Source organism: Magnolia sinica, chromosome 11 (assembly GCF_029962835.1).
Source record: "Magnolia sinica isolate HGM2019 chromosome 11, MsV1, whole genome shotgun sequence".
NCBI classification, from domain to species: Eukaryota; Viridiplantae; Streptophyta; class Magnoliopsida; order Magnoliales; family Magnoliaceae; genus Magnolia; species Magnolia sinica.
The window spans coordinates 65,432,657-65,503,738 of record NC_080583.1 but is presented as its reverse complement, the minus strand read 5'-3'; the positions used below and the strand labels follow the sequence as shown (position 1 = coordinate 65,503,738).

Genomic DNA, 71,082 nt, shown 5'->3' with positions numbered 1-71,082 from the left:
TCATTTTGTATTTTTCTATACTTCCTATATACTTTTTGACAAAACCCCTATATCCCCTTTGTTACACATCCATTTTTGTAATTTTGAACCCATTGAAAAGTTATTTGATAAGCTTTCCAACAGAGCTAGAATCACTTTAATCAGACACTATTTCATCTATCAAAGGTGATCACTCTGTAGGCAAAATTGACGTGTAAGGTTGACCGAGTGCTCTTATCTTCATCGTTATATGTTTTTCTTTTTCTTTCTTTTTTCAATTTTAGATTTGTTGGGAAGATAATTTGATAAGATTTCTAATGAAATTAAAATTACTTCAATCAGCTACCATTTGACTTGATAAAGATACAATGTATCTTTATAAGAAATCATTAACATGCAAAGTTCATGACCAAATGCTCATCTTTACCGTTGGGTAAAAGGGCTACGTGTGTAGTGTACAAAATTCGAGAGAGGATTTGAGCTGTGCAGATATCTCAAATATTTAGGATACTCTAAAAGATTAATTCTAAAGTAATTTTGACAGTTGGATATAATCAATCCCATGCTCCATTCTAATCATTCATGCAAAGACGTTGGAATGTTCCTAGCACATTTCACTCTGCCAAATTGAGTTGACTCTAAGACTCGAATGGCTTAACTTGATATTTAATAATTATATAAATTAAGAAGAGTTGAAATATTGTTAAACTTAATTTTGAGAATGGCCTGATCCTACATATGCATGCTAGATTGGCACATGCGCGAGTCTTTTCTTGAATCCCAAATGTGAAAGGTTTTAAGTGGCAGAGACAAGATATCTTGGTTACCATATGTATAAGATCCTGACTATTCATCATCTATTGGTCCCCATCTTTGAATATAAGGCAGATTCAATTATCATATATAGCCGCTGATGGTGGGTGCATGGATCCTTGCCCGTTGGATGACCGCTTCATTCAACCTAATTTATTTAAAAGGGACGAGCAGCACTGTTCCTTTTGGTCGGAAGCTATGTGGGGCCCACAGAGATTCGCGTGACAAATTCACAGCTTCTGACCGCAGAAACTTCCTGTGGCCATTCGCGTACTTAATTTAAACCGCGCATTGATAATCCATGAAATACTCCAACGGGTGGTAGATCGATCATTCAACCACTGCTATTTTTTTAGAGTATGGCCCACCCATTTGATGAACGGCCTGGCTTTCGTACATCTATATATAAATTAGATATAAACGCTTAGCATCGCTCGCTATCTCCAATTTTCAACATTGACGTTTGCTTAACCCCACATGTGTGTGGTCCTGCCCATCCACACGTATGCAGACATCCCAATACAGCATGTCCAAGCTTTCCATCAGATGGGCCATACTCTGTAGATCCTTCAGTCTAAAAATCAGGCCGTTGTACTCAGCGAGCCATAGTGTACGGAACAAGTTTTTAGCCGTCAGTTTGTTGACACGGCCTGCTTTTTAGACGGATAAGATGTAAGCATTGTGGCCAACCTGATGGACGGCTTGGATCCCTGCACACGCGTGTGGATGGGTAGAGTTCCAAACGCGCGTGTAGGCTTATTTAGCCAACAAGTGCAACATTAAAATCTGCATTCATAGATCACGGGTTTGACGCTTCTTAGAACAAGTTGAATGAATTTTCCCGGCATACCTCCAAAATGCATAAGACCCATGTGGCCCACCATACGGACCGACACACATGCACACATAAAGGTCTAGACTCCCATGTTAGTTTTGCACCATTTCTTAAAAGGTGGTGACTCTTATACATGGCATAGCTGTACAGCAATCCAGAAACTCCAAATGGCTTACCCAACTGTAGAAGGAGCATAACTGAAAACTGAGAAGATAACGGTAACCATCTGATTTTTCACTTCAAATTTGGACCGTTCACTATTTCAATTTTAACCATCCGTTTGATAGCCTTTGATTTGATGGTTAGGATTGCTTGATCAGGGTGATCTCAGAAATATACTCCATCCATAAAGGGACTCAGTTTGGATGGTCTGGATGGTTGCTCATTAGCCACACATATGATGATGAGTGACCACCATTTGCTAAATGGTGCAAGACGCACAGAGAGAGAAAATTATATAACTATCCACGGCTGCACGTAGACCGTGCATGTGTGAGCTTTTTGCTAAGCCTATACGCGTGTACATGGCATACCATTACTATATACGTGCCACCACATGTGCCAGTGGGGTAGACAAGTACGAAATCCAAGCCTACCATTAGGTGGGTCCACAAATAATATTTCTCAGCCCAAAAACAAATCTGGTCCACTGATCAAGTGGACCACGATGCAATCAGATGAGTGGGTTAGAAAACTCCAGTCGAGGTTCTTGCATGGTTATTTAGCAAACTGTGGCCCACATTACTTGTGGATGGACCTAATTCTTGGATCAGACCATCAAATACGGGGGCTACATCCGATGGATGGATTGGATCTCGTACTCATTTTACATGATCGCACATGTAGTAGCATGTACACGTGCCGCAGACGCATGTGAGCTTAACAAAGCTAGGCTTTGACAAATTTTGGGAAATGCTCACATGCAACCGGTTGGACAGTAACTAACTCTCGACCCAGCTGGTAACTTCGATATGTCAGGTGAATGAAAAATCTAACCGTCCAATAAGTTGATGCCTCCATGAGGATCACCGTGTCTAAAAATCAGCCCTACCAATCATCAGGGGGACAAACCTTGCATTTTTCTCTTTATCAAGGGCTATAAGTTATTTTCATTGGGGTGGCCCATATGATGAATGGGTGGATCTGGTTTTTTTTAATAATAATATTTATGATGTTTCCAACCTATTGGACGGGTTGATTTTGTATTTACGTGACATGTTGAAAGATATTAACTTAGTCATTATTTAGTTTTAGAGGGAGGGAGGGGATGATGATGAAGACAGTTGGCAAGAGAAATTTACGACTGTGGACCCCACCTTTTATCCAGTGGTTTTTACGTAGCAATTCAGACTTAACATACGCACTTGGCCCTCCGCGTACGGACACCGAATTTGAGGACGAAAATACCCTTGCCTCCCTCTGGCTGGCGTGCAGAGACGAGCGCTGACGGACGGTCCGGCGAGGGGAACTCAAGTGGGGCCCACTGTGATGTTTGTGAGAAATTCTTCCCGTCTAAGTTCATTCATAGGGTCACAAAGACCCGGATGAATAGGAAAAACAAATTTCATAATGATCCAAAACTTCCGTAACCCCTAAAAAGGTTTCAATGGTGGACGTTTAATTCCCCACTGCCTTTTACAGTGTGGTCCACTTGATAGCTAGATTTGTCTTATTTTTCACCTCAGGCCTTAATACGAGTTCGTCAAATAGATGGACGATTTGGATATATCACATACCTCATAATGGGACCCACAAAAATCAGTGGAGATTACAACAGGAAGAAATAAATAAAAAAGAAAAAAGAAAACAAAAACGAAGTCAGCGAGTTGGGATCGACCGGGTTAGACTCGACTGGGTCAGTGCTTCGCCTATCGCTACGGATTATAACCGTAGCCATAACTGTAGTGCTATGCAATTGTTTCTCTTTTTTATTTTATTTTTTTACATGGAGAACATTTTTCCCCTTACATTTTTCTACAATACATAATTATGTAAATATGTATATATAAGTATATAAAAATATTTTTCTATCTTTTAATTCATTTCTCTGTCTTTTTATTTAACAAGCATATCTCCTAAACTAGAATGATTTACTTAACTTACCACATATGATTTTGGGGTAGGAGAAGCTAATTTAGCCAACCAACCTAGTTATTTTCCAAGATTCTATCAGGTCGATGGTCGAAAATCCATTTCATTCAGTTCATGGTCAATTTTATTCACTTTGTGATCAAACTGGAAATTCAGCGGGGCAAACATGAAATTGAGCGCAAACATGAAATCAGGACTGAAAGTCGGGCGGGTTGGTTCGGATTGGTGCTCAACCCTAAACCTTGACCAAACCCAACCCAATCTTGGGTTGGGAATTCTCACTAGTATACAAATGAGACCTGACATCACTAGTGTACCTTCTAGACAAACAATCCACACTTAATTATAATTTATAAGTAACTAATATATTGATCGGGTTCGGGTTGGGTCGGGTAACCTGAGACCTCAACCCAAGCACAACCTAAGTTTTATCGGGTTGGTGTTTGTATATCCCAAGCTTGAGATCGGACCTGATATCTCCTGCCCGAGCCCAACCCAATGTCGGGTCGGTCGGGTTGAACCTGCCCAACTTTTAGTCGTACATGAAATTGAGCGAGGGAAACTAGAAAATTTACGAGGGAAACTAGAAAATCAGCGGGGCAAACTAGGAAATCAGCGGGGCAAAATAGAAAATCAGTGGGGTAAACTAGAAAATCAGCGGGATAAAATAAGAAATCTGGGAGGCAAACTAGAAAATCAGCTGAGCAAACTAGGAATCGACAGGGCAAACATGAAATTCAGCAAGCCAAACTAGACAATCAGTGGGGCAAACTTAACAGATAATTTCATGGCTTGAGCCGATTAATCTAAACGTATATAATGTTCAAATGGACCACACCAAATGAAATTTTGAATTGAACTTCATGTTTGCACATATGCGTCTGCACATTCACGGGTAGAATTGCAAGGATCTGATGCGCCATAAGGTGAATCGTATCCTCATGCATTCCTGTTGTACAAGTGGGACCCGTGGTTCCATGATCCAAACCATTAATATAATGGGCACTCTTGTGGATGGAGCGTGCTCTATTAGATAGCAGGCAATTTTATCCATGTGATCTATGACAAGTATTTAAACCGTTCCCGTGCCTTTTCCGTGACCGTTTATTTGTAGGCCACTGATCCAAGGTTAGGATAATCTGTCCAGTCAGAAGTTTTTACCACCACTTATCTGTTGTTGGTTACTTAAGATCAACGGTTGGATCCACGAACCATGGGCCACATATGCAGAAAGTGGGCATGAGGACATTATTCACCTTCTCATTCATAAGGATTTATATATGAACCGTGAATAGTGATTTTGGAGGGAGGAAGAATCAACTCCAACCATTCAAAAAAATGACTTGCATGGAAAATAAGTGGGCCCCCCATAAACGTAATATGTTGTGACACTAAATGTGGACTTTTCGTATATGAAATTTTGAATTGAACTTCTAATGTTGGTGTGGTCCATTTGAACATTAGATACGCTTAAATTTATCGGCTCAAGCCATGAAATTATCTGTTAAGTTTGCCCCGCTAATTGTCTAGTTTGCCCAGCTGAATTTCATGTTTGCCCCGCTGATTTTCTAGTTTCCCCCGCTCAATTTCATGTTTGCCCTGCTGATTTTTTAGTTTCCCCCGCTGATTTCCTAGTTTTCCTCGTTGATTTTCTAGTTCGCCCCGCTGATTTCCTAATTTGCCCCGCTAATTTTCTAGTTTGCCCCTCTGATTTCCTAGTTTGCCCTGCTGATTTTCTAGTTTCCCCCGCTCAATTTCATGTACGGCTGAAAGTTGGGCGGGTTCAACCCGACCGACCCGTGACCGACCCGACATTGGGTTGGGCTCGGGCAGGATATATCAAGTCCAATCTCAAGCTTGGGATATACAAACACCAACCCGATAAAACTTAGGTTGGGCTTGGGTTGAGGTCTCAGGTTACTTGACCCAACCCAAACCCGATCAATATATTAGTTACTTATAAATTATAATTGAGTGTAGATTGTTTGTGTAAAAGGTACAGTAGTGATGTCGGGTCTCATTTGTCCATGTCATTCACAAGGACTCAAGCTAACAAGATATGCCGGATTTCTCTCTCTCAAATAGACTGCGTGCTATGCTACATGACTTTTTAAAGGAGTAGTCTTATATTTTAGCTTGGTTTTTTAAAGAAAAAAATGAAGTTCTTTATAATGAATAATCACGTATATAATTAATAAAATCATAGATACAAAAAATTAGTCTTATATTGAAATATAATAAACTAATGTTATAACGAAAATATTAGCACATATACACCCGACCAATCCAATCAACCCGTCGAGCCCTCTTGGGTTGAGAATTCTCAACCCAAGATTGGGTTGGGTTTAGTCAAGGTTTAGGTATAGGAACCTTGAGTTGGGTTAGGGTTGAGCACCAACCCGAACCAACCCGCCCGACTTTCGGCCCCAATTTCATGTTTGCCCTGCTCAATTTCATGTTTGCCCCGCTGAATTTCCAATTTAACCGCGAAGTGATTGATATTGACCTCGAACTGAATGAAATGGATTTTCGACCATCGACCTGATGGAATCTTGGAAAATAACTAGGTTGATTGGCTAAATTAGCTACTCTTACCCCCGAAATCATGTGGTAAGTAAGTAAATCATTCTAGTTTGGGAGATATGCTTGTTAAATAAATAGACCAAGAAATGAATTAAAAGATAGAAAAATATTTTTATATACTTATATATACATATTTACATAATTATGTATTATAGAAAAATGTAAGGGGAAAAATGTTCTCCATGTAAAAAATAAAAATAATAAAATAATAAAAAAGAGAAAAAAGTGCATAGCACTACAGTTATGGCTATGGTTATAATCTGTAGCGATAGGCAAAGCACTGACCCAGTTAATTGGGTCCCAACCCAGTTGACCCCAACTCGCTAACTTCTTTTTTTTTTTCTTTCTTTCTTTCTTTCTTCCTGTTTTAATTCCTACCGATTTTTGTGGGTCCCATTATGAGGTATGTGTTATATCCAAACCGTCCATCTATTTGGCGAACTCGTATTAAGGCTTGAGGTGAAAAATAAGACAGATCTAGCTATCAAGTGGACCACACTGTAAAAGGCAGTGGGGAATTGAACGTCTACCATTGAAACCCTTTTAGGGGTTACAGAAGTTTTGGATTATTATGAAATTTGTTTTTTCTCTTCATCCATGTCTTTGTGACCCTATGAATGAACTTAGATGGGGAGGATTTCTCACAAACATCACAGTGGGCCTCAACTTAGATGGGGAGGATTTCTAATGGTTGACGCGCATTCAACACTGTTTCCTGAATGTGGTACACTGAAGATTTGGATATACCTCATTTTTTGTCTCATACCATAAAATTATCTGAAAAAATATATGGACAGCATGGATGAAAAGCATACATCATGATGGGCCCACAGACCACCGAAGATCCGCCATTGGCGGGTGGCAGGCGGAGTACCCAGTCCGTTTTTGTGAAAGGGAGGGGTATTTTCCTCCTGAAATTTTCCGTACGAGGAGGTCTAAATGCGTATGTTATGTTTGTATTGCTTCAAGAATATCCAATGGATAAAAGGTGGGGTCCACAGTCGTAAATTTCTCCAGTTGGCAACGAGTACTTCTTCATGGGTCTCTTGCCTTTACGTTAAAACCTCTCTCTCTCTCTCTCTCTCTCTAACTGAAGCCATGAAGAAGTCTTCTTTCATCACCACCCTATGGATTCTTTCCATAGCCATCATCTTCCTCATCTCTGAAGTATCATCTAGACCGTATATCTCTTCGGCCCGTCGTTGCCACCGCCGCCACCACAGCATTTCTCTTTCCTCTTCTCACCACCATTCACCTTCTCTCTGCCTTCAATTCCAAAGAAATCTCCCACATATACAGCCTCCGCCACCTATTGAAAAAGAAGAGATCGACCCAAGATACGGTGTCGAGAAGCGGCTCGTCCCCAGCGGACCCAATCCCCTCCACAACTGAAGAAAAAATCCTCTCTCTCTCTCTCTCTCTCTCTCTCTCTCTCTCTACCCATGGATGGTTGCTCTTCATGTGATGCGCATTGCACTCCTGAACATGCCTACTCTGTCCTTTCTTTATTTCTTTCTTTCTTTCTTTCCATCTCTTGGGATGTTTCTTGGAGAACAGATGCACATACATACATGCATATATGGTTCTACCCAAGTGGGTTGAAAGATTTTACTGGGACGGGTTCAAGGCATGCTTGTTGAGAGGGAAGAATTACAGTGGTGTATGTGATCAATCTCTCTCTCTCTCTCTCTCTCTCTCTCTCTCTCTCTCTCTCTCTCTCTCTCTCTCTCTCTCTCTCTCTCTCTCTCTCTCTCTCATTTTCTTCTTCTCCTTTGTCTTTTCTTTTTCTCTTTTACACAATCGGCTTTTGAAGATGAGGGGAAGTTCATGAGTTTACCAATAGGAAGTAAGCTATTTGGGTGGAGGGCAATTTGGTCTTTTCCCATCTTGGGTGGAAGGCAATTTGGTCCTCTTCATTTTGGGTGGACGGCAACTTGGTCCCTGTCATCTTGAATGGAGCGAAATTTGATCTTTTAAAATCTTTTGGGGTTCCATGTCTACCGTCTGCCATCCATCACTATATTCGTGTGTAATTCTTGTGTATTCTTGACTATGAATAAATATATATATTCTCTCTCTCTCTCTCTCTCTCTCTCTCTCTCGTTAATTTTAACTGCCATCTTAGCTTGCACCACTTTATTTGAAAATGGCGGTTGGTCATCATCCTCACATATGGCACTGACGTACAACTATCCAGCCCATCCAAATTGTGGGTCCCAATGTGGATGGCTGTTATCTCTAAAATCATGCTGTTCAAGCAATCCTAACCACCCAATTAATGGCTTTCAAATGGATGGTGAAAAGTAAAATAGTAAGTGGTCCAAATTCAAAGTGAGAAAAAAAAAAAAAAAAAAACCCGATGGTTTATATTATCTTCTCAGCATAAATGTTAAGTCATGCTCCACCAACGGTGAGGTAAGAGATTTGGACGGTTTTGCATTGCCGTACAACTATGCCATTGCCATGTGTACGATTGAAAAGTCATCGCCATTTTTTAAATGCCCAAAACTAATATATAGTCTCATCTCATTTGTCTCATTTTGTTTTTTACTTGGTGGATGGATGAGTTTTTAGAATGGATTGAGTTAGAAACAGCGGTTTGAAAAAAAAAAAAAAAACACAAACAAACAAAATCCTGAATTTTAATAGACGATTAGGATCTCTGATCAGTATCTTTGCCATGTGGACCATATGCAGTGGAACATTCTAGAAAGCTGATCTGATCATCTGTGCATCTCATCAGAAAACCTCGTAAAAATTCACCTCTAAATTTGATCACCCATGATATTCTTAATCTTTGATTAAACAGATAAATTGAAGAAGTGGGTGTTTCAGGATCTAGGAAAAGAACGGCCATATCCCACTCCTTATGGTGGGCCATGTCAGATAATCTAGAACGAAGGGCACAAACTGAGTGCTAAGCTAAGCTTTGGATGCAGTGTCTCGTTACAGTAACATTCAAACAAATCGTTTGGCGGGTATTGATCAGAAGAATTGCTAATATGCCAAGGGCTAACTCCTACGATAGATTAGTTCCATCGCTGCATACGACAATCCAAACCGTCCAAGTTGCTGAGCAAATTTTGGATACTGACAAGCTGATTTTGCACTTGGAATGTGGACACTCACAATTTAGGTGCTCTGAATATAACCATACATGAGTGCCACATGTAAGTAAGATTGACTTGTCACCATTTCCACAATATTAGAGTCTAGCTAGTCAGTTTTTCAGGGATTTGCCAGATCAAAGCTGTCCGGTTGGCCACCTGCTATAAAAGAGTAAGTGAAATAACAAGAGAAAATATCTTTCTTTTGTGTTTGGATTGTAAATCGCAATATAATATAAAATGATTACAAACAAGACCTTGCGAGATAGGAAATAAGTAAATGATTACTAATATCAATGTCTCCATCTTGGATTGCTTGCGTCCAAACAGATCCTCAATTGCTAAAAATATTTGCCACATGCACAATGAGGGAAATTAAATAATAATAATAATAATAATACTAACAAAAGAACTTTTAAAGCAGCTAATAGCATAATGCATCCTAGCATTCCCATTGCAACTCATATCAATGTACAAATTTTGAGTTCATGACCCATCAACCGTGTTTGTTTGAATGGAAGCATAGAATAAGAAAACGTGGTGGAAACAATTTTTATTTTATTTTATTTTATTTCGAGTTTCATGAAAACAGCATTTTCCCTCATTAATTTCCAAGAATTTAAGGAAACCCACCTATCTAACAATGGTTTCGGCCTTCTCTCAATGTGCCACCTGTACCCCCATTTAAAGAACTATGATCTACAGCAGTAGTGCCAGTGAGTTCCACAACTCTGATTTACAGCAGTAGTGCCAGTGAGTTCCACAACTCTGATTTACAGCAGTCGTGCCAGCAGCGTGTTGTGCAAAGGTATTTGCAGGGCCCGAGGAACAGAGTTTCTGGGGCAATCTGAAACAGATGGGCCCCACATGCACCTTTTATACAGAACAGAGTAGAAAAAATTGGGGGAAAGAGAGCAAACTCACGGTGACCCTGAACAGCAAGATAAATATTTTGATCTGAACACCTGAGCCCATGAATATAATTTTGAAGATCGAGCATTCCTAACACTTTTTTACTTGTGGCCCTTGGTAGATCTTATGAAGAAAATACAGCAAAGGTCCACATTCAACGAAATAGAAAAGACAAGCTTCGAATGGCTTGGAGCTTCCAATCTGGGAGATTATGGACCATCCACATTGGGGCCCATAAGATCAATGGCCTAGGTTCACTGAGCAATGAGGCTCAAATTCTACAAAATCAAGGCTTGAATATGACACTACTGAGATCCTTGGCTGGAGGATCATATAACTCCTTTTTACAAGTTGGGTTAAATAAATTTGAAACAAATTTTCAAAAGAAATATTTTGAAAGGTAAAACGAGGGATTGAACCCTGGATCACTCGCATACATTACACTCTCTACTAGTTCATCTAACAAGCCGGACCAAGAACAGACGAGGAAAATTTCATGGACCACCTTTACAATGACAATTATCAAAATTAAATGAAGAGTGACCAAAAAGAGTACGTAAATTAAGAGGGTATATAAACCGTAAGCCATTCTTCAGTGGGTAGTCAATCATCTGACGCTCATTCTAGAAATTTCTCCAGTTCCAAGATGATAAGTGACCTTGACCAGCTTCCTCCTTCCAATGGAAAGCAGTGCATTTCGACTAGTTTTTCCGTCTCAGAGCAGTGGATAAGAGTCCCAGTTTCACCCTTTAATTGACAAATAATATATCTACTCTGTCCTATGATTTCTGCCTTTTACGCCTTCTCTTTTGTGAGCCGTTCTCTGCTAATTTTTTCAGCTTCTGAGCTTTCCTCGCTTTTGCTGTCTCTTCATAGCCGTCATCAATCATCTTCATACTTGCAACGCGTTTGGCCTTGTAAACCTGAAAATGGTTAGATCAACACAGAATTTAGTAATTAGCCCATGTCATCTATCATTGTTTTGTTTTTCATTTTTTTGTCATCTCCCTTTTGTTTTTTTAATTGATCATAGAAACTTCATTTAATTACAGTTCAACATGCACAGCAGACAGTATTTCCGATGCAAAAACAATTTCACAAATATCTTCCTTGCCTAGGGTATCGGTGATTTCGTTGGCTTCTCTACTACCACCTAAATGAATAAACAAATAGCTTAAACTTGAAATTTATAGAAGCTTATACAGTGTCGTGAAAGAAAAAAGAAGCCACATGATTCAGATATTTGCAAATACTGAGCCCAAACAATGACATTATTTAGAATTGCCATCCTGACAAGGTTTCTGGGAGTAGTAGAGAATTGCCAGACCTTCCCTTGGATCCTTTGAGAAGAGGACCGAACCAAGGATTTAAATAGCGGTTTTGAAGTGTGATTCAACAAGGAACTGAAACTGGTATCAACCGTCCTTGCTCATCTGTTTCGGCCCCATACCAGACTCATTTCATTATGGACTGAAACAGAGACAACTCAGATGATGCTTATGGACTGAAACAGGTACAACTCAGATGATGCCTAGTCATATCAAATGATACTTAACCATGCCCCCAAACCTATCGAGGTTCCACAACGAGCTGTTGAAATTTAGTTTCCAAAAGCCTTGGGGTCAAGGTGTGCCGAAACAGTTAAGTAACGGCATCGGCAGTGCTCGTTACACAATACAAGGGCATAACGTGCCAGTTAAAAAAATGTGGACCGTAAAGCCCAACACGGCACTTGTAACAGCCATTACCCCTGAAATGGTCTCCTACCCGCCATAACAGTCCAAAAACGGCTGGTTGGGGATCTTTTTAAACGACGCAAATCCCCATTTTTTTCACTTTTTTTTTCCCCCATTTCTCTTGCATCTTAAGAGTTTTCCTAAGCTAATTTCAACCTTAATTGCACACTCTTTACAGCTTAAAACACTTGATTTAGGTGATTGGGATGAATCGAAGCTCAGTGGGCAGTTTTGGGAAAAATCAAAATAAGAGATAAGTCTTCATATATAAAAATCTTGCTGGAAACAAGTATTTAAGGATAACAACACCGAATCGGCCACAGCTTGGTAGATTCATGGTCGATTTAGCATCGGTTTTATGATTTTATGTATATATATATATAATAACATTGTTTTTTTACATTAAAAAACCCAAAAAAAAAAAAGGTAATTTCTTTAATAATGTTTTATGTGAAAAGTTGAAATGGATGTAAGACGATTGGAATTAGAGATTCATGCCTTGGATTACTCTTGTTAATCACATCTTTTAATTTTTTAAATTTCAGCTAATTTTCATTTTTTATTTCTTTAATTCAGCTGTTTTTCGGATAAATAACGTCTGTCATGGAAAAGCCTGAAAATATGTATTTTTTTTAAAAATAATTTATAATGTGGACGGTTGGAATAGATATAGGATGATTCGATTTAGAGATTCATGTCTTAGATTACTCTTGTTAATTGCATTTTTTTTAATTACATTTCAGCTGATTTTCGGATGAATAGTGACTTTCCATGCAAAAACCCAAAAAAATGTGTTTTTTTTTTTTCTAATAATGTTTAATGTAGAAGATTGGAATGTGTATGATTATTGGAATTAGAGATTCATGCCTTAGATTTTTATTTTTATTTTTTTGAGAAATGAGATTCATGCCTTAGATTACTCTTGTTAATCACATTTTATTTTTATTTTTGGCCGATTTTCCGATGAATAGTGATTGTCATGAAAAAACCCCAAAATATGTACTTTTAAAAAAATAATGTTCAATGTGGAAGGCTGGAATAGATGTAGGACGATTGGAATTAGAGATTCATGCCTCAGATTACTCCTGTTAATCAATTTTTTTTTTTTTTTGAAGTTTTTATTTTCTTATGATTAGTGACTATGAATAAACATGTCCATAAATTATTTTATTTTTTAATTCATCTTAAAGTTGGAACTTATATATAGTGATTATATGTTTATATTTTACGCAGGTGAGGAGCTTGATTCGTTTTTGGTTAAAGTCTTTAGACTTTAGATTTCAAATTTTAAAGTTTAGTTTACACTTCCAACTTTAGCTTATTTTAGGCTCACTTTATACTTAGATTCTTTTGACCAGTGTTGTCATGTGCGACCGCATATGCACATATCCATATGTAGATCGCCTATGCAATCATGGCACATATGTGATCGCATATGTGGCGTATGGGAAAAAATATGATCGCATATGCGATGTATGCGATCGCATATTGGCCATGGCACATTAATTTATTTTTATTTTTTTTGCTTTAAAAAACAACTTTTTGCCGATAAAAAGGCTTCCAAACCTCCTCCATTTGCAATATTCTCACCCCAAAACCCTCTTACTATCTTCTTCTCATACATTTCTTAATTCCAAGTGGCCTCTCTCTCTCTCTCTCTCTCTCTCTCTCTCTCGCGCGCTCTCAAAAAGAGGCCCGCCCAAAAAAAAACCCCAAATCTCTCTCTCTCTCTCTCTCTCTCTCTCTCTCTCTCTCTCTCTCTCTCTCTCTCAAGATTCAAGCACTTTCAAGTTTCAAGGAAGATAGCTTGTTGATTTTCTACAATAATAAATAAATAGCTTGTTGATTTTTTTGTTACTTCTTACTTGTTAACTCTAGTGTTAAATGTTGATGACTTGATGTTTAACTCATTGTTTAATTGATTTTAGTTCTCTCAAATGTATTTTAAATATGTAAAATTAGTTATCTATTAACTTACGAAAAGTTCCCCATAGTTCCTTATATATTTTTTTTATATATATATTTTTTAAATTTTCCCTTTATATTTTTTTTTTTTTTTTTCAAAAGAAAAAATAATAATAATAAGCATAAGCATATGCGATCGCACATGATCGCATATGCGATTTGACAACATTGCTTTTGACTATAAACTCTAGAGTAGTTTGGGTAGACTTGCAGTGAGTAGTGAGAAAATGGCCAGCCAACTAGGAAGTGAGGATATTGGATGCCAAACATTGTGAGAGGATGGGTGGTAGGTACTCAATGAAGTGCAACTATTGCAATAGAGTGATAATTGGTGGAATAATGCAACTCAAACAACATTTGACACATCAAAAAAGGGCCAAATCACAAGGTGCAACACCTTGCCAATAGAGGTAATACACATGATAGATTTAACCTAGCAGAAGAGTACAAGCAGCAGCAGCGAAACCAACACGGATGAACATGGCGGTGATGATAATGATGTACCTACCTTTGGTGTTGCTCAATATGCAGGGGTACAACGGGATGCTGATTGCGAGACTGATGAGAATCGACAGGGTAGGTGAGGCCGAACTTATGAGCGTACGGAGTGCCGAAATGACCAATCAGGGAAGGAGCATCAAAGGGAGGCTGGCACTAATTGCACTAGAAATGGAGCACCAAGAGGTCCAGAACATCAGACAGCTTACGGGAAGTATGGATATAGATATGGATATGACAACGAATAGTATAGGGAGCCTATCGAGCCACTTTCATGTTGGACTAGTCCTAACCGATAGGTTCAATATGGATACACATCTGGATCCAAATCCTAGTTATTCATCATCACAGGCTGCCGCAGTATGTGGTCATTCCAAACAGGCCCTAATGGACATGGTCCCTGATTTGACACAAGAGTTCCTTCCAATTGCAATCCTATCATTTACATATGGGGTCATTCCATCAAAAGTACTCACAAATAAAGTCACACAGCCGAAGAGTGCACAAAAGCCCAGAAGTGCACTGCATGATCTGTCCAGTCAGAGAATTGGGCCCCACAATCAATCTAGACAGTTTTGTAGCCCCAAAGGGTGGTCCAATAGACCTACTGTCTATGGGCCCACAGGATGGGGTGCAACAGGACTCTTTGGAGGTCATCCATCCTGCTACTCTTAAATTCTATCTTTGTTTGAATCAGGGAGCACCAACTACAGAGTAGACAGTTCCACATAATCAAATAAAGATAAAAACTGATGCCATGGTCTTAACTTGAGGCCACGTAACATGAGGAAACTGTGTGCCTTGCTCCAAACCCCAAATCCCACCATACGGAATGCCTTTCAAAAAAATAAATCGTGTATGCACCAGGTCATATAATATCTATTCCATGTCAAAAACAAAGTGACCCATGATTGAGGATAAACACTTAAAATGATGTAATTGCTTCTATCTCAAGAAATTCAATAGATGTAATAAATTTTTCCTAACAAAAGGAAAAGCTGTATACTACTATCTCATACGGCTTTTAAACTTCAGGTATATTAAAATTAGCTTCCCGTCCAAAGAAGTAATCCAAGTACTCGCAAAAAGGCTAGTTAAAAGTATCAAACAATATTCCAAGAGAAGATAGTACCTTTGTGATATCGGCAAGAACCTCATTCTCCTTGCATTCAAATTCATCTAATTGTTTTCCAATAACAGCCTCTACTTCGTGAATGAGATCCACATCATTCTGCAACAACCACATTTTTCAAGCAAAAAATCAGTTATATGAGGTAGTTGAAAGAAAACAAAGCACTCATATGCCTCAAAAGTACTCTATTAATGTCAGCACTACATTTTTAGAATGCCCAAAAGATCTTTAAAAAACTATGTTTCTTCAACAATGACGACAAATGGTAACTAAAGCTTTCAAACTAAAACTCTTCTAGTCTGGGTTAAGTTTGGAACTGAGAATATGTTTTTGCGAATGTCAGCTGGTTCCATTACAATGGTTCTGCAGGGTCAACTGATTCAAATGACCAAGTTTCCAGCTTTCATGCTTACATTAATTTGTTTTGGTCATTTGTTTTGGTCACGGTAAACTTATTCGGAAGAAACCTGCACCTACTGGTTCAGGATAAAAGGGAGGGCAGGAATAAGCTACCAAACCAGAAGTAGCAATGTAAGTTCCACAACAAAGTGCCCACGGATTGAAGCGGATCTATGTCCTGTTTCTTCGTATCCGCAGCACGTATTACACCTGACCCGATAAATCCATCAGGTTGTTAGTCTCCAGTTCAAAATATTGATCAAGCGGCCAGGTTTCCCAGAAACCAGGGTACTTCAATCTAGAATAGAGTGAAAAACTCAAGATGGTCACTTTTGGAAGTGAATGCTCCTAGCTATTCCTTTCTGTCAAGGACAATGCTTCTCAAAACTAACATAATTTGCAGATAAACCATGCAGATCAAAGTCAAATCAGGTCTCATCTTCATTTAGTTGACTCTAAATCTTGCACTAACTTATTTTTGGGAGTTGAACCGCTTGTTCCACTTTATTTCCACCCCACTAGCAATAAGCCCACCTCTACTGAAGAAGCGATCAATTTTTGGCTGAGGAAGAAAGGCCTACCCCCATACCGTTAGTCAAAGCCCTCTGAAACAAAGTTTAGAGATCCGCCCAGCTATCCCGGCCTTCCAAATGGAAAAGAAAGAGTCTTTTCATAAAGGCGAGTGCTAATCATAAAAATTTTAGTGGAGTCGTTTCTTCTCTTGTTAGAGCCACTCTTAAAAATGTGTAAATATGAGTCCAAATATTTAAGCAAGGAAGGACTTGGTTTGCTTGAATGAAAGGTCATGGATTCAGCAGTAGTATAAAACATTGACCCATCCTGGAATCTCCATATGTCTGCTTTTTTCAACTCCAAAAGCATTTCATTGCTGACTAAGCCATAGATCAAATTGGCAAATTGCAATATTTAATATTTTAGTAATATACTATACCTTATAAACTAAGGTAATGAGTAGGAGACAAACAACTTGAACCACTAACATCTACAATATCACTAGCAGACATGAATCTTGGACAATGGGCCAAAATTCCGGCAATTTTGTGTGAGTGAAGAACAACAATGCCACTTGAAAAGCTTTCTCCATTGAGTGTGCAATAATAATAGGACTCAAGGAAGAAGCCCCAATTAACTCCATGCCATACATCATACAAAATACATAAAAGTTCAACACAGTAGCAACGAAATTGAGCTACAAGCAACTTGAACCACTAACATCTACCATTGCGCTAGCAGTCAGGAATCTTGGACAATGGGCCAAAATTCTGGCAATTTTTCGTGAGTGAAGAACGGCATTACTACGAAAACTTTAGCCAATCACCTTAGAATCGTTTAAATCGATGCAAAACCATGAATTTAGAATAACAGGTGTGTGTGTGTGTGTGTGTGTGTGTGTGTGTGTGTTCCTATTTAAAGTGTAGGTGCAGTACGAATGCTACCACATTCATACTTTTGGATGGCCTCTTGATAACAAGAGTGTTGAGTGCATCCCACCAAACACATTTGCTGGGATTGACCAACACATCAACCTCCACAAAATGCCACAAGGTCAGGCCTCATTCTTGTATCAATGTTCCTCCAACAGATCCTAAGCATTCAGAAATGTCAACCAAAAAATAAAAAGCTCAGGGAAATTATTAGGTATTGAGGCTCAACAAAAACACAATTTGTTGGGGCTTACAGTTCCATCTGTGAGCCCAATGTTCACCGGTCTGACTGTTGAGTTGATCTCTTCTCATGGGTCCTAGTTAAAGTTTTTTTTCCCCTCTTTTGATAAGTACATCGCTTTATTACTAACAACATAAGAATTTAGAAATGAGTTCCTGATCAAAGAGATTCTCTATCAACACCTTCAACCATCGTAGCTAAGGTGTCTGAACAATCCATAATTTCTCTACAGACATGGGTAAACAAAATGCTTGCCCTAGAAGCCAAACACACAGACGTATGTGTGTGTGTGTGGAGAGAGAGAGAGAGAGAGAGAGAGAGAGATCCATCCATCCATACATATATAGACACACAACCATGCACCCATAAAAAAGTTTGAAATAGGAATTTTTTTTAATAAACAAACTTTTGGCAATGTCAATACATTGGCGATATTGTCAAAATATTGACGATACATTGGTGATACAAGTGACACCTGAAATTTACACAATCGAAAATATTGGTGATACATTGGCGATGCAACTGACGCTTGGAATTTACACAGTCGAAAATACTGGTGATACATTGCCTATGCTTAGCGATATATCGCCATTACCTGGAATTTCTAATGCTACCAATGTTATCGGTATCACCTAGTTGAAGATACAGATAATATAGGGAATATTATCGACAATATCGGGCATACACCAAACAATGAACCAAACACAACCTAAAATAATAAGAAAATAGGAAAAGATTTAAGTATAAAGGTAAAGAAAGAGCAATGTAATTGATTTAATACTATTCCTTCCATTATTTTACTAAAATCATCAAAAAGATCAACTATTTTTTTATTAAAAATGAAAAATGTAACAAATCATTGAAAACATTAATTGATTTTTAATGAATGATAGAAGAAGAAAATTGAATAAAAGACAGAAATGCGAAGAAGGGGAGAATGATGACTTTTTGTATGAATCCTCTCTCCCTAATCTCATCTATCTAAAGGAAAAATATTACAACTGAAGATCAAATATTTTTAGCTGTAAAGCTTATCTAAACTACATACAAACGATATGAAAAACCACAGGTGTACACGCAACTGTATGCACTAACATGGATATGTACACCATAGATGTACATACAACTGGCGGCTACATTAACAATTTTAATGTTTTAGTGAAAAATAATTTGTAGTCTAAGCTGCATAGCGTGTACCATAGGCTATGTAGCATCCACCATATGCAAAATTTCATGAGTTATGTGGCATTAAGGCTAAGCTACACTGCGCATAGCATAAGCTACACTGCGCATAGCTTAAGCAACACACTACTTAGCGAAGCTATTTAAAAGACTGATGCCAACAATCCCAACCACAGAGGAAAATGACTCCCAATCTTCCTCTCCAATACTGGATATGTTGAAAAAGTTTAGCAGATTGGAACATCCTAATCCTTCGATCATGTGTCTTTTTAGCTACTGAATCTAGTTAATTGCTGTTTTTTTTTTTTCCTTGACAGTATTTGTAGGCCACTGATCAAACGTTCATCATCTTATGCTATGCGAACGGCGACCTCTGCGATAGCGGCGAACGGCGAACGGTGACCTCTGCGATAGCGACGAACAACAACCTCTACGATAGCGGCGAACGGCGACCTCTGCGATAGCGACGAACGGCGACCTCTGCGATAGCGACGAACAGCAACCTACAGCGAAGATGACGACTCTTGAGGATGACGATGATGATACAAGGGAGGGGCTACGCAGGCCCGCTTCACAGTTTGATGAAAATAGAAGAAAACGCCTTTCTTCGTTCGACGGGGAAAGAACCGATGTATACAAGGCCAGTGACTGGATTAAAGTTGGAGGCAGATCTCGAGCAAAAGCCTCAAGAAGCAACAAATATGATTCCTTTCCCACCCTTTTGGTAAAAGGATACCCACACGGTTGGTATCCTTTAAATCTTGAGAAAGTATTTGGGAGGGCAGGGGCGGTGATGGATGTCATCATGCCCAGAGACAAGAAAACAGGTGACTACCGGGGTTTTGCTCTTATCAGGATGAGCTCCGAGCTGGAGTTGTCTCGGGCAGTAGAGATGCTGCATGGGCAGAGCTTTGGCGGGGAGAAGCTGCTAGCGCAACGAGCCAGGTTCGGCCCGGAACATAGAATACTCAGGCCTTCCCCCATCCCCACAGCTTCTAACCACCCCAAATCCACCTTTCCTACCCATCCCCTCTCCTTCAAGGACGTTCTTATCAATCCCCCTCTCCTCAAACCCCAACCTCCTACGCAGTCTTCCCCTGTTCAACGACCGACTCCTCCCGTCCATCGTCAGCCCGGTCCCGCGCAGTCTTCCCCCGTCCAACGCCAGTCTGTCCCTATTGATCCGCAATCGCCGAACCTTCCAAATGCTACCCCCACCATTCTCGATCCCCCTCATGTCATTCGATTCAACTCAGAAGTCCTTCTGCAAGCCAGGGAAGAGCTAATGGAAACGGTTGCATTCTCAGCTATGATAATGTCACCATCGATCAACTCAACGACTAGATCGACGAATGCACCAACATCCGTCCTGGCTCTTTTAATCTTAGACCTATTGACCACAACGTGGTTTGGGTGAAAGGAGACCCGGGTGTTAATCTGGATCCTCTGCTCATGGCAGGTGCCATTCACCGAGACGATCGGGTTCGAGGAGTTATCCCCTGGAATGAATTTTCAGCCTTCGATTTCGAGGAAATGTGGATTCTCGTATGGGGCGTTCCGCTTGAATTCTGGAACGATCTTTTCTTCCGAGATGTGGCATCCTCTTTGGGATCCTTGGTGGAAATCGATTTAAAGACTAGTAGGGGAGTGGAGATGGGGGTGATCCGTCTCCAAATCAGCAGAAAGAAAGGTCTGCCTCTTCCTCCATTCATCTCGATTTTCGCCGACAACCAATCGTTCGATCTTCCTGTTCAGAGAGAAGGGCCCGACTCTCCCCTTCCGCGCTGGGGGGACATTTGGCGGTGTCAGGTCTCTTCCCCACCGCCGGACCTGTCTTCAGGACGAGGCAGAGTAGAAGATGACACACGTTTTCGGTGCACCCGCGGAGCACAGGATTATTTTTCACAGGTAGGTGGAGAATTTATTTCCTCAGCTCTCTCCACGTGGCGGGTTTTCATCTCTCTCTGTCTCGAGCCGCGCTTTCTGTCAGTTGCACAGACCTGCCGCCCCTACGTGGCGTGAGGAGTAACCCCTCCTGTTTCGCACGCGCTCGCTCATCCTCGCCTGCACGTGTTCACTCCTCCTCCTCAGTGCGGACGCGTGGCTCTCATCTGAGGTCGGACCCCTCTTCTATCTGGAATTTCGACTCCGTTCTTCCTTCCCTTCCCCATCCCGCCTCCTCTTTTCCTGCCTCGGCTCGAGACGAGGGCCTTCTTCCTTTTGATCTCAACCCAACTCCAGCTTCTCCTAACCTTTACTCAGGCCCCCCGTCCTTCCGCTTGCTTACTCCCTCCGTCTCGGCTACGGCTTCTGAGGGGGTGGATTGCGTTACTGGGCTCCCTTTTCTGGGTGATAGCAGCTCTCTTATGCAATAAATCCCGTTCGATTCTCCTCCCGATCCTTTACTCTTTGAAGATCATCTATCATTCTCCTCGCTATCCCCTTCTTCCCTTGCAACCTCCACTTCTGCTCACATTTCTCTTCCTTTCGAGGATCCCGATCTCAATCTTCTATCTCTGTTCCAGGAGTAGACAGGCACAGATGTTATTATTGTCAAACCTCTTCAATCGAGACCCGCCACCTCTGAAGCGGGGTCGTTAGAGGAAGACCAGCGAGCAATGCTGAGTAAGAAGATTCAAAGAAAGAGGTGGATTAGGGATGTCATGGGTCACATTGGTAGACTGCTGGGTCTCTCATTTGGCGATCGACCTGAGGACTACCTCGCTCTCTTTCAATGAGTGGAGAATCGAGGTTGCCCGTTGGATCCCATCAGATCGTCTCAGAAAAGAACTCCAAGGGGCCGAAGAAAGAAAGATCACAAGCAGAATTCTATCAATTCAGAAATCATTCCTACGACTTCGAACAAACCAGATTTAGAGGGAGAGCGGGGTAGAGAAGTTGCCCCATGAAGATCATCTCTTGGAACGTCCGGGGGTTGGGGTCCACACAAAAAAGGAGACTTATCAAGGCCACCTGTAGCAGAAATAACCCCCAGATCATCTGTCTACAGGAATAAAAGGTGAAAGCGATTGATGCTCATCTTATGAGCTCCATCTGGAATGTTACGGATGCTTCCTGGATTCTGAAGGAGACTTCGGGAACTTCAGGCGGCATTGTCATAGCCTGGCGATCCGCGTATTGGACCCTTCTTAGCAGCTCGATGGGTTCTTTTTATCTCTCGGCTATTCTTAAGAACAACGTATCTGGTTCTTCCTTCTTTATTTGTTCGGTTTATGGGCCTACCAGCTCCAACTTGAGGGACGAGTTTTGGAAAGAGCTCTCTTCTGTCTGTCAGGGTTTCAATGGCCCTATCTGCTTCGCCGGGGATTTCAACACTGTCAGGTTTGTGGAAGAGAAATCTTCAGGGATCTCCTCTTCCTCCCAGATGTCCGCCTTCTCTGATTGGATCGATAACAATGGCCTCATCGATCTTCCTTTGCGCGACTCCCGTTTTACTTGGACTAACGGGAGGTTGGACCCAATCATGTGCAGATTGGATCGGTTTTTAATCTCCGCTGAATGGCTGAGTCTCCAGCCTACCTCCTCTCAGTCGACTCTTCCCGGGATTACCTCTGATCACTGGCCTTTGATCTTATCGACAGAGGAGGTAGACTGGGGCCCGAAGCCTTTTCGTTTTAATATTGCCTAGCTTCATGTGGCAGGTTTCAAATCGAGGGTAGCTGAATGGTGGAAAGAAGCTCATTTTCGGGGTTATGCAGGCTACAGATTGTGCTGTAAACTAAAGTTCCTGAAAGAGAAACTCTAGCAATGGTCTAAAGAGGAAACGCACGGTTCGGAGCAGGAATTGGACTTGACCCTCGAGGAAATCCAGAGAATCGATACTCAAGCTGAAAGCAAACCCATGTCTACCCAAGATCTGGCGAGCAGAATTCATCTTATTCAAGCTCTCTCAGCTAATCTTTATCAGAAGGAAATATCTTGGAAACAGAAAGCCCGCGCGAAAAGGATCAAGGAAGGGGATAGGAACACGAGCTATTTCCACAACATTGCTTCAATGCAAGCCAACGTTAATCGTATCAATTGTATGGAGATAGATGGGATTTGGACAGACGACAGAGACACGATCAGCACATCAACGATTTCATTCTTTCAGGATCTACTCCGCAAAAAGTGTTGGTCCAGACCACGTTTGGACAACCTCTCTTTCAACCGCATTAGTGTTGAAGACAACAGTGCTTTGGAGTCTCGCTTCTCTTTGGATGAAGTTCGTAAAGCTGTCTCAGAGCTGAGTGGTGATAAGTCCCCTGGTCCAGACGGTTTTCCCATTTCCTTCTTCCAGGTGTTCTGGGATCTTCTCCATGAGGATCTTTTGTCCTTCTTCAACGAATTCTGAGAGAGAGAAAGATTGTCTCCAAATATTGGCACCACTTTTATCGCATTGATTCCTAAACAATCGGGAGCCTCCGAGTTCAAAGATTTCAGACCATCAGCCTAATTGGAAGTTTGTATAAAATTCTGGCTAAAGTGCTTGCCAATAGACTGAAGAATGTTATCGGATCTATATTAAGTTCAAATCAGTGCGCGTTCATCCCAGGTCATCAAATTATTAATGCTGCTCTTCTTGCCAACGAATCCCTCCACTCCAGTCTTCTCTCGAAAAAGAAGTTTATTTTCTGCAACCTGGACATGGAGAAGGCTTACGATCATGTCGATTAGGAATTCCTCCTCTACCTGATGAAACGAATGGGCTTTGGCGACCGTTGGAGACAACGGATCGAGGAATGCATTAGTTCTGCCTTCTTTTCCATCTTATTAAATGGATCACCGAAAGGATTTTTCAAAAGCTCTCGTGGCCTTAGACAAGGAGACCCGCTTTCCCCCTTCCTCTTTCTCATCATTGGTGAAGCGTTATCTGCAATGCTTCTGAAAGCTCAATCCGAAGGCATTATCCAGGGTGTTCAAATTAAAAATGTGAGAGACCCGCTCACCCATGTTCAATTCGCAGATGACATCCTAATCTTCTCCGAGGCTTCTCCCGATTCTGCTGCGAATTTGCGTACAGTTATTAGATGTTTCAAAGCTATGGCAGGGCTGAAGGTGAATCTATCAAAGTCCAAGTTAGCTGAACTCATGGGATCAATGTGGAAGATAAAGAAATTGCGGAGTTAGCTGAACTCATGGGATGTGTCGCGGCATCCCTCCCATCAGTGTTCGTCGGTCTCCCTCTGTGCATCGGTCAGCCCAAGATCCACCAATGGGATAAAGTTGTCATCAGATTCCGTCACCTTTTAGCCGGGTAGAAGTGTCGTTATCTATCAATTGGTGGGAGACTCACGCTTATAAAATCAGCTCTGTCCAATCTTCCTACCTACTTTATGTCTCTCTTCCATTGTCCTCCCGTGGTTCTCAAGTCCATCGACAGGCTCAGACGCAATTTCCTCTGGAGTGGTGACGAAGAAAAGAAAAAATTCAGTCTCATGGATTGGAGGAAAGTCTGCAAACATTTTAAAGACGGAGGAGCAGGTATCAAAGATCTTTCCTTGATGAATCGGGCCCTTTTAGGCAAATAGATATGGAGACTTGGGTATGAACAAGATAGCCTTTAGAATATTATCATCAAAGGAAAGTATGGGAGTTCGAACGGAGGGTGGTGGACGAATGATTCTTCCCTTTACAGGGCTTCCGGGGTTTGGAAAGGAATCAGTCGGATGAAAGACGAAGACACCCAAATGATCGGATTCGAAGTGGGAAAGGGAGATCGCATCCAGTTCTGGCACGATATTTGGATAGGTGACATGCCGCTGAAGGTTAAATTTCCTTCAATTTTTCAAGTGGCAGAAAGCCAGAATAGCTTTATAGTCGGTAACTATGCCCTAGTAGCAGACAAGATTGTTTGGAATATTCCTTGCAGGAGGAATCTGGAGGACTAGGAAATTGATCAGTATGTGGGATTGCTGCAGATCATCCAAGATGTTTATCCCAATCAGACCTGCAATGATACCATCACTTGGAAAGCAGACAAGTCTTCCGTATTTACGGTGAAATCCTTTTTCTCATATCTTTCGGCCAACAATGCCACTCATTCCTCCCTTCACTCCCATTTCATTTGGAGATATGATGTGCCCCCAAAGCTTCAGGTTTTCGGTTGGTTGGCTGGGAACAATCATATCCTCACCCTGGATAATCTTATAAAGAAAGGAATGGTCCTCCCGAACATTTGTTTATGCTGTATGTCCGCTACGGAGTCGGTAAACCATCTGCTCATCCACTGCCCTTTCGCCCATTTAGTCTGGTCTTCCATTCTCTCCTGCTTCAAGATCAGCTGGTGTTTTCCAAAAGACGTGGACACACTTCTGAAAGCCTGGCATGGGGTTCGAATAGGCAAAATCAAATCCAGAATCTGGCGGTCGAGTATTTTGGCGGTATGGCGGGCGCTTTGGATTGAAAGAAACAGGCGGTGTTTTCGGAATGAGGCGAAGCCATCCTACTTAGTAGCCGCTCATGTTAAATGTTTCATTGCTGAATGGGTGTCCCAAAGGGATGGGACTAATGTAGATCTCTCTTTCCTCTCGCTTTAAGGGCCTGCCTTCTCAGCAGTTTCCCTTCTTCTTGTTTTCTCTTCTTTCTCCTTTTAACTCAAGTTACTTTTCAAAAAAAAAAAACGTTCATCATCTTCCAAATCAGGAGATGAGTGGCACATACCCCATACATCGAGGGAAGTAATGATTTGCATAGCCCAACAACTGACCCAGGTGAAAGGAATTGGGCGCTTAAGGAAAATTCCTGTTTGAATTTTCACCAGCTTAATGCTTCTTAGACCATACTCTTAAAAAACAGCTTCAATTAATAAACACTTAGCATGCTTATGGAAATAAACCTGTGTAACAAAGCTCACGGCCAGCCCTCCTCTGCCAGCTCTTGCAGTACGGCCCACACGATGAACATAATCCCGTGGATACCTGCAATTAGTCAGGAATTTGTTGTATCAACATTTTCTATAATTGGATTTTACAAAGCAGGAACAATTGGTATCAACATTTTAAAAATGGTAACAGAGTCTGAACCAGTGAAGGGGTAGTTTAGTCCTAACACTTCAAACACTGGTTCTGTTCTATGTCAATTATAAAATTTTATAAAAAGCAAAAGTAATGTTGGTCCAAACCGGATCAACTGCAGATTACTACCAGTTCATGCCGGACCATACTGGTTTAGGTCAATCCGGGATTGATGAATGTTAGTGTCTCAGTTAACACCCGGTTTTAATCCAACCCAATCAAACAGAACTAGTACAGTTTTTTAAAACCAGTGTTTGGCAATCATTCCCAAGGATCACACAACTTTAAATCAATAGAAATGTTCAATAAGAATTCTAACCTCGGAATATCATAGTTCACAACAAGATCAACTGTTGGAATATCTAAACCACGGCTGGCAACATCTGTTGCAAGCAAGATAGGAACTTGACCAGATTTGAATCGATTTAGTGCAGCAAGCCTGAGAGACTGGGACTTGTGAGAATGCAGTGCCGCAGCTGGCTGATCAAGCTCTTCCAACAACAAGCTCAAAAGATGGCAACTCCTGTTTCCACATAAAGAGAGAGGAATCATGAACTAAAAAGAAGGGAAAAAAATGGCAATGGTAAAATTCTGTGCTGTAACGGCTTTCTCAAAAACAAATGACAATACTTTCTAACTATGTCACCTTAGTGCAAGCACTGGCATCAAGGGAAGGATCTGGTTTGGCACATCCTCAGAAAATAAAACTTTCAGGGTACAGGTAAGGCAAAGATGGAGTACTTCTTGTAAGTATAATTATGCTAAAAATACTTCCCTAACCATATTACAAATTGAATTTGTTTCCCAGTCAATGCAATTCACCATAAATTCAAATTAACTAACTCTAGATTTCAAAATCCTAGTAAATTTGAATTTCAAAACTCAGGGAATAAGGGATTCCTAATACTTACCCTTATCCAATGTTGTTAAAATCATATGATTTATGATTCGAATCGCACACTTCGAATTGTATCATATATAACTACGATTTAAATTGCACGTTCAAATCGTAATTGGGGTCAAAAAAGTACGATTCACTGTTGAATCATACAATCATACCATAAATCGTACGATTCAACCTGAATCATACAATTCAATCCCATGTGTAAATAACTGATAAAAATCAGTAAGATATTGATTAATTTTTTTCTTTTTTTCTTTTTTTTAGCAATTTTTTTAGGGCTTTTGCTTTTAAACCCTTTTAGGGCCCACCCACAATAGAAAAACACTTCTTTTTGTTCTTTTGATAGAGATTTGAGAGTTTGAGATTGTGGGGCCTAAAAAACTTAGAGAACAAACTTCTCATATCTTTTTCGTCGATCAACAGAATCGAACACCGCTTATTTCATTGAATTTCTACATCAAAATAGATAGAAATAAACATCAAATACTTCTTTAATCTTTCTTTCTTTTTCCTTTCTTCCATTCTTAGGGTAAAATATGCATTGTTTTATGTATTTTTCCTTCGTTTTTCATTTATTTCAACATTCTTGTCATTTTCTTAATGACTTATAATTTTATATGTTTATTTTAGCCTAAATAGTAATCTTCTCTTAATAGATAGGGTTAGGTATTGATTCCTGTCGAAGTCTTGAAGATGGGAAAGAAGTCGAAGCCCAAGGATAATGACCGCACATGGGATTATTGTTTGAAGGTGGATGAGAACAATAACCTTAGCCTCAAATGTAATTTTTGTGGGAAGAATTATTGGAGAGGTGAATTTCGAATGAAACATCACCTTACTTGAACTAAGAAGAATGTACCGGGGGGTGTGTACTAACAAGCTAACCCAAGAGAAAAAAGAAAAAAAAAAAAACTATGAAGAATGTACCGGCGTGTTCCCAAGTGGGCAATGATGTCGCGGATAAATTCGAGTTGTTAGATAATTCATGATTACAAGAGTGAAAAGAAGCAACAAAAAGAACAAGAATACGATGTTGGAAGAAGTTCCAATAATTCATGATGTAGATGAATTGGGAGGAGGAAAAAGAAAAAGGACATCTATGATGAATTTATCAGAAGAAAGAGTGGGACAAGAAAAACAACTAGCCACTCTAAACAAAATTTGAAAGAAGGGATATAGAGATAGTGTGTGCCTTTCTATTTCTCGCTTCTTGCACGCAAACATACTACCAATTAATCTTGTGAAGAGCTTCTTCTTCACACCTATGATGGAAGTAGTTGTCGCATTTGGGCCAGGGTTGAAGCTTCAGTCGTATCATGAAGGAACAAATTTTAATTTGGAGGTTAAGTCTATATAGAAGTTAATTGACATTTACAAGAAAAAATACGCCAAAACTGGATGCAAGATCATGTTGTATGGGTGGACCAATGGAGTGAATTGGTTTATTGCAAACTTTTTGGTTAACAGTCCAAGTGGTTCGGTTTTTTTATCTGTCAATATGTTTAATACTTTGAAGAATGAGGACAATTTGTTGGCTTTACTTGAGTCAATTGTTTGTGAGGTGGGTGAAGAGAATGCTGTGTAAGTCGTCACGGATGGTGCATCTCCTTATGTCAAAGCAGGTCAAATGTTAATAGAGAATAGAGAGAAGTTGTTTTGGTCTCCATGTGCAACCCACTTTATAGATCTTATGCTTGCAGACATTGAAAAGTTGCAAGTTCATTCTGAGACCCTCACGAAGGCAATGGCTATAACGGTCTACATTTACAAGCATTGCTGGGTCTTGAACTTTATGACTTATGAGAAAGCATACGAAGGGAGAGTTGATAAGATCGGACGTAATGCGATTTGTGACATAGTACTGGACATTGAAAAGCATCCATGAGAATAGAATTGGGTTGAGGTCAATATTTACCTCAAAGGAATGGGAAGGTAGCAGTTTTTCCAATATCACAAAGGGAAAGCAAGTACAAGATATGGTGTTAGCGATGTAGATTTTTTGCCATCTATCAAGTTTTGCTTGAAGACTACTCTCCCATTGGTTAAGGTTCTACGGTAAGTTGATTCAGATGACAGACTGGCCATGTGATATATTTACGAAGTGATGGATTTGGCAAAAGAGGTGACGCAAAGAATTTGAGAGAAATAAAGAAACAGTATTCAGCGATATGGGAAATCATAGATTAACAGTGGAATCTTCAACTACATGGGCCCTTACATGCAATAACTTACTTTTAAATCCAAGATTTCAGTACGATGAGAATTTTGGTGCGGATTTAGAAATCAAAACTGTCCTATATTACTGTTTTGAAAAATTGATCCCAGATTCAAGGCAAAGGGTTATCATTGATGAACAGATAGACAAGTTCCAAAAAGCCTATAGCTTGTTTAAAAGAGAAACTGCAAAATTAACAAGAAAGACAAAGCAACCAGGTAATTTTTCAATTATTGTTTGGTTGACTTCTTTAAGTAGTTTGACAAGGAGGATGCTGCCCTTCATACAACTAATTCCTGGATGGAATGGGTGAACGCTTTGTTGGCCTATTAAAGGATGATCAAGGTGTATGCGGCTCTACCTCATGACATGATGGGCGATGTGGTATAACTGCATGCTGTACACTTATCATATAGTCTTCTACTCTTATAGTCTTACAATTAATAATTTCATTTAGTTATATTAAACTAAGAAGCATATTTCAAAAACTACTTTGTTCGTCCTAAAATACTTGCAATTAGAAGTAAAGCAAAATGAAAAGCTAAAGTGGGAGAAGAAGAGTTAAGAGGAATTTATTTCAACATCAAATTCTAAAGATGAAAATGATGTTGATGATGTTGATATCATTGATGATGAAGAGGAGGATGGTGGCACCACGGTCAACTAAGATGGATAGCAACGTCTGTCAAGAATAGATTTATTTAGACCTTTTGTTTTCTTTTTTATTTATAGAAACGAGTAGATACATAATACATGTAAATGGGGACTGGGAAAAGGTTATTTTTTTAATCATACAGAAAAAATACATGTACATGGGATCGGCAAATGGTTTTTATTTAACTTGATTATGACATGACACAATACAATGATACATTTACACATAGTATACAATTGATCACAAGATTAATATCATTGTTAGATTATTATTTTTTTGTGCATATTCATGAGAAAATGATGATTGATATGTTTTTTTTCCCTGATTTATTTCTTCTTTTTTTTTGTATTTTTTATGATATTTTTATGAAAATCTGAAAAATCTTACAATTTACGACATGATTCAAACCCGATTACGATTTACGTTACAATAACAATTATAACTACATTGCCCTCATCCATCATTATAGTACATTGCCCTTATCCATCATTATAGTCCATATGCAAATGAGCTTATATTAATTAATAATAATATTGGACACGATTATGGCCACAAGCAGTGAACTTCTTTTCCCGGAGAAGAAGCAATGATGGTATCTGAGGAATAAGCATCAGCTGACTGTGCTGCAGCTGTGATAAGACAAGATGCAAGCATTATCAGCACATGTTACTCTAGCTAATTGTCCACCTTTTTCCAAGTGTGATTTCTATGTTATGTATAGTCGTGCCTAAGGGCATATCGATTGAAGTAAATTCTTCTTTTTTATCAATAAAAATCCCTTCCCAAATTGCATAAGCTTCTTCCAAAGCATACAGTTTTTTCGATGCATATAATAGAGGGCTCTTATATGAATCGTATGATGAAGTACCACATGAGTAACCACGAAAATGATGTTTCTAGGTTTTGCATTGTATTGAATTATGGAATATGATAATCCCTTTCATGAATTATTAGAACCCATCGGCTTCCATTCTTCGGTTATGAATGGAAAGGTAGAAATAAAATTACCACGGTCCAAGATCGGTCTTGTTTTTAAAACATTGTTGGTAAAGCTTTCCCCCTAGCAACTTGTATATGATTACCTGAACCAACTAATGGATAACCCAACGAATACCTTATAATTAGGAAATGCCTACACTTCTAAAAGCGTACTTCCTCTAGATCTCTCCAAATATATTCATATATAGCCTTTTTTTCTGGGCTTCTACATCCCATGGTATACATGTGGCCCCACATGACAAAAGTACACACCCTAAAAACCTTTATTAAAAAAAAAAAAAAAAGCAGACGTCTTTACACCACCAAAACCATTTGTAGATAGCCCCTTCTAAAGCTTCCTTTCGATCACACCACACAATATGGTCCTCTTGTCGACATAACCACTAACCCCTCTACTCCATATTCGGGCCTATTTTTGGGCTAAAACCTATGCAAAATAGAGTCCCTTTAGACTTCCAATGTCGACATGAGATCCACAATTTGTAGCTAGCAACTCAAAGGAACCTAAACTATGCATTAGACGTATTTGGGGCCTTGACTTCTTCATATTCTTCAAAACACAATCACTCCCCCTTGATTAGAAGGAATTTGATTCCATCAATTTTTTTGACTTTCCAAGTTGGGGAAGAGTACCCTTTTAGATTCAAGGGTTCAAACATTGCCTGTAGAGTTTTCTTATCCTTGTTAACGGTGGTCCAACGCCTGTAGAGTTTTCTTATCCTTGTTAACAGTGTTCTTCCATATCTTTCTTGTACTTTGTGCGTGCTTGGTGCCAATGGGTTGACTTGTTGGTGGTGCAACCCAGTTATCGAGTCAATGAGATCTCGACACCCGAATCGCAAAAAATGGGCAAGAGGACACACCTACAGGAATATTGAGTAGAGATGGGACAATACTTTATTGATATCAAACTTCTTACAATACTTAAGAAAAACTCACACTTAGAAAATTCAGGATGCCTACTTCCCACTAAAGCTGAGCATTTTTGGTCCGATCCAGTGGATCCGACCCAATCCTACCCGATCAGACCCAACCCGAACCGAACCAAAGGCTTTGATTGGTGCGATTCGTCTTGGATTAGTCAGATCCGACCGTTCATCGGATCGAGGTCGGATCATGGTGGATTCGGACCAATCCAAACCGAATGGATCCGATCCGATCCGATTCGGAGTAATACAAACGGTGGAAATCAATACTTCAACTTTTTCCTGTGGTATGGTCCACTTGAGCTTTGGATCTGTATCAATTTTGGGTTTACCACTAAAATGATCTGGAAAAATGAATGGACGGCATGGATAATCCACATGCACTCACGGTAGGCCCGAACAGAGTTTACTCAGTACGATCAGAGCCCGCAGTGTAATTTCATTGGGAAGCGGATTGGGTACTGAATAACTCACTACGCTAAGTGTACTGAGTAAACTCTGTGGGGTCCATCGTGATTTATATATTTTATCCACTCCTTCCATCCATTTTATAAGATAATTTTAGGGCTTAAGCCCAAAAATGAAGCATATCCAAATCTCAAATGAACCACACCATGGGAAACAATGTGAATTGAAAGTCTACCATTGAAAATTTCTTGGAACCACAGAAGTTTTGGATCATGCTTATATTTTTATTTTCCCTTCATCCATGTCAGTATGATCTTATGAATAGGTTAGATCACAAATAAACATCACTGTGGGGCCTAGCAGGGTTTCAACGGTGGAAATCATTATTCCCACTATTTCCTGTGGTATGATACACTCGAGCCTTTCATATTCTTCAATTTTGAGCCCAACCCCTTAAATGAGGTGTAAACACGGATGGACAGCGTGGATAGACCACATACATTCATGGTGGGCCCAACTAAGTTTACTAAGTATAATAAGAGCGTACTCACTAAGTCGCAATCCTAATTCAAATTTCGTGTCGTGCACGGCACGTTAACACAGACCAACACAGACCTTACAGGCTGGACGTGGATTTCGAAGTTCCTGCGCAAGATGCTGGGTGGGGCCCACTGCAATGTACGTTATAAATCCATTCCGTCCATCTATTTTTAGAGCTAGTTTTAGTACATTCTACCAAAAATGAGGTGGATACAACTCTCAGGTATGTCACACGAGAGGGAAAATTGGGGAAAGAAATTTCTACCGTTGAAACCTTACTGGGCTCCACCTTGATGTTTATATGATATCCAAACCTTTTACAAGGTTATTCCCAATGGGATGAAGTGAAAACACTAAAATTACAGCCTGATACAAAACTTTCATGGCAATACATACGCTTCAACGGTGCTCACTGAATGCCCACTTTTTCCTCTTGTATGGCCCACGTGAGTGTTGGATATACCTCATTTTTGGTTACACATCCTAAACTAATCTCATAAAACGGATGGACGGGATGGATTTCTCAAAAACATTTCGGTGGGCCCCACCCAGCATCCTTGCGCAGGAACAAATCCGTTTCATTACAAGCTACAGCTACAAATCACATCACTAGTCACTACAGGCTACAGCTGTGTGCAGATACATGTCGTGCAAATACTAGCGGAGACGTGCCTCGAGCTCCGAGTTGTACAAACGGCCTAAATGAGATCAAAATTACATGGGCCCACACGATGTATTTATTATATCCATACCGTTTATCCATTTTTCACGATCATTTTAAAGCATTCGAAAAAAAAAATGACCCACAGATTCAACCGACCGAACCATACCTTACCCGATCCAACTCGGTTTTCCTAATCGAGTCGGACTCGGTTCGAGTCAAGCCAACGGTACACCGAATTAGTTAGGGTTATATGTCCCAGATCGGATCGAGTTCGGGTCAATCCATGCAAATTTCGGACCGATTCGAGTTGGGCCCAATCCGGTCCGACTCGGTCCGATGCCCAGCTCTACTTCCCACCCACCCCCTACACATAGACCCTAAATAAATCTTCAATGAAATCAATATAATCTATCTAAGATGGTAAAAGCTGGATGATAGTAAAAGAAAATCGAAGAAATAATCCTCCAAATCTTCAATCATATCTTTAAATTAGCCCCTATATCTTCAATCACATCTCGCCATATCTTCAATCACATCTTAAATTAGCCCCTATATCTTCCATCACATCTTTAAATCAGCCCGCATATTTTTCACAAATAGTAAATTGCAAATCTTGATATTTAAAATCCAAATCTATAAATAAATAGTACAAAACCAGCACATGTTGGGCCTAGGTGGGCGTGGACCTTCATCACCTATCTACTTTATTGCCTCTTTGTGAAGAATTATCATACAATGCTCCAAGAGTTTGTACAGTACCTCAAGGGTTGTTTGGATGCATGGAAACATAAAGGTGACAAGAAAGTGTTTCCAGGAAACAGATTTTCTGAGAAAGAGATTCTGCTTATTATGCTTGGCTAATGGGACAACCATTTTAAGTATTTCGGAAAATGTCTATAGGCACTAGGGGGAGGGAGGGAGGGAGGGAGAGGGGTTTCAAAATTTTGACCATTGGTGAGGAATATGTTTCACTGGAATTTGGAAGGAAGCTATTATTAAGGAAGCAGAAAATGGCTCTTTTTCTAGGAACCATTTCCAACAAGAAACTTATCTATGTATTCCCCTGCACCCAGAGACAGGAAATGGAAGGTACTCACGGTTTCCATTTATTTCAATGCCTCTTTCCATGCAGCCAAACAACCCCTTGAGGTTTTCAGTTTCAAGTGGGCCCGTGGTTCAGGGATCCAAACTGTGGATATGATGGGCCTCTCACCCTGGATGGCTCATGCACCGAAAATCCCAAGATCAAAAGAACTTAGCTAAAGAATATTTGGCCTTGCTTCTTTTATATGTGAACCATTGCCGTGTGTTCTTTCTTAATCATGTCTTTGTTAGGCACCTATTTAAGGGTTAGGATTTTTCATCTCAGCAATTTTTGGTGCATGGGTCATCCACATTGGTGTACATTGCATAAATAGCTTGGATAACTAACCATGGGTCCCACCAGTACAAACAGACAGCCTAAACAGTTTACTATACAAAAATTCAACCCAAACATTTTGTAATTTATTGTTTTCTCTACATGTATGAAAGGAACCTTTTAAGGTACACCTTGTGCCCCTTGTGCCCACACATTACGAGATTTATTTTTTTTCATTGAAGGCATGTGGTTCTCACTAGTTTCAAAAGGTAATGGAGATGTTTCCAAATCAGTTCCTGAGATTGCCTTAAGCATTGCATGGTTCTAACTGAAGCAATGTAATAGCAAACAAAGACATGCTCCCCACATAGCATCATATAAAATAATTCTGCATGTGGCAAAGATTTAAAAATAAAACCACGTGATTTCATCAAAGCAAACATATACATACCTGCAAGTAGCAACAAATACAATGGCAGAGCGAATACCCTCATCCTCCATTTTTGATAGAATGTGAAAGAGATAAACATCCTTCACATTTTTTGGAATAAAAGCATACTGTTGTTTGAGAGATTCAACAGTCTTGAAGCCCTCATATGCCTCATAGAAGTAAGCCTTATTTGCAGAAAGCTGAAGCAAATCTTGTAGATCATCTGTCATAGTTGCTGAAAACAGAAGGGTCTGTCGATTTTTGGGTAAGCACTGAAAGACCACTTTTAGTTCTTCCTCAAAACCAACATCCAAAACCCTGTCTGCCTCATCCAAAACTAGAAACTGAAACAAACCGAACAAAATCAAAACAGTTATATTGATAAGAAATGTAAAGGTTTTTATTCCAAGAATAAGATTGTTATCCATTCAATGATTGCATATCAGTCCCCCAGGAGTAATTTATAAAAAATAAAAAAGCACCAGAAGAAGCATAAAGGCAGAGAATCATCACAAAAATTGTGCCCAGATGATGTTAACACTAGAGATTCTAGCCCATTTTCTACTGCCAAACAAGATATCACCACAAACTCAGTATCATTGGGTAGCCTATGATGTTGTCTTGCAACAGAACCAAGATCATGAGATTCTGATTAGATTTGAGCAAATTCCAACTGAACTAGCAATAGGACACAAGGTTGTGATAGAAATTAGGTTGTGGTCATTCAATAGGAAGATGTCACCTAGACATCAAGAGGACATCATCAATGGAGCCCACAGCTTGTTTTACTCAGAAGTGAAAGAAGTTGCAGCTTTCATTTATCAGGAACTTCAGTGATTCTTCCTTAAAAATTACTTATAGAAAGTCATCAGATAGGTTCTAGAAATCCCAGTTTCAGTGATTTATTTGAGCCTGTTGTTTTGTTCCTCATAAATAGTTGCTTCTCTATTATTCTTGAGGTGTGCCCTGTTCTCATGGTTGATTTCCTTTTGCATTTGATATTTTTAGCATGGGATCTAAATTTATTGGTCAAATGCTACCCAAGTTCTTGAGGTGTTGGTAGCTTCTTTAAGTAAATTTCCTCATTTATTATTCTTCTATAGTGAGATTTTATGATTTTGCTTGCATGGTATTACAAACTAGTGGACTAATTAACAAAATAAATTCAGAATTGCAACTTTGGTTCTAGTGGGAATTACCCTTTCTATTGTGAAGATGCCTACAAAGGCCATACCTTAGCCTGAGAGGCAGGTTGATTATTGAAACAATTAATGCAAGTAGCTCAAACAAACACCCCTAACAAATAATGGATAAACACATGCTAATCGGTGGAACTCTCATGTCAGATAGGAGACTCATGCTTAGAATGAATCCAGAGACCTGAGTTGGGCATCAGAGCAGTGTTGGTGATGAGAGCATTCCAATTCAACAATGAACAGCACTTTCCTATGACAAGGAGAAAGATCCAATTCCTAGAGGACTCTTTATCAGAGCCTAATGGTGCCAAAGGACAAGGAAACTCGTAAATAATAAAGGCAAGGAACATATTTCCAAGATATGCTCAAGCGATATAAAGCGTTTAGCGAAATTTGTTTCCTTTGCACAAAATCTTCTCATCAAGTGATGGGATGATGACATTGAAGACTTAAAAATGGCAAGGTAAATTCAAGATCAACCCGATGGATCAGGTTTCAGGCTTTCCACATGACACATCAATCATAAATATGCAGCTTAAGAGGTCAATGGGCTTCATCTCATGAAGGGCCTCCTTGCTTTGGGATGGATTCATAGTGCTCTTTCTTATCTCAACAGAGACTAGATATCTAATCCATATTCAGATGCCTGTGCCACTTGCAAGATCTTCAATCAAGTGGACAATGAAGATCCAATGGAATTCTAGGGATAAGTGCACTCGTCAGAGTCAAATTCCTAACTCAGCCAATCAACTGCATCAGTCCTCACTCCTCAAAGGGTAATAGCAAGAAAATTTCAGGACTAAAATTATTTTCCTTGTTTTCTTCAAGATTCTAGCCACTTTCAACTATCAAACAGCGTAAAAATGCAGCAAAACTACCACTGGATAACCCATAGATTGGGCTCCAAATGAGTGGGGCTTTTTATGAAAGCAACTCCGGTTTTTCAATGGATTTTATTTACATTGCTTGCAGAAACAAAGACAATCACAAAACTCGCACCCTTCTCAAAAAAAAAAAAAAAAAGGAAGTTGATGTGAAGCCCATGGTCCTCACTTTCAAAAAAAGTCTACAACTGGAATCCATGTAGGTTTATGCAATGGAGATGGCCTCTAAAAACATTTTATTTCAGTATGGAGATATGATCAAATTAGGACCACTTGTTTCTATTTTAATTAGCTTCAAAAAGTCCAGGAAATTCACAATCAGTTTAGGCAAGTAGATGGCTTGAATCAAAGGCTGAGATTTGTGATTCCATTTCCTTCGAAGGGGTTTCTAACCATGTAAGGGGTGTTTTTATGTTACATTTTTTTTTTTTATTGATTTTCCATTGAAACTTTCACATGGTGAGATGTCCTTCTCTTCTGACATCTGGTCAAGTGTCCTTAAGCTTGTTGGGATCTCTTGGGTCATGACCTCCTTTGTGGATGGTATGCAGATTCAGGAGGAGCCCTGGGAAAAAGAAGGTGGAGGATCATTCTTTTGGCTGTGTTATAGGCTATTTGGGCTGAGCGAAACAATCGTTGCTTCAGAGATAGCTCCTCTTCGGCTGCAAGGGTGTTTTCTAGAGTACTAGTTTTTTTTTTTTTTCAGAGATTGGGCTCCTTAATTTTTTTGGTTTTTTGGGCTTTTGCTGATGAGCAGTTTCCTTTGTAGTTTTTTTTTTTTTTGCTTGTTTGTTGTTTATGTTGTGCTTCAATAATAGTATTGCCTTTCAAAAAAAAAACATGGTGCGATGTCACGCTAAGCTTTTCTTCTATTGCTGAAGGCGTTGACCTCTTTTTCTAGTCAATTCCTTTTCTACTTTTCTCCTAGCGTGGGATTTTTCAAATTTTATTGAGTTATTTAGCAGATTAGAGACCTCAAATGCAAAATCAGCCCTAGTTTGCAGGCTTGGATGTGCTACATGCAAGATCACTTTGATTAGGTGATCTAACCATCCAATTTTTATCCAGCAAATGGACATGAACTGAGAAAATTAGAGTATCATTCACATTCAACAAGAAACCAAGTTCCTTAAGTTGGACGGCTAGGTTCGCCCAATGAAAGCAGTAAATGAGATGATGCCAATCCAAGGAAGGCTCCTGCCAGCTGAACTGATACAACCCAATCCCATGTATTTATTGCATGCTGCATATCCATCCAGTCATTGACCCACAAATGGACACATAAGGGGGAAAAAGATCAATGATTCAGATTAAACAAGCAACAGAAGCCCCCCAAATGGACAGTTATGATCCTCTGTGGAATGATTTTCAGCCCAATTTCCAATCCAAGAAGAGGGTCCTACCAAAGGACTGATACAAACCAATTCCACGAACACCAAAATGAATTTTCCCACGATTTTATAATCAAAACAAACAGAAGAAGATTTTACAAGAATGAAAAAGAACCCAAAAAAAAAAAAAAACCTCACCTTGGTCCTGGAGAAGACGGCTGGAACATCTGGATCGTCCTCAAGGAGCACTTTGAGCCTCCCGGGCGTTGCAATTACAACATGTGGACGCTGCGCCAGGGCCTGCGCCTGGCTGATCATGTCCATCCCACCGACAATAACAGAGCATCGAAGATGCAGGCACGAGCCTAGAGCACGGAACTGCTCGGCCAGCTGGTATGCCAACTCCCTTGTCGGTGTCACCACCAGCGCAAAGACGCCGTACGGGTCCTGGGCGAGGCGGTGAAGGATTGGGAGGGCGAATGCGGCAGTCTTGCCACTGCCGGTCTGGGCAAGGCCAAGGACATCCTCGCCGGCGAGGATGTGAGGGATGCAGTGGCGTTGAACAGGAGTGGGCTTCTTCATGCCGAGTTCGGTACAGGTCTGGATCGCCCATTCGGAGAGACCGAGTTCTGAAAAACCTAGCGAGTCGGAATCGGTTTGGGTGGGTTTTCTGGTGGTGTTGGGATTTTGGGTGGTGGGTGTTTTGGGAAGAGAGGGTTTTGGGGTGATTTTTTTGGAGAAGAGAGGGAAGTCTGGTTGGATTAGGGTTTCTGTGTCTCCCATTGAGGGATTTTTTTTATTTTTTTCTCTTGTTCTTCTTGGGGGAGCTTCTCTTCTATCCCTAGATTCTTCTAACAGTATCACTTCCACCACTGATTCCTCTGGTCTCTACTACCCGAACAAACAACATTTGACAATATAGTTTTTTCTAGAATAATTTCGATAAACGTAGTTCAATGATTTGCAGAAGCTCTGATCAAGGAATGTCACTTACGTCGGTTAGGGCGCGTTTGGATGCTGTAATTGAGATACCTGGAGTCCAAAACAGATGGACCCCTGTGTTTAGTGAACCATGGAATTGTAATCAACCTGACGTTGCTACAGGGACGCGGATCTGATACTGACAAGGTTAGTTTCAGAATCGCTACTAAATGCATGTGTTGTATCCATCCGCTTCCTTGCTGCAGTAAGGCGGTTATTGAACAGTATTGTGCGTCTCCACCATAACATACATGTTTTATCGATACGGTTCATCCGTTTTTTCATATCATTTTAGGGAATGATACAAAAAATGAGGAAGATCTAAATTTCATGTCGACTAGACCATAGGAAATAGTGGGTGATTGAATGCCCACTATTAAAAGCTTGGTGGGTAGGGGTGTACACAAACGGAGCTATCTCGGTTAGCTCGCTCGACTCGACTTGAAAAAACTCGATTCAACTCAGTTTAAAGCTGAGTTCGAGCTGAGTTGGGCTGATTTTTTGAGCTTGAAAATGAGTTCGAGCTGGCCCCAGTTCGACTCGACTCGAATTGAATCGAACCCAACTCGAATCAAACTCAAATCGAACCAATTCAGTGACTCGGTTACTTTGATATTGATGTTGCTCACCAAGTGTTTGATGAAATGACTCAAAGAAGTGTGGCTGGTGGCAAGGAAGGTATGTATATGAAACCAACACCCTTTTTTTCTTAATTTTTACGTTACTTAGAAGGTGTTTAATAAAATACCTATAAAACCATTGTTGTTGTCTCAAATAATATGAGATTTTGAAGGTGCAGTCCAGGTGTTTGTGAAAATGTTGCAATGGCGAACTCAGCTCGATATTGGCTTGAACGCGGCTCGAATTGGCCCAAGCTACTAACCGAACCGAGCCGAGCCGAGTTCGAGCTAAGGGAGTTCGAGTTGAGGTCAGCTAGTGGCTGAGCCAAGTCGACCTGAGGCCAGCTCGACTCGGCTCGACTCGATGTACACCCCTATTGGTGGAGACCAAAAAAGTTTAGATGAACCTAATTTTGCATTTTCCCTTGATCCATGTTTGACCTAATCAACAAGTTAGATGGTAAATAAACACAGTGGGCCTAGAAAGTTTTTAATAGTGTGTGTTCAATCACCACTATTTTCTTGTGGTGTGGTCCACATGAGATTTGGATCCATCTCATTTATAGGCCAATGCATTAAAATGATCTGGAAAAATAGATGAGTGGTACGGATAAAACACATATATTATAGTGGGACACAAAAAGCACCCTCCTCATTATTGGCAGCATCAGAGTGGGCTGCATGGTATGTGGATTTAATGCAAAAAGCCTCTTGCCGGAAGTTTCTGTACAAGGATTATGGGTGGGGCGCACTGTGATGTTTGTGAGCAATCCAACCCATTCATCCTTTTTTTCAGTTTATCTTAGGACATGCAACTAAAAATAAGATGGATCCAAAACTCAAACGGGCCACACGAAAGAAAATAGTGGGGATTTAGTAACCACTGTTAAAATGTTTATATGACTACAAAAGTTTTGTATCGGTTAAGATTTTGGTGTTATCGGTTCATCTCAATAAAAATGACCTTATAAACAGTTCAGATGGCATATAAACATCAAGGTGGAGCCTAGGAAGTTTTCAACCAGAGGCATTCATTTCCCCATTGTTTCACATCTATGACCCACTTGTAGAGGTGGGCATCAGACCGAGTCGGATCGGATTGGGCCTAACCTGATCTTGTCCGAAATCTTGATACGCTGACCCCAACTCAATCCGATCCGGGGCCGGATCCGAGACATGCGATCTGATCAGATCCAACACCCTATTGGCCTGACCCGAACCGAGTCCGACTCGGCCAACTGTTTTTAACAGTGAAAATCATTATCCTTGTTATTATTTTCGGTGTGGTCCATTTGAGCTTTAGATATGATTCATTTTTTTTTCCAAATGATTTAAAATGATCACGAAAAATGAATAAACGGTATGGATATAAAAAATACATCATTGTGGCCCATGTAACATTGATATCATTTGAGCCGTTCGTACAACTCGCAACTCAAGGCATTACAGCTGTGCCTGTGAACGTCACAGTCACAACACTTGTAACGTGAAATGGCTTTCACGTTAGCATGTTCTGTACATTTAGTAGGATATTTGTTATATCCAAACCATTCATCCATTTGGCAATCTTGTTTTAAGGCTTGAGACGAAAAATAAGATAGATCTGACTATTAAGTGGACCACACTTGACAAAGCATTCTCAACTGCTATTTGTGGTGTGGTCCATATGATCTTTGGATATGATTTATTTTTTACATAATACTCTATAATGATCTCTAAAACTATATGAACGGTTTAGATATAATAAATACATCACTGTGGGGTCCATATAACTTTGATCTCCTTTGAACCGTTCGTACAACTCGGAGCTTGAGGAGCATTAGTACTCGTCTTTGCACGACACGTGCCTACAGCTGTAGGCTTAGGGATGCAGATTGCGTACTACCCCCGCCCGTCCCCAGCTTCGAACGGGCAGTTCTGTGGGCGAGCCCACCATGATGTATCTATACATCCAAACCGTCTATCCCTTTTTTCATATTATTTTAAGGCATTAAAATAAAAAATGAGGCAGATCCAACGATCAAATGGACCACACCAAAGATGACTCTTGCATTTAATTCAACTGACTTTCAATGCTTTGTGCATTTTAATGCAACCAAGAATAAGATTATTATTTTGTGTGATCCACTTTAGCGTTGGATATGCTTCATTTTTGTGTTCATACCTTAAAATAATCTGAGAAAAGGGACGGTTTGGATGTACAAATACATAACAGTGGGCCCACCCATAGAACTGCCCTTTCGGAGCTAGGCACTAGACGTACGTAACTTCTTGAAGAAGCTTATGCCTGTTGCTTTATGAAGAAGCTTCAAGTACAGGCTAACAGTAACCCAGTTGTACACTCTCTAGCCTCTAAGTTGTCGTTGTGAGTAAACTCTGTCGGGCCCACCGTGAACGTATCTTGTCTATCCACGCCGTCCATCCGTTTTTCCATCTTATTTTAGACGTCGAGACCAAAATTTAAGCATACCCAAAGATCAAGTGGACCATACCATTAGAAACAATTGGAATAATGACTTCCACCGTTGAAACCTTTATAGGGCCCACAGTGATATTTATTTCTCATCCAACCTGTTTATAAGATCACACAGATATGGATGAAGGGAAAACACAAATACAAGCTTGATCCAAAACTTCAGTGGCCCCCAAGAAAATTTCAATGGTATATGTTCAATTCACACTATTTCCTATGGCGTGGTCCAGTTTAGGCTTGGATATACTTAATTTTTAGGCTCAAACCCTAAAATTATCTGTTAAAATGGATGGACGGAGTAGATAAAATACATAAATCACAGTGGACCCCACAGAGTTTAATCAGCACGCTTAGCCTACTGAGTTACTCAGTACACAATCCGTCGCAATCCGCTTCCAGCTAACACCAGCTGTAGTTGGTAAGTGTCGCTCGAAGACGAGCACTGACCCTCCTCGAGCTCTGAGTTGTACGAATGGTTTAAAGGAGATCAAAGTTACATGGGCCTTACAGTGATGTATTTATTATATTTACATCGTTCATTTATTTTCAGAGATCATTTTAGAGCATTATCCAAAAAATGATTCATATCCAGAGATCATCTGGACCACACCATAAATAGAAGCGGAGATAACGATTTTTTCACCGTTAAAAATTTTGTAGGATCCACCTACTAATATGAGATGTAGGGAGGGGTAAACTTATAATTTTATAGTTACCACACCCGGTGCGGTCCGGATCAAATCGGATCAGATCCAAACGGATCGGATTTCGGTTCGGGTCGGTCGAATTTGTTACTTACCCGAATCCGATCTGACTGTCATTCGGATCTGACCGATCCTACCCGAACCTAACCGATCCAGGCCATCGGTTCTGTTCAAATCGGGGCGGATCAGGTCGGATCGGGTTGGATCCACCGGATTGGGTCCATTTTGCCCACCTCTACCCACTTGAGCCCACTGAAAATATGAAAAAGCTATAAAATATAAAGTGTATGAATTATATTGCAATGAATTAAAAGAATAAATAAAGATACTTTTTTTAGTTTTCTCTAATGTCTTAATTGAATTTAAATTATTTTGATATGTATAATTCTAACATAAATAAATAGATATAAAAGTTAGCAAAATAGATGGTTCTATACCAATATTATTAACATATACTTATCTTAGAAGTATTAACCATACACGTTAGTTAAAAATAAATTTTAGTTAGTGTTGTATCTGGCACTCCTAAGCATACTTTCAGCCCTGATTTTGAGCTAATTATGGTCAAGCTTGCTTGATGAGCCTTATCCACTGACTTTCCTAAATTTAGCAGTATACAAAAGAAATGAAATAAAAATTTTCAAGAACAAAAAAAATAATTAAAAGGAAATAAATTACCTAGCTAGCTTATTTATTATAATGATACACATTCCATTCTTAATTCACATTTATATAATTTCGAATCTTTACAAGCAAGAGTTGAGTTTAAATGCATTTGTATAACATATTTATAGAATTATAACATGCATTAGGAGTAAAGGAGTCATTCGAGAGTTAGTTAGGCATCGACCCGTGTACCTAGATGAAGGATTTAGGATTTATTTAATATCATTGGAGGATGATGAAGGATTAAGATTTATTTAGAATTAGTGGAGGATGAAAGAAAAGGCAGGCTAGGAAAGTAAATGTAGTTCAGGAAAGTGGAAAGGAAATTAGTTTCAATTTTGCAGTGCAAGAATTTTGTGTGGGGTCGCTGCGATCGTTTTTAGAAAGCTAATCTGTCCAACCGTTTTCCAACCTTATTTTAGGAAATGCAATAAAAAATAAGGTGTATCCAAAACTTAACTGGGCCACGCAAGAGGAAACAGTGGAGATTTAGCAACCACCGTTGATACATTTATATGCCACAAAAGTTTTGTATCAGTTTAAATTCTTAGTGTCTTCACTTCATCTCAGTGAAAATGACCTTATAAACGGTTTCGATGGAATATAAACATCAAGGTGACCCTAGGAAGGTTTCAACGGTAGTCATTCATTTTCACACTGTTTCATCTTGTATGGCCCATTTGAGTTTTGAATCCTCTTAAGTTTTGGTCACATGTCCTAAAATGATCTCGAAAAACGGATAGACGGGTTGGATTTCTAACAAACATCACAGTGGGCCCCACCCAAAATCCTTGCGCAGTAACCTCGTGCGAAAGGCTTTAGCAATAAATCCGCAAAGGGATTGCTGGAAACAGTGCTACTCCCCTGCCACCGACCCATTGGCTGGTGGTCAGTGCTCTGTGGGCCCCATCATGATGTATGTGTTTCATCTATTTCATTCATCCGTTTTTATGTATCATTTTAGGGCTTCTCACCAAAATGAGTTTTTATGTATCATTTTAGGGCTTCACACTAAAATGAGAGGGATATAAATCTCATGTGAACCGCATCATAAGAAAACAATAGTGATTGGATATCCACATTAAAATTCTCCTAAGGCCCACTATACTGTTTATTTGACATCCAATATGTTGATTAGGTCATACAGGCCCAGGCCCAGCCCAGAAGAAGGGAAAAAACAAAGATCAGCTTATTCCAAAACTTTAATGCCCCGGGGAGGTTTTAAATGGTCGACTCTCGTAGAACACTGTTTTTCGTGTAATGATATTGGGATATACCTCATTTTTGTCCTCATAACATCAAATGATTTGGAAAAATAGATGGACGGCATGGATGAAACACATACATCATGGTAGAGCCCAAAGGCCTGTGACAATCCTCCACACCATTGGCAGACGGAGTGAATGTGCAATCTGCATGCGACGCGGATTCCATGGAAAAAGGCTTTCGAACGAAGTTTCTACCCAGGGACTCTAGTGGGCCGTGTTAGTCGCTATGTGGGGCATATGCCACTTTTTATATCATTTGTGGGCATAAAATAAAAAAATGAGGTGGATTTAAGGCTCAAGTGGGCCACATTGCAGGAAATAGTGAAAATTGGGTGCCTACCATTGAAATTTTCTCAAGGCCATAGAAGGCCCTGATCATGCTGAAATTTGTATTTTTCCTTTTTTCATCAAGGCACGTGTGACCTTACGAAGAGTTTATACGAGAAATAAACATTACATTGGATTCTAAGGAAGTTTCAACAATAGTTTTATTCAATTTCCATTGGTTTCTATGGTGTGGCCCACTTGAGTTTTACATTATCTCATTTTTGGGCTTATGCTCTAGAATGAACTGAAAGAGTTGATGGACGGTGTGGATCAAACACATAAATCATGGTAGAGCATAGAGAAGTTTCACATGTCAAAAGTTGGTTTTCTATTACACAAATAATTTAAAGAGAAAAAAAATCCGTAGTAACTTAAAAATGGGTAATTTTGGAAGAAATTTATATATATAGAAAAATTTATAGAGCGCATTCGGCATTCACTATTAAGGGCCTGTTTGATTTCTAATTACCGAGGGAATTCAAGGTAAATGGGTGATAATTATTTCCCTCTATATTTCCGGTTGGATTTCCAAGGTGATTTGACCGCCACCTTTCATTTATGGCTGTCCTCACGTCACTCGAGGAGAAAAAAGTTAAATTGTGGGGCCCACCTTAATGTTTGTGTATTATCCACACCGTCCATCCCTTTAGCCAACTCATTTTAGGGCATGAGACAAAAAAAGAGGCAGATCAAAAGATCAAGTGGACCACACCACTGGAAACAATGGGAATTGAACTCCTACCATTGAAAGCTTCTTGAGGACCCCATAAGTTTTGGATGAAACTGATATTTTTGTTTCCACTTTATCCATGACTGTGTGACCTTATTAACAGGTTGGATGACAAATAAACATCACTGTGGGCCCTAGGGAGAAAACTACTTTCAACCATTGACGTTTTAATGATCATTGTTTCCTAAGGTGTGGCCCACTTGAGCTTTTGATTTTCCTCGTTTTTGGGTTCATGCCTTAAAATGTATTTTTTAAAAGAATGGATGGTGTGGATAACTCATATATATCATTGTGGGGCCCACATATTTAAATCAGCAATAACAACGTTTGTATGGACCGATTTTCAAAGCGTAAATCCTGGCGACTTTCAAACAGGCTATAGTAAGTAGTAATTAGGTAATTCCGTGTATTTACCAAGGAAATTAAAAATCAAACAGCCCCTAAACCAAACTCTTATCACGAAAAGAATTCAATCAAAAATCACATAGCGCTTTCCGATTTCGGAGTTAACAAACAACTCTTGATACGAAGAAATACAAGATGAAATTTGTGTGGGACCAAATGCAATTCCATCACTTAATCCCACATCCCAAACAGGCCCATAAATGGAATTGATGTAAATTAAAATCCTCAATTATATTAAAATGGCTTAATTAGAATACATTTAAATATTTATATATATGTATATAAACACAATGCCTATAATTGGAATGCATTAAGGATAGAGTTGGGCACTAGACGAGTTGACTTGGCAAACTTTGACTCGTCCAACTGGTTCAGACCTAAATAAACTCAAGAACCGAGTGGGTGAGTTGATTCGAACCGAGTAGACTTCGCCCAATCCGAATTCAAGCCGAGTTGAGTCTGGGTCATCCAGTAACTCGACTCGACTCAACTTGAAATCCAACTCAATCCAAAACCCGACTCAACTGGGAGTGAATAGGATCCTTGCTCTCGTTCGGGTGGTAGACTCTCGGGAGTTTCAACACCCGGTCAAGGGTTCGAGTATCCATAGGTGGTGAGAGCCCACTACGGCATGAGTGTGTGGGGGTGTGTGTGCGTGTGTTTAAAAAAAAAAAAAAAAACCGGGAGTGAATATGTAAGCTAATTAATTTCAAGTTATTTTGTCATTTATTTTAACATATATGTTTTATATGTGAGCTTGAAATCATTTCTCTTATCTGGAGACTTTTCAATTTCTATAATAATAAATTGCAAAATATATCACAAATAAAGTTCAATGAGTACAGTTGTAAATTCTCAAATAGTTTAAAAGTTCAAAATATAAAGTTCACCTCATGCAAATTGATTAAGTACAAATGAAATTGACAGAGTAGTGAAAATTGATCAAGTATAGGGTAAAAGTTGATCGAGTACAAGGTGAAATTTGACTGAATACGGGGTGAAAATTCATTGAGATAGGGTGAAAATTCACCGAGTACATGGCGACAACTGACTCAGTACAGGATGGAAATTGACCGAGTACAGGGTGAAAATTGATCTAGTACTCGTGGAAATTGTCCGAGTACAAGGTGAAAATTGATTGAGTACTGGTAGAAATTGACCAAGTACATGGTAAAAATTGATCAAGTACTCATGAAAATTAACCGAGTATTGGGGAAAATTGACCGATAGAATTTGATCGAGTGAAAATTGACCAAGTACTCATGCAAATTGACCAAGTACTCTTAGAAATTGACTCATTACAGGGTGAAAATTGATGAGTACATGGTGAAAATTCACAGAGTACCTGTGGAAATTGATTGAGTACTGGGTAAAAATTGACCGAGTACTTATAATCATAGTTTAGGGTTTTGGATTTACAGTGGAAAATTTCTCTAATTATATTTGCAATGCCCGACTTTTTAGATGGAGACACCATTTAGGAAGATGGGTTTTTGGTATAACAATAGTATTTTCACCCAAAAAAATCTCTAAAGTTTATAAATGGAAAGTAAAGTGCTGGAGGTTTAGAAAGTGTATCAAGTTAAAAATAAAGTTTATAATGGGAAATTTCTCTTGATACAAAAGCAATGCATGCATTTAATACATTATTTGGCTGATATTACATGCAAATACATGTAACTAAACATATCTTAAAGAGCTAGAAGATGAATTGATGGTGTGGATAAAACACACATTATGGTGGCCCACAAAGTCTTCACACCATGGTAGAGGGCGTCGAGCTCCCACCACACAATGTTGCCTTTTTGTAATAAAAATAAATTTAAAAATAAAAGTTAATTTTAGAAAATAAATAGATATATTAATTATTTAAACTTTTCATAAATAGTGTATTTAGTTGGTCGATAAGAGAATAGGTTTTTGCTTCTGCAATCAGGGTTCAAATCTCCTCAAGGACGGTGCAAAGCACCGTGCTTTAGTCTTTTTAGTACACGATTCAAACTTTTTGGGTCATAGTGCAACTAAAATTGAACTAGGGTCTACTCTAAAGTTTTATTGCCCTTATGTTGATTGAGAGTAACTGTGACATGATTGTACATGTGGCACCTATACCACGTGTCGCTCACATGGAAACAATTTTATACTGTTAGATGAGGTATATCTTCAGGAAGAACTCCATGACCATTCAATAGCTATAAATCCTGGATACGATAATCTAGAAACATTATTACATTATCTCCATTTTTAGATATATCATCCATTGTGAAGTTCTCTGGAATCTGATCTCTTGCTGTGTTTATTCAGAACCTTTTTAAAGGTATATCAGTGTTAAAACTAGAGATTTGTTCAACACTTAAATGTGCAAATTTTCGTGTTGAAATTCAGATTGAGAGTTCATTGTATCTTGAAGACAATTTGCAGATTTCCTTCGTTTGCACTTGTTGGAACTACCAAAAAAAGGGCGGCAAATCTATCTTGAGAAATTGACTATTCAAGTCGAGCCTTGAACCCGATAGATCCGATTGTCTCATTATCTTTTTCCTCTATCCTTTTTATGTTCTAATTTGTTACTTTTCGAACACACAATCCGTGGCCAACTTATAATTCCCATGGGCCCCAACTGTAACAATTAAAAAGTGTTATCTTGGTCTCGCCTCACATCACAATCCATGTCTGTTGGCCACGTACTTAGAATTTCCATGGCTCCCCTCGTAAGAATTAAGAAGTGTTAGCCGAGTAACACCATGCGGGTATTTCCCTGACCATGGGCCCACCTTGATGTATGTGTTGTATACCTACATCGTCCATTAGTTTATTCAGCTCATTTTAAAGCATGGTCCAAAAAATAAAGTAATCCAAATTGAAAATGAACCACACCATGAGAAACAGGCCATCGAACGACCACTGTTAAAAACTTCCCAGGGCTCACAGTAATGCAGCCATCCAAGCTATTGGTTAGGTTAAACAGACCTGGACGAAAGAAAAACACAAATATCAGTGATATTTGATCCAAAACTTTTGTGGCCCCAAGAAACTTTTAATGATGGTCCACTTGAGATTTGGATTTGCTTCATTTTTGAGACCATGCCTTAAAATAGTTGGAAAAACCAATGGATGATGTATGCAATACATACATTAAGGTGGGCCCCACGGTCAAGGAAACACCCACTACTATGTCACTCGTGTAACACCTGATCCGTTCCCTGCATACCGGGAGCGGATGCTTGCCACATCTGAGGTGTACATCAAGTCGAACCGAGTCGAGCTGGCCTCAGCTCAACTCGGCTTGGCCACTAGTTAACCTTAGCTCGAACTTGGCTCGGCTCGGTCCTCTTGCTTGACTGGCCAGCTCGGCTCGACTCGGTTCGGTCAACAGCTCGGGCCAGTTCAAGCCGACTTCGCCATTGCATCATTTTCACAAACACCTGGACCGCACCTTCAAAATCTCACTGTAATTTAGACAGTAGCAATGGTTTTATTGGTATTTTATCAAACACCTTCTAAGCAATGTAAAAATCAAGAAAAAAGGGTGTTGGTTTCATATACATACCTTCCTTGCCACCGGCCACACTTCTCTGAGTCATTTCATCAAACACTTGGTGAGCAACATCAATATCAAAGTAACCGAGTCACCGAACTGGTTTGATCCGAGTTCGATTCGAGCTAGATTCGATCTGAGTCAAGTTGAGTTGGGGCCAGCTCGAACTCGGCTCAAACTCATTTTCAAGCTCAAAAAATCAGCTTGACTCGGCTTGAACTCAGCTTCGAACAGAGTCAAATTGAGCTTTTTTGATTCGAGTAAAGCGAACTAACCGAGCTAGCTCGGTTCTTGTACACCTCTACATCCCACACCAAGATATGGAAGCGGATTAGGTGCGGCCCTGACTGTGGGGCCCACCTTGATGTATAACAACGCTGGTCATCCATTTTTCTCTACCATTTTAGGACATGAGTTCATAAAAAAAGCAGATCCAAATCTCAGGTGTACCACACCACAGGAAATCCAAATCTCAGGTATACCACACCTCAAGAAACAGTGGTGATTGACCGTTAAAAACTTACTAAAAGTGATAAATTTGTTAGATCGAGATTATATTTGTTTTCTCCCTTCATCCAACTTTGTGTAACCTTATCAACGGGTTGGATAAAAATAAATATGATGTGGGACTTACAAATTTTTTAAAGGTGGGCATTCAATTTTTAAAGGTGGGCATTCAATTACCACTATTTCTAATAGTATAGTACACCTGAGATTTGGATCTGCTTTATTTTTGGGTTTATGCCCTAAACTGAGATTTAAAAAAATGAATAGACCACAAGGATATATGATACATACATCAAGGTGGGCTCCACAGTCAGGGCCACACTATGTTGGGACGGACGTTGTGGATATACAATACATACATCAAGGTGGGCCCACGGTCAGGGCCACACCTAATCCACTCCCCCCACGAAATTCCCGGGTAACTAAATCTGCCAATGGTATCTATGCCCTTGTTGGTTCCTAGAACTACACTTACTTGCATAGCAAAGAGTACAGGAGCATGGCATCAGGAGTTTTCATCTGATGGACCTCACCATTGCTAGACGGGTGCCCACAAGATTGAATTGATTGAACGATTCAGCTTAGCTTTAGCGGGTAGTAGCCTATTAATGGTGGGGTACACTGGATGAACAGTCCAAATTAACCTACCATTGTGCCATATTTAGGTGGAATATAATGCTACAGCCATTCGAGAATTGACTCATTATGGGCAATTTGATCTAAAATGGCTCGTGTTAACTCTTTTAAGTAAAACTTCTCTGCCATGCACATGGTAGGTCCCACAACGAAGATCACATGTCACAAAAATCAGGTGGTAATTTGATGTAGAGTGGGTCGCAGACACTTTCATGTCCAAGATTGATTAGAGAAGGCCCAATTAGATGCAGAAGTCATCAAGACTGTCAAAACCTTAAAATAGGCATATCTTGCAAAACAAAATGAGTTACTCGACGTACCATATATGATTTTGGGGTAGGACGAGCTACTTTAACCAACCAACCCGGTTATGCGGGGTTGCCCACGCCGAATTTGCGATATTCCATCATATTGACGGTCGAATTCCATGCTTAGTTCCGTTTTTACTATAAATAGTAGGTTTTAGTTTGATTATAACTCATTGGGCTTTAGGAGTTTTGTGTTTTAATTATAGTTTGTTTCTCATTTCTCCCTTGTTGCTTGGTATCCTTATTTAAAGGGCTGTGAACTCATTTATTTCAATCAATCAATCAAATTACAAATTTTATAGAATTTATTTATATTTTTTTTTTACTTTCTTTCCTTATGGATTCGAGAAGTCTATATGAGGAGTCCAGAGAAGCTCCGTGGATTGGGAGTAGTTATCATTGAGGAAGACGGTGATCGACCTCATCATGTTCATTCTTGCGTCATAATCCCATCATCTGGGCCACATATTCTGATGGGAAAATGACGGTTTGGTTAATCTTACATGTAGGCCACACACTTAGTAATCGGATGAGATTAAATTTTTCTAAGGGCATCTAAGTACTGGGACTCTCTTCTTTTTTTTTTTGTCCAAGGGCATCTAGACAGTGAGACTCATAATGGACGGATTGGATCTACATAAGTGTGCCCCGCCAGCAGGTGGGATAGTATGTATGTATACACGTGTGGGATGGCTACCTCTTTTCAAGAAATATATATCACATCAACGGTAGATTCTTCTTTGATGGAAATTTTTTTCCTCTAAATAATGAGGCTGATCTCATTATTAGTCAAGCAACACCTGGAAGTAGATGATTTTCACTGAGTTCAAATGTGTGGCCCACCTGATGAGATCAAGGACTGATTTTTATGTCATTGCAAGCTTACCTTGGATTGACACGGATATCTTATATGAGTGTCATGATGATACACCAGATCTGGCTGGGTCATTGATAGAGTGAATAGATCTGCTATTTCTTGAAATCTCTCTTCTAATTCAAAATTGTGGTGTAACGTGTATCCCCGTGTATCCCCCGAGTAGTGTTTGATCAACTATGTATTAATTAATCAATATTGGATTGATTGGTATAATGGTCTCAAATGAATTGGTTTATTTAAAAAAGTTTTGTTCTTTGGAAGGCCTATTTGACATCTAGTACAATTTTACCATGCAATAAATTTTTTTTTAATGCCTTTTTAATCTACTCCCCTTTGATTTATTGATTGCTAGAAGTATCCCCAATCCTAAGGGAAGAACGAACAACAACAACACTAAGGCGATTGCATTTTGCCTTCTCGATCACCATAGAATCCCTTCATTTCATTTACCTTAAAGAAGGCCAAGGGATAGTCTCAAGTATATAGTTTCCAAAGGGTATAGGCCTTTCAAAAGGTAACGGACGCATGCCAAGGTTTCCTCGAATGGGATAGAAATCTTTTTAGCCATCGAGTGCAAAGGCGGAAGGGAGCTTGGCAAGTTTGATTGGACCTAGTGAGAAATGCTCACACAACTGAATGTATGTCCAACTAAGTGGATGTCGATTCAACCATTAGATGCATTCCATGTGAATTGTAGATTTTTGGAAGGTTGTTCATTGCTTTCTATAGTGTGCTAATTGGATTGACATGATCGTTTGGAAAACCCATTTTTACAGTAGGATAACCTCACTGGACGGGCTATACATCTTACTAAACACCATGGTAAGCCCCACATGTATAAGCTGTGTATGAGCATTTGTCATGGGTTATTCCTACAGTCCTAAGATTTGTGAGGCCAAAGATATGTATAATATGTATGTGTCATACCTACACCATTCACATATCTAGCCAGCTCATTTGAGGACATGAAACCCAACATGGGATAGATACAGCGCTCAAGTGAAAGTAACCACAGGAAACACTGCACAAAATGACATCACCGTTAAAACTTTCCTAGGCCCGTTAATTATGATGTTTATTTTTCATCCAATCTTTTTAGAGGTTGGTTCGTACCTGGCTGGATTGAAAATATAAATATGAGCCTGATAAAAAACTTATCTGGCCTTGATAAGTTTTTGATGATGGGCATTTATTCTTCACTGTTTCATGTTGTGTGGTCTACTTTAACTTTTGATGTTCGTAATCATCCTTAAAATGAGAGGGCAAAATGGATGAACAGTGAATATATGACACATACATACATTACAGTGGGCCCCACATAACTTACGGATGAACAATTCCAGCCCCAAGCAATCAACATCCTTTTGAAGAATCTGGATCCTTTACTTACCACAAGTATAAATTTCTTGTTTGTTGAAATGTGATTAGCTCATGTCATCACTATCACATCATTACTTTACATTTAATGTAGTAGTGCTCACAAAGTTATTAATAATGTGGAGCAATCACATTGCAACCAGCACTGAATCCTGCTTGCGGCATTCATAGGATCCGGACTCCCTTGTGAAATACTCGAATCTTATGACTTATTTGATAATTAACTCTGATGTGATAGGGAATAAGCATCTCAAGAATCTCCTCAAGAATATTCACACTTAGATCCTTTGTCAGCAGGAAATGAAGAAATGGACCTAATACCCTGCATGCACCTGCATGGATGCATGTTTGAAATAGAGGACATCAATAAGGTGGTGGTATCCGCTGGGACACAATATAACTGTGGCAAGAAACTTGCCGCTTTTTTCTACCATTCATTGCTACCTAGATTGTAGCCCACCCAATGATTCACCTACTGACCTTTGGACCCAACATCTACATGAATAGTGATTTATAGAAATGCAGTCTTGGGGGGAACGGACTGGCTACTCCCCCTGCCACCAGCCAATGGCTGGTGGTTGGTAATCTGTGAGATCCACCATGATGTATTTGTTTCATCCATGCCATACATCTATTTTTCTAGATGATTTTATAGTATGAGACCTAAAATGAGGTTTATGCCAATCTCAAATGGACCACATTACAGGAAACAGTGTTGAATGAAAGTAGACCATTAAAAACTTTTTGGGGGGCCATAAAAGTTTTGGATCAAGCTGATCTTTGTTTTTTCTCTTCATCTAGGTCTGTATGACCTAATCAACGGATTGGATGTCAAATAAACAGTATAGTGGGCCTTAGAAGGATTTTAATGGTAGATATCCAATCACTATTGTTTTCATGTGGTGTGGTCCACCTGAGTTTTATATCCCCTCATTTTTGGGATCAAGCCTTAAAATGATATGTAAAAATGGATGAAAGGCATGGATGAAACATAGACATCATGGTGGGGCCCACAGAGCACCGACCACATAGGATGCCACCTAAACAATGCAAATCTAATTATTTCCATTCATTGGGCAAGTGCTATGTCATTGGCGTGAGGATAAAGAAAAGAGATCACCACCTTTTTTTAATAATAGCACTTTTCACAAGGAAAGAGAAATCTCTTTAAAATGAAAAATAAAATTAATATTATTAATTAAAGGTCCGAAAAACTTTATTTATAAATCAATTATTCACCCTAAGTTCTGAATTTTTAACTTTTTTGAAATAATAATGTTTATAAAAATAGTAAATGATTTTTAAACATACCCAAACTCTTTTTCTTAACGCAATAAAGACTTTAAACCCTTTTAAGACTCTTCAAACCCTAAATTAATAACAATTATAATTTAATATATAAAATAATAACTTTTGACTAAAAACTCAAAATTAACCTTTGAAAACATTTGAGAAGGTAATATAGCCTTTGACATTGGCTATGATGTAGAATGTGTAGATAGTTTTCCAAAAACATTATATGGAAAAATGGATATATAATAGCAGAGTTATAGCCACAAAAGTTATTATGCATGATATACCCTTCGATTGAACTAATTTCTATCTTGATTTCTTTTTTATTGTAGCTATCTTTGTGTGTAACGCCCGTCCAAAAAGGGAACAGTGTCTTGAAGCACTCAAGTACGAACCGACTCAGGACTGAACGATTCTATTGCACGTGTGGGCTTAAGACGTGTTAATTAACCCCAATTCATCATTTCGTACAATTTAAACTAAATTAAGTGTAAGACCTGTATCATAGTCTGTACCGTTCCATAGGCTTCCGCAGTCCTCCCGGTTGAATTCTGACGACCCTCGACCTGAAATCGGCACTTGCATGTAATCCTAAGTTGCAGCCCATAGATCTAAGTCGGCTCGACTCGAAACTTTTATCCTAGCGACAGCGCCGTCACCGCGACTCGCGCACCGATCCGAACCCAGGCCAGACGATGTGGGCCCGGGTTCATTTCGAGGAAAATGTCGCGCGTTGCGAATTCTGAGAGAACCTCTACAACCCGTCACATCAATCAATAAAGTACACATTAATCACAAGTCAAGTACACCACCCATACCCCATGCCACCTCACCCCTCACTAGTTAACTCTCTCTCTCTTTCCACCCATCCCTCTTTCACCCAAATTTCAACCAAGCCCATACCTAATCATCCCTTCCTTACAACATCCATTCACCCATCCCTTATCATCCCATCACTTCTCTCTCTCTCTCTCTCTCTCTCTCTCTCTCTCTCTCTCATTTCTCAAACAATTTCCCAAGCAACAAGAAAATCCAACGTCCAAGCCTTTCAAGAGAGAGCCAAGTGTGGCCCACTTCTCTACCACCCAATCTCTCATCCCCACCATCAAAACTTCATCATCCTCCATCAAGATCGAAACCAAGGAGTCTAGGAGTTCAAAGAGCTAAAGAAGAAAGTTGATAGGTGGGTGATCCACCATTGATTTTCAATTTGATGGCCCACTTGTGATGAGACCCAATTTGATGTATGAAATCATATGGACCCATAGTGGTGGGGTCCCTCTACTACACCGTCCTCTCTCTCTCTCTCTCTCTCTCTCTTATTCCTGATGATGATGATGATGATTGTATGGCTCACTTGATCCACGCCGTCCACGGGTGAGACTCACCTCGCTGCCTGTCCAGCGGACAAGCCTGCTGCCCGTCCGTCTGGACAGGCTGAGATGAAGGAAAACACAAGTATCAGCTTCATCCAAAACTCTGGTGGGCCACGTGTGTGGGACCCACCGTGATGTATATTCAACGCCATCCATCTGTGGCGCCTCACTGTCCATCTGGACGTCAGGCAGATCTAAAATCTTGGTGGACCACGTGTGTGGGACCCACCGTGATGTATGTATTATAAATTACACCGTCCAAGGTCCAGGGTCTGGACGTTGGCCTCTTTTGGTAATATATATATATATATAATAAATAAAATAATAATAATATATAGGTAGAGCTGGGCATTTTTGACCCGGTCCGATGGATCCGACCCGATCCGATCCGAATTAACGGCCTGGATCGGTGCGGGTCGAGTTGGGACTTTCAGATCCGAATGTTTTTCGGATCGGGTTCGGATTATGGTCAATCCGGACCGATCCGATTCGAAACCCGATCCGAATGAATCCGATCCGATCTGACCAGACCCGATCTGGGGTTTACTCAGTACACACCAGCTATATAGCTGCTATAAGTTGCCTGGCGGAGAGAGGACGCCTGCTGCAGAAGGCTTTCTCAGGAAGTTGCTGTGCTGGGATGTAAGGTGGGGTCCACTGTGATGTTTATGAGAAATCCAACCCGTCCATCCATTTTTTGAGCTTATTTTAGGATATGTGACCAAAAATTAGGAGGATCTAAAACTCGACTGGGCCATACAAGATGAAATAGTGGGAAAAGGAATTCCTACCGTTGAAACCTTCTTAGAATCTGTCTTGATGTTTATATGCCATCCAAACTGCTTATAAGGTCATTTTTATTGGTATGAAGTGAAAACACCGAAAACCAAAAACTTAGACCGATACAAAACTTTGATGGCCATATAAATATTTCAATGGTGAAAAATAAATCCCCACTTTTTCATCTCTTGTGGGCCATTTGAGTTTTGGATCCACCTTATTTTTTCTCACGTGTCCTAAAATGAGATCAAAAAACAGATGGACGGGTTTGATTTCTCATGAACATCGCAAGAGGCCCCACTAGAAATACTTGCGCAGGAGCTTCCTGCGAAAGCCTTTCGCAGGAAATTCGCGTCCTGCGATGCAAAGACGTGACGTCTGACGCTCCTCAAGCTCCGGGTTGTACGATTGGTTCAAAGGAGATCAAAGTTATATGGGACCCACAGTGATGTATTTATTATATCTATACCGTTTATATATTTTTAGATATCATTATAGAGCATTATCCAAAAAATGAATAATATCCAAAGATCATCTTGACCACACCACAAATAGCGGCAGAGATAATGATTTTCACCTTAAACAATTCGTGTGGTTCACTTGATAGTTAGATCTGTCTTATTTTTCATCTCAAGCCTTAAGACAAGCTTGCCAAATGCATGAGCGGTTTGGATATAACACATACCCCATGATCAAATCCACAGAACTTGCTAATGTGAATACAGTGCAATGCACTATGCATGCGGTGTGCTTTCTTGCTAAGCAAGCCACCGCCACTGTGCGTTCGTGCACATTGCGTCTGCACCACGTGTCGTGCAAAGGCGAGCGGAGTGTCCGTCTCGAGCTCCGAATTGTACGAACGGCTCAAATGAGATGAAAATTACATGGGCCCCACAATGATGTATTTATTATATCCATACCGTTTATCCAATCTTGGTGATCATTTTAGAGCATTTGAAAAAAGTTGAATCATATCTAAGGCTCAAATGGACCACACCGAAAATAGCAGCGAGGATAATGATTTTCACCGTTAAAAATTTTGATCAGAATCGTGCCCAACCCGATCCGACTCGGTTTCCCTTAACGAGTCAGACTTGGTTTGGGTCAGGCAACCATGAAACGGATCGGATTGAGCCAGATCTCCCGGACCCAGTCCCGGATCAGATCGAGTTTGGATCAGCCTACTTGCATTTCAGATCGAATCGGGTTGGACCCAATCCGATCCAACTCGGTCCGATGCCCAGCTCTATATATAGGTATATGATGGGCCCCACATGGGACCCACCTGCTGGAGGAAGTGGGTTGGCTGGTGCATCTCGCACCAGTCACACAGCTGACTGACGTTAGCAAGATTTGTGGGTCCCACATGATGTATGTGCTATATCCAACCGTCCAAATAGTGGGACCCACCTGCTGGACTTACGTGAATTCTGTGGGTCTCCACCATGATGTATGCCTTCATCCACACCGTCCAGATGGCTGGACGGTGGGACACGACCGTGATGTATGTGCCACACCATGATGTATGTGCCACACTATGATGTACATGTTACATCCAAACCGTCCATCCATTTGGTGAGCTCGTCTTAAGGCTTGAGACAAAAAAAGAAGAAGTAGATTCAAATCTTTGGTGGGCCACGTATGTGGACCCCACCCATGATGTATGTATTGTATCCAAACTGTCCATCCATTTGGAGAGCTCGTCCTAGGGCCTGCCTGTGATTATATATATATATATATATATATATATATATATATATATATAGGTCAGATCTAACTATCATGTATCCATACTACAAAAGCAGCAGGGGTTTGAACGTCTACCATTAAAACCCTTTTGGGTCAAAGAAGTTTTGAACCAATATGAAATTTATTTTTCCTCCTATTCAGGTCTTTACGACTGTATGAACAGACTGGATGGAAAATAAACGTTATGGTGGCCCCTATGAAATTTTCTAACAGTGAAAATCACTATCTCCACTGCTATTTGTGATGTGGTCCAAATAATCTTTTGATCATTATCACCACTGTTATTTGCGGTATGGTCCAGACGATCCTCCAATGTGAACCATTTTTTTTTTTGGGTTAATGCACTAAAATGATCTCTAAAGATAGATGAATGGTGCATATGATGTGGCCCACCCGATGTATATTGGCCCATTGGTGCGGCCCATTTGATGTATATTGGCCCATAAGTGCGGCCCATATGATGCGGCCCCCCTGATGTATATTGGCCCATTGGTGCGGCCCATATAATGTGGCCCATTTGATGTATATTGGCCCATAGGTGTGGCCCATATGATGCGGCCCACCCGATGTATATTGGTCCGTTGGTGCAGCCCATATAATGAGGCCCAATGTAATGTATATGAGGCCCATTGAGATGTATTTGACGCCCATGGGTTGAGGCCTAATGTAATGTATATGAGGGCCATAAGTGAGGCCTGATGAGACGTATGTGAGGCCTTTGTGTGGCCGAATGTGTTGTATATGAGGCCCATTGCGATGTGAGATTCCAGCATGATGTATGCAATGATGTTTATGGTGGTCATGCCTTGGGAGCAATGATGGTTTGACGTCCACATTGGAAGAGCAATAATGGTTAAATGTTCGCATTGTAACTCTCCCTAAGGCCCATTGTTAGGCCCATACTTGTAGTGTGTAGGCTGTTTAGGCCCATCTTCGTTATGATTAGAATTCATCACCATATAACATGCTTAGTATAACTCCATGATTCACGCTTATACGCATCATATGTATGCTTGATGTAGGGAGTGACTGATCATAGCATATGCCTTCGAGCAGGTTGTTTATGGGCTCCCTGATAGGCGGAGTTGCCCTACATGAGCGCGTGGTATGCGCATGATTGCTGCATGACTGGTAGTGTGATTCATACACTTCGCATTTGTATGACTTGATTACTATACGCCCTAGCGATATTAGGGTTGTAGCCTCCACAGACATATCATAGATGGCAGGATCGGACACCGAAAATATTGTTACTAGCATCAGGACACCATAAATGTCCTTGGGGGAGAATCTCTAAACTCGATAGTACCAGAGGATGACTCTAATGTCGAGACCGAGCGGATACATGAGCACAAGAGGGTCGAATACCATGAGGCCGCATCTCTCACTGTGTCGTGGTCGGTTAGAAAGGGGTGTGGCCTTATCCACCCGAGGGTAGGGGGCATTGTTAGGCTGAGTATGACCAACTCATTAATGGGTCCGCTATCGACGTGTCGAACAGGTATTGGCAGACTATTGGCCAGGTGGATAGTGAGGTTTCTTACGCTCATTTCGACTACACGCCTGGGAAAGGGGCAGTGTCATTTGGAGTGTACTAAACTCCGGTGATTATCCAGAGTGAGAACTGTACTGATATTGATGCTCTAGCGATGAGATGCATTGATATGTGGATTTGGATGAGGATTGGCATGCTCGAGTTACATCTCGCATCGCATGGCGTTGATATGACAGATAACATTCATGTCTTGCATCGCATAACCTTGGTATGACTGATTGCATTCATGTACTCATCAACATGATTCCACATTACTCTGATATTGCATTCTGAGCACGTTTATATTACGCGCACACTTACACCCTCTAAGCTTTCTAAAAGCTTATGCACGATTGATGCGTGCACGTCACAACGCAGCCATAACTTCGCCACAGTAGGAGCGTGTAGTCGAGCTTCAGGAGTTTCCGTTATTATTATCTTGTATTTCCATCTATGAATCCATCAAGTTGACGTAGTCGTAGCTTCACGGCACATGTTAACACGCATTTGGAGCATTTGATCCATCTATGAATCCATCAAGTAATTCAATGGTGGATTGCCTAAGAGGTATTTCTTCATCTGCATAACTCTACTCTTCTTCTTCGACCTCTAGAGATATTTCTTGATCTGCATAGATTCACTCTTCTTTTTTCTCCTTAAAAAAATTAAAAAAATTAAAAAAATTCTACAACTTTCATCTCTATCTTCTTCACTAGATAACTGGCCAAAATGTATTTGGCTCCCTAAGGTAACATTGCCTTCATAGGTTTGTAAACTATGGTTTAGCATGATAACTTGGGCGTAAGCTAACTAAGCGTGAGCCCGTTGATGGTCATGGACTGTTTCTTGCTATTATTATGCATCAAATATCCGATTAATCCTAACTTGCATCTTCTACATTAAACATTAGAATTCTTAATAAAAGGCCTCGAACTTTGCCTTAGTCATGTAAGTATTATTGGAGCATTATTTGAATAATTCTTGCCATCCAATACCCCATCGAACACCATGACGTGAGTAAAAAACTTGCTTTGCTAGCAAATGAAGAGACGGCTCTGATACCAAATAACATAATTTGCGCATAGATAAAGAGAAGAGATTACCTTCTTCTCAATAATAGCCCTTGAATCTACATAGGAAAAATCTCTTTTAAAAAAGAAGTAAAATTGATATTATTGATTAAACGTATGAAAGTAGCATGTTTACAAAGTCCCTTGATATGACTAACATAAATCCTAAGCTCTAAATTCAGAATTGTTCAAAAATAATAAACTTTAAAAAAAAAGGTAAATAACTTCTAAAATAATTCAAACCCTTTCTCATAACTCAAATAAAGACTTTAAGCTATTCCAAGACTAAACCTAAAATGCTTAAAATAATAAAAGCATAACTTATTAAAATAGTCTCTTTTAACTAAAAAAAATCAAAATTAATCCCTAAGATGACTAGGATAAAACTTGTGTACTTGTACAACTAGTTTGCAGCTTGTCATAAATAAAGGATCCAAGCCGTCCATTTGAAAAGTCTTGCCATAAAAGTTTATATGTAAAGAAATCGAATATGTTAACTTGTTGGATTATGCCAAATTGTAAAACAAGTCAACATTTGAGAGTGAATATATAAAAAATCTCTGCACAATTTATGTCCATACCCTCCATTTCTAGCCACAACATGCTTAAAGTGTGACACATAAGGTGTACGCTACACATCGTGCCTAAATATAGGCTAAGGGTGCAAACATTGAAAACCCCAAATGAGAGTGTGCTTAAGGACATGAATGACATTTAAGCAAAAGTGCAAACTTGTGTTTCTAAGTTGTGCGTGTGTTTTTTATTTTCTTACTTTCTTACCTTTATGGGAATATTAGCAACTTTCCCAACCTTTTATATGGCACATGGGGTGATCTATCTTTGATTGAACAGTGCATTCATTCATACAAGTGAGCAACCCATGATGCAAAAATCATGACAACGGGTGATCTTAAGCTTCCAATCATTAGTGTGAAGATAGAAAATCGAGGCTGTCCTAAGAAACAATGTAAGTCTAATCATCATCTTGAAACATCTAGTGTGTGTGTGTGTGTGTGTGATTTTAAAGTAACACTTTGATGGGAAATGGTATTATGAGGTCTTCCCATGAGGTCGAGCTGCGTGGGCCCCACCGTGATGTGTGTCGAACATCTACCCCATCAGTCAAATGTAACATTAGCACGTGGACCACGGGTTTAAAAATCAAGTCAATCCATGACTTGGGTGGGCTACACCACTTACAACAATTGACAAGGGTTACCCTCCCATAATCATTTATTGGGCTCACCTAGATGTGGTACACAAATCCAGCCCATTCATTGTATGTGTCCCACTTGGATGAGGGGTCAGATCAAGTTTCAATCGCATCCAAATTAAACTCAGGTGGGGCCTTTATATGTTTTAGGAATGTCTTCACATGGTTTTAGATGGAATGGCCCACCTAAGCTCCGTATATGGCTGATTTTTTATATATCCCATTACCTAAAGGGGACCCATCAAATGCATGGTGTTAATGTTAGACACACATCACGGTGGGGCGCACACAACTCGACCTCATGGGAAGTTCCCATGAGGTCGACCTCAAGGTCTACCTCATAGTATCATTTCCCCACTTCGATTTGATTATTTTAACAATGTGAGTTGTGGGTCATAAACAATGGATGATTATCAACCATTGAAAGTGTTAGAACCACCCTATGCTCATAGTTGCATGTATGAATGAGTAGTTCATATAAACGATGAGCCGCCCCATGTGGTGGTTTAAAAGGTTTGGAGGTGTTATTAAAGGTCTAATGAAGAAGGGACATTAGCAAATCTATGTATGTATGTATTTATGTATGCACGTGCATGTGTCATGTGTGGTTGGAGAGAGAAGTGGATACTAAGGGGTGAAAATGGAAAGTTATTTGATATTGTCGGTACATAGGTGCATGTGACGCTTGACACTAAAGCATTTTTAGAAAATACACACCGGGTATACACTAACTCAAATGAAACCAACCAAACTATATAACCTATTGTCACTGAGGGGGAGTTTGGATCATAAGTCGCTTTACCTAAACTACTTATGCCTCAAGTAGCTTATATTGGTTTCTACCTATTTAACAAATAAGTGCACTTGGGTCTACCCTCTGGGATCCACCGCTTCAGTCTACCCTCTAAGAGGACCTTATCTCTCTTGGGTCAAACTTTGATAAGCCTTGACTCTTAGCAGGTGATTTTAACTGCATTAGATTCCTTAGTGAGAAGAAAGGTGGTGCATGCCCAAGCCTAAGGCAAATTGTAGAATTTAATGACTGTTTATCTACTGTAAACATCGACGATATGTCTTTATCGGGTAACCTCTTCTCCTGGTCCAACTCTAGTCCTGGAAATGAAAGGATTGAAAGTAGATTAGATATGGCATTGGCAAATGCCATTTTCTTTTCTACATTTCCCAACTACAAAGCATCTTATCTCAATCCAGGCCTCTTTGACCATGCCCCAATTAGTATTACTATTGCAGAGGGTTCTCCTCATTGCCCTTCACCCTTCCGCTTCTTTAACCATTGGTGCAAAATGGAGGGTTTCTTTAAGGTGGTTGTAAAAGCTTGGTGAGAGCTAATCAAGAGAACACCTATGTTTATCATTGCCTCGAAGCTTAAAAGGGTCAAATCGGCTCTCAAATCTTAGTCCCATAATAGGCCTAAGTGCTTGAAGATTGTTCTTAAGGCTAGATATAAACTTGAAGTGATTCAATTTACGGTCCAAAATGAACCATCTGTCTCTAACTTGGAAGAGGAAAAAAATTGCAAAGGTAGAACTTGCCCATTATCAAGAGTTAGAGATGTCCATGCTCAAATAAAAAATTAGATTTTTAAACTTTAATATGAAAGATTGTAACTCAAAATCTTTCTATTCCTCCATTAAGGTTAACTAAACAGCTTCAAAATTTTGGAAGCTTAAGGATATCAACGGTCATCATTCCTCTAACCCTTTGGAAATTCAAGACATGATTGTCAATCACTTCAAGAATATTCTAGCCTCTGGAAAGCCTTTTCCCCTATAGACCTGGGCCTTATTAATGATGTTTCGAAACTTTCTGATGAGCAAAGTAATATGCTTAGTAGACCGGTCTCTATATCTGAAATTAAATCAGCTATCAAATATGCTGACTCAAACAAATCTCCAAGCTGGGTTTAATGCTCACTTTTATAAAATTTGTTGGCCTATAATAGGGGTTGATGTCTCAAAAGCTATTACCAATTTTTTTGTCTCTTCAATGCTCTTAAATCAAATTAAAAGTACTTTCATTGCCCTTGTGCCGAAGACGGAAAAGGTTGGTTCTCCTAGTGATTTAAGGCCTATTCCTTTACTAATGAAATCTATAAAATCATTGCCCAAATATTAGTTGTCAGACTAAAGCCTTTTATGCTTTTCCTCATTAGTAATACCTAGTCAGCTTTCATTCCTGGAAGAAATATCACTAATAATATTCTTCTAAGTCATGACCTAATTTGGGACATTCATAGGAATAGTGAGCCTCCCAGAATGTGCGTTAATGTTGACCTAAAAAAAGCTTTTGATAAGGTCAATTGGGATTTTCTTTTTACCACCTCGGCTTGTATGAATTTTCCTCCTGTCTTGTTAAGGTGGATCAAAGCATGTATATCTGACCCTCATTACTCTATTCTTATCAATGGAAAATCTTGTGGCTATTTTAAGAGTAACAGATGCCTTCGACAAGGAGACCCCCTATAACTCTTCCTTGTTTGCTTAGTTATGGAAATGTTTTCGGCTTTTATTGCAAAATGTAATGAAAATGACCTAATCCAAACTCCCTTTGCTAAGAATGGTGTTTGCATCTCTCACTTTCTATTTGCTGATAACTTAATGATCTTTGCAAAAGCTGATCTCATAATTGCTATGAATCTTAGATGTTTCTTTGATAATTTCTCCCATAACTCGGGGTTAGAAATCAATTTTTTTAAAAAGCACAGTTATTTTCTCTGCTTCTTCTCATGAGAAGGATCCCATATGCCATATTCTTGGAATTAATGAAGGTAATTTGCCTCTACAATATTTGGGATTACCTCTCTATTCTAAAAGACTCCACCTTCAGGATTGTGAATCTTTGATTGATAAGGTCAACAAGAGGCTTGGGGGGTGGCGCATGAACCTCTTTTCCATTTCAGGTAGATTAGAACTGATTATTTCTACTTTATCTAACCTTTACTTGTTTTGGGCAAATGCATTCCTCCTCTCTAAGGGATGTTTAGCCCTTGTTGAAAAGTAAATGAGAAATTTCCTTTGGGGGAATTCTACGATCCATTCAGTTAATTGAGACTAGATTTGCCAACCAAAATCTAAGGGCGGTTTGGGAATTACTCTATTCATTTCTAACCAAGCTTGTCTAGTCAAAAGTTTATGGAAAATTGTTACAGATGATAAAAGTCTTTGGAGCTCTTAGGTCTGTGCGAAATACCTTCATGGTAAATCATTCTGGACCCAAAATATTCCCTCTGATGCATCTTGGGCTTGACGGAGCATTCTTGGTGTTAAACCCATTGCTAAGCCCCACATTAAATATCTCATTGGCAATGGTCAAAAACCAACTTTTGGTTCGACCCATGGCTTGGGCATGACAGCCTTATAAATCGGTCTGGACACAGGGCTATCTATGACCTTAGTCGTGGGCGAGATATTAAGGTTAGTGAGTTCATTCTCAATGGCTCTGGGTCTCTTTCCCCTACAACCTCGACCAATGTTATGGAAACATGTGATGTCATTTATAGTATCTATATCTTTGATATGGAAGAGGAAATAGTTTGAACCAATGACCCCTCTGGGAAACCTACTCTTTCTTCCATTATTGGTGCTTGTAAGCCCTGCTCCGAGGATGTTCCTTGGCATAATCTTGTATGGTTTAAGGGCCATATCCATAAACACTCTATTATTGCATGGATGGTCTTCCTTGATAGGCTTAAAACTAAGGATTGGATTTCTTCATGTGGCATTCATGTGGATAATGGTTGTGCTTTATGTACTTCAACTATTGAAACTATTGACCACCTTGTCTTTAACTGTTCTTTTATCCATTGGATCTGGAGCCAATTGTATTCTAGACTGGGGCTCCAAGCGCCTCCCATAATGCGCCCTCTCATAGAATCTATTAGACATCTTGTTGGGAGTCTTCCTCTAAATCTAGGGTGTAACTTACTAACTAATCTCTTGTTCCCTACCCTTGTTTGACACATTTGGAAAGAGAGGAATTCAAGGATTTTTTCAGACAAGTTGTCCTCTAAGGAGTTCATCCTCCGTTCTATCCTAGGGGATGTTAGAGCTAGAGTTATATTTATCATCAGTTCTTCCATTGTATCAGATATACATAGCTCTATTTCAGCCCTTTGGGATTTCCCTACTGCCTTCTCTAGGGGTCCTAGGCTTTTTGCTCCTCCTACCTCATCCCAGCCTCCTTGGGTTGGGAAGTGGCCTCTTGCCTGTTCTCATACCATAGGTAGTGTCATGAGGCTTCTTTGTTTCCCCTCCTCTTCCCATTTTGCCTGTTGAGGTTTTACGCTTCAGGATTTGGACCCTGACCCCCCCTGATAAATGTCTAAAGATTCTATACATTGGCCTTTCTAAATTGACATTTGTCGATATTTCAGGTATTTCTCTCGAAGTGCATAACGCTCAAGCTGCTAAAGCCACTGAAAACCCTTTTGCCTCTTCTTGGAGAGTGAGGCAGTATGCGAGATCTATCTCCACTCGTCTCACTGGCCTATGTTTCTTTGTTTGCACTGCCTCGGGACGTCATCGTCGCCTTATCACCGACCTTAGTAGATTGCATCGTCTTGTACCGGTTGCTCAACTTCATTCTGACATTGAGATTGCAGCCCTATCCTCAATAGCTGCTTGACTTTGGGTGTGCAAGGTGCTTTATTGTGAGCTCCCCTTTTGTTCCAGTGTTTTGGGTATTTGCCTTTGGTTTTGGTCTTCCTCCTGTCCTAGGATGTGGGCCTTTTCTAGTGTTGTTCTCCTCCCCAGGATGTGAGGCTTTTTACTTTTATTTATTGCTCTCTTAATATTTTAAGAGAAATCTTTGCCTTGCTTTTCCTTTGTACTAGTAGCTCTTCTATCTATTTTTAGGTTTTTGACTCTTGGAAGTAATAAATTCTAAGCTTACCTACCCCTCCCCGCCCCCCACCTCAAAAAAAGTGCGCTTGGTAAATAAGATACCAACCAAAAAGTAAAAAAATATGTTTGGTTTCTAACATCACATAAGTACTTATCCCATGAATTTGTTTTAATATCCATCGTTTATCATGTGGGCCTAACCTTTGATGTGGACAATTCATTATGTTGGGGCCACCTTAACCCTGTCTTCAATGTGAACCGTACATCATTTGGTGCCTACTTTTAATGTAGATCGTCCACCTTGCAAGGCCCACCTTCGATGTGGGTTATCCATAATACAAGGGTGACCTTGGATGTGGGTCTTCCATCATACAGACCCACCTTTAATGTGGACCGTCCATCATGCAGGGCCCTACTTCGAAGTGGGTCATCCATCACGTGGGGCTCACCTTGGATGTGGGTCGTTCATCATTAGGCTAACATTTGATGTGAACTATCCTTATGTGAGGGCCCACCTTGATATAGTCATCTATCATGTAGGGCCCACCATCAATATTAATGTTGATCACGCCCTGCCCACCTTTAATATCCATTGGTCATCATGTGGGCCCCACCTAGATGTGGGTTGTCCATCATGCGGGGCCTACTTTGGATGTGGGCCATTCATCATTGGCACTTTTAATGTGTACATCAATTATGTGGGGTCCACCTTGATGTGGGCCATCCATCATGTGGGCCCACCATCAAATTTAATTGTCCATCATGTGGGGCTTGGCCCACATCCAAGGAGGGGCCCGCATGATGGATGACCCACATCATGTGGGGCCCACTTTTAATGTCCACTGCCCATCATGTGGAGCCAACCTTTTATGTGGACCATCCATCATCTGGGCCTCACATTTGTCTACATGTGGTGCCCACCTTGGATGTGGGCCATTTATCATCAGGGGCCAACCTTTGATGTGAATTGTCCATTACACGTGGCCCACCTTGACGTGGTTTATCCATCATGTGGGGCCCACCTTTAATGTTTTTGTCCATCATGTGGGGTCACCTTCAACATCCAATGCCACCCCATGTGAAGCCCACCTTTAATGTAGACCATCCTCGATGTGAGTTATTCACCATATGAAGCCCACTTTAAATGTAGGCCCTTCTTCATTGGGAGCCCACCTTTCTTGTATACAATCCATTTGAAGCGGGTCGGTTGGCCTTTGGATTTGACACCACGTGGTGTGCACAAGTGATAGGGATGAGTACGTCCCTGGCATTTTTTTTTGGCAGGTAAAATGGGCTCGTCGGTTGGTCTTGCTTGCCATCCTACGTAAAGGATTTTCTGAAATTGTGGTTCTTGCACCGTCCACTGCATCTGAGTTGGCTATGACGGACTCTGTAGGCTCTACCATGATGTTTGTGTTTTATCCATGTGGTTCATCCATCTTGAAAGATCATTTTATGGCATGAATCTAAAAATTAAGCTGACCCAAATCTCACGTTGACCACATTACAAGAAAACAGTCGTGATTGAATGCCCACCGTTAAAAACTTCTTAGGCCATAAAAGCTTTCGATCAAGCTGATATTTTTGTTTTACCTTTGTCCAAGTCTGTGTGATCTTATCCAAATCTCCACTTAGCATGTGGGCACAGGTGAATGACTTACAAAACTTCAGCCAAATATTTCATTCTTTAACATTTGTTTTGAAAATTGTGGCCCACCTAAGTAAAAGATCAACCTGATTCTTGTGCCAGGCACCAATACAGTGGCTTTTTTCCCCGATGGATGGATTAGATCTCGCACCTATCATCCTATGCTAGAACACGCGTGGTGTGTAAACGAGCTTTACTAAACAACCACTGGTGCTTAGAAAGACCGGCTCTTCCATACACACTTTTTTATTTTCATGATAGACAGAATAATAGTTTCTGTGAAAATTATTTCCTGAGAGTTGTTGTACGTAATCTTCAATGCCACGTTACCAGATGACGGCATGTTTGGACACAGAATCTATCCCATTGATGAGAAAAATTCAGTTGAGATCTAGAGCGGGTTAGGTGAGACCATTGACTGGGAAGCCCACCTTGATGTATGTGGCTACATCCACGGCGTTAATTTGTATTGAATAAAATCAACGGTTAATTAATCTCGCTGGCTACACTAGCTTGAGATATGGACGGACATTAAAAAAAAAAGAACATTGGTTCATATCCCAAGTACATGTGTAGCATTAGATGGACGAGCTTGATGTTTTGTCTAGGACATGGTCACAGTTATTCTTTCATGACAAATGGCCCATATCTCTTACAAATGATCCACGTCTGCTCGTATGCCTAAAGCCCGCCGTCCATTTGACGCAAGCGATTCGCTACTCCCCCTGACCCCAGCCAATGGCTGGTGTGGTGGTCGGTGCTCTGTGGCCCACTATGATGTATGTGTTTCACCGTGCGTCCATATATATTTCTAGATAATTTTAGGTTATGAGACAAAAATTGAGGTATATTCCAATCTTAACTGGACAACGTCACAGGAAACCGTGTTGAATTAACGTAGACCATTGAAAACTTTTTGGGGGCCATAAAAGTTTTGGATCAATCTGATCTTTGTTTTTTTTTTCCTTCATCTACGTCTTGATGACCTAATCAACAGATTGGATGTCAAATAAACAGTACAGTGAGCCTCAAGAGGATTTTAATGGTGGATATCAATCACTATTGTTTTCCTTTGGTGTGGTCCACCTGAGATTTATATACTTCTCATTTTTGGGTTCATACCATAAAATGATCTGTAAAAATGGATGAACGGCATGGATAAAACATATACATCATGGTGTGGCCCACACAACATCTACCACCAGCCACCGGGTTAGTGGCAGCGGGAGTAGCCAATCCGTTTCCCTGGGCGGAAGGGGATTGGCTGGTGTATCACGCACCAGCTATGTAGAAGGTGTATTGATGTTAGCAAGTTTTGTGGGTCCTATCATTAAGTATATGTTATATCCAAACCGTCCATCTATTTTATGAGATCATTTTAAGGTTTCATAAGAAAAATAAGAGAGATCTAATGATTAAGTGGACCACACTACAAAAAGTAGTGGGGGATTGAACGTCGGCCATTGAAACCATTTTAGAGTTCACAGAAGTTTTGGATCAAATGAATTTTTTTTTTCCTCTTCATCCGTGTCTTTATGAGCTTATGAACAGATTGGATGGAAAATAAACGTTATGGTGGGCCCTACAAAAAATTTAAAGCTGAAAATCATTATCCCCGCTGCTATTTTTGGTGTGGTGCATTTGATCTTTGGATATAATTCATTTTTTGGATAATACTCTAAAATTATCTCTAA

The 71,082-nt window shown here is 40.0% G+C and overlaps 1 protein-coding gene across 1 annotated transcript; it reads right to left on the bottom strand.

Moving 5' to 3' along the window:
* Nucleotides 1-10,676: 10,676 nt before the first annotated feature.
* LOC131219255 (DEAD-box ATP-dependent RNA helicase 36) lies at nucleotides 10,677-39,600 on the bottom strand. The gene is made up of 6 exons (XM_058214304.1): nucleotides 38,645-39,600; nucleotides 35,057-35,379; nucleotides 26,254-26,457; nucleotides 25,757-25,838; nucleotides 15,652-15,750; nucleotides 10,677-11,243 (listed from the first exon to the last, which is right to left on the bottom strand). Exons 1-6 carry the CDS (start codon nucleotides 39,227-39,229, stop codon nucleotides 11,100-11,102), a joined length of 1,437 nt encoding a protein of 478 aa, XP_058070287.1. The 5' UTR covers nucleotides 39,230-39,600; the 3' UTR covers nucleotides 10,677-11,099.
* Nucleotides 39,601-71,082: the final 31,482 nt, after the last annotated feature.

Coding starts and splice junctions, on each gene's coding strand:
- LOC131219255 (XM_058214304.1), bottom strand. CDS start 39,229: ATGGGAGACACAGAAACCCTAATCCAACCAGACTTCCCTCTCTTCTCC. Junction 26,458..35,056: donor GTATTTGTTGCTACTTGCAG/GTATGTATATGT, acceptor ATGTGGAAACAG/GAGTTGCCATCTTTTGAGCT. Junction 15,751..25,756: donor CCGTGAGCTTTGTTACACAG/GTTTATTTCCAT, acceptor TGGTTGTTGCAG/AATGATGTGGATCTCATTCA.